At 54.8% G+C, this 69,825-nt stretch overlaps 1 protein-coding gene across 2 annotated transcripts; it reads left to right on the top strand.

Annotated features, from left to right (window-relative positions):
* The first annotated feature begins 15,850 nt into the window (after positions 1 to 15,850).
* On the top strand, positions 15,851 to 45,480 carry WNT9A (Wnt family member 9A). Of its 2 annotated transcripts, XM_010375707.2 has the most exons (4): positions 15,851 to 16,027; positions 38,722 to 38,978; positions 39,843 to 40,105; positions 42,193 to 45,480. In XM_010375707.2, exons 1-4 carry the CDS (start codon positions 15,933 to 15,935, stop codon positions 42,673 to 42,675), a joined length of 1,098 nt encoding a protein of 365 aa, XP_010374009.1. In that variant the 5' UTR covers positions 15,851 to 15,932; the 3' UTR covers positions 42,676 to 45,480. The 2 variants fall into 2 exon arrangements, with proteins under 2 accessions (XP_010374009.1, XP_030792695.1); XM_030936835.1 differs by lacking the exon at positions 15,851 to 16,027 and having other exon boundaries at positions 38,068 to 38,978.
* Positions 45,481 to 69,825: the final 24,345 nt, after the last annotated feature.

Below are 69,825 nucleotides of genomic sequence, written 5' to 3'. Positions count from 1 at the left end.
ACTGCAAGCTCTGCCTCCCAGGTTTATGCCATTCTCCTGCCTCAGCCTCCCGAGTAGCTGGGACTACAGGCGCCCGCCACCTCGCCTGGCTAGTTTTTTTTTTGTGTGTGTATTTTTTAGTAGAGACGGGGTTTCACCATGTTAGCCAGGATGGTCTCGATCTCCTGACCTCGTGATCTGCCCATCTCGGCCTCCCAAAGGGCTGGGATTACAGGCTTGAGCCACCGCGCCCAGCCCCTGTTTTCAAATCTGGTCACATTCTAAGGTACTGGGGGTTAGGACTTCAACATATGGATTTTGGGGGTAGGAAAGGGTCAGGACTCAGCCCAGAACAGCCTCTGGGACTCTGGCTCTGTCTCCTCAGGGAGACTACTGGCCCCTGCCTGGACCCACCTCACTCTGTCCCCTCTCAGGGCCTGCTGTCCTGTGCTGCCTGTTGGCTAATGTTGGGAATTGTGGTTCCATCCATTTTGTCTAGATTTTTTAGTTGTTTCAGGAGGGAGGGTAAATTTGATCCTTTTTACTTAATCTCGGCTGGGAGTAGAAGTCTCACAATAGAGCTGCTTAACCCATCCTCTTGTTTGCCACTGCATCCTCATCCCAGTCCTGGCGGCCCTTAGCAAAGTCCCAGGTTGCTGCCCAGACCCTGCCGTCCATCCTCTTGTAGCTCTCTCTGCTGTGCTTTATCAGTTACCTCTTCTCTGTTGTTGTTTTTTTTCTTTCTTTCAAAGTTTTGTTGTAATATCTTGAGTGAGCTTCTCCTGATCAACTTGTCCCTATGGGTCTTCTATGTTTTCATTCATTCATGATTATTTTAGTGAGATCTTGAAGAAGAAACCAGTGAGTGTTAAACAGATTAAACTGCTGTCTTCCACCAGACATTTCCTCATGTCTTTAAACAGTTAAAGTTTCTTGGAAACATTATTTGAAAGCAGATGTTCTCCTGCGGGACATTTATAATGCTTGTAACTTTTCACTATTGTAAATAATGCTTTGATCACTGCCCTTGTGCAGAATGTTTTGTACATCTCTGTTACTTTTCTAGTATAAATGCTTAGACATTTATACTAGTACAAATCTTTGACAAAATTAAAACCTCTGAGGTATATTGCCAGATGGCCACCAAAATTTTGTATCATTCTACCCAGATACTACCAACGCTTTCTTCCTATGCTTACAAAGCGCTTGCTTACTCTGGAATCAATAAAAAGTTTTCCTGTATTTCAATTATTTTAAAATCTCTTTAATCCACCTGAAAATTATTTGTGGCATAAGCTAGGGTATGACTTTATTTTTATTTGTGAAACAGTTAATTCACTGTCTTCAAAATGGTTTTCCATCGGCACATCTTTTTGGAACATTTCTCCTTCCTTCTCCTCCTCAAATTGAGCTGGGGCCATACCTGGGTGCTTGCAAGGGAGATACACAGGATAACACTGGCTTCTGGGCCTGGCGTCATGTCTGGCTGGGGAGGGGGAATCCCCAGGACCAAATGTTCTCTCAGAGCCCTGAAATCTACCCCAGTTTTATCCTGACAACCCTGCTATAATGATGTGTATATGGATACCAGAACCACTACTTACCAACCAATTCTAGACTATAGCACCTTTGCCCACTGCAAAGCTGACTCACACCTGAAGATGTCTTTATTATTATCATTTTCTTTTAAGGGACAGGGTCTCACTCTATGTCCAGGCTGGACTGCAGTGGCATGATCATAGCTCACTGTAGCCTCGACCTCCTGAACTCAAGCGATCCTCCTGCCTGAGCCTCCCAACATGCTGGGACTACAGGCTTGAGCCACTGCCCCCAGACAAGATGTCTTTACCATCATACCCCAGGGTATCTATCAGTCAGGGTTTGATTGGAGAAGTAAACAGCTTGGAAATGTGACAGAAATTTGACTTCACATCACTTTGAGAGCTGGTTATACGGTTATACTGTCTTTTTTTTTTTTTTTTTTTTTTTTGAGACCGAGTGTCGCTCTGTTGCCCAAGCTGGAGTGCAGTGGCGCGATCTCGGCTCACTGCAAGCTCCACCTCCTGGGTTCATGCCATTCTCTTGCCTCAGCCTCCCGAGAAGCTGGGACTACAGGTCCCCGCCACCTCGCCCGGCTAATTTTTTGTACTTTTAGTGGAGATGGGGTTTCATTGTGTTAGCCAGGGTGGTCTTGATCTCTGACCTCATGATCCGCCCACCTTGTCCTCCCAAAGTGCTGGGATTACAGGCATGAGACACCGTGCCCGGCTTTTTTTTTTTTTTGAGACAGAATTTTGCTCTTGTTGCTCAAGGTGGAGTGCAGTGGCACGGTCTCAGCTCATTGCAACCTTCAGCTCCTGGGTTCAAGCGATTCTCCTGCCACAGCCTCCCAAGTAGCTGGGATTATAGGCACCTGCCACCACACCCGGCTAATTCTTTGTGTTTTTAGTAGAGATAGGGTTTCACTATGTTGGCCAGGCTAGTCTTGAACTCCTGACCTCAGGTGATCTGCCTGCCTTGGCCTCCCAAAGTGTTGGGATTACAAGCGTGAGCCACCGCGCTCGGCCTATACTGTTTCTTGAAAGCTATTGACTTGGAAGTTCGTGGAATGGGAAGATGGGAGTGGAAGATGGGCATGAGGTGGACATGAGGCTCCTGTGAGGCAGAGTCACAGCCCAGGAAGGTGCAGCAGGACCTGGAGGGATCTCCTGCCACCTCCCAGACTTTACCTTCAGTGATGGGTCCATGCAGGAGAGGATGCTGCCTTTTGTATTGCGTTAAACACCCGCTGGCTGGCCAGGGTTGTGGGGGGCAGGGCCAAGGCAAAAGATCCAGCAGGAAAGCCGAGTGCAGTGGTTCATGCCTGTAATCCCAGCACTTGGGGAAGCCAAGATGGGAGGATCACTTGAGGCTGCAGTAAGCCATGATCACACCTCTGTACTCCAGCCTGGGTGACAGGATGAGATCCTATCTCAATAAAATAAAATAAAATAAAATGAAATGAAATAAAATATAGTAAGATGCAGCAGGAGTAGGGAGCCATGGACCTAGCCACTGTCCCATGCTGACTGTTGGGTGGGACACATCTGCCTGTGCCTGCATCCAGGCTTAGACATAAGGTGCTCCTTTACCCAAATCTCAGGCAAAAATGTTCCTGGGGTCTATATTCCCTGGAATCTTGTTCTAGCTCAGGGAGTCAACTAAATTTGGCAGAGAGGCTCAGCGGGTTGAAGGAGCCACTCACAGGCCTCCCTGGCCTCAAAGGCTGAGCCTATCACATGTTGAGAAGAGCTACTAGCTCAGAGCCAACCCTGGAGGCTGTTGGCCCCACCCTCAGGGACACACCCATGAGCAAGTGAAGAGCTCAGCATCTTCCTGCTTGTCCACACCCTCCTCCCAGGAGAATCAGTGAGCACCCTTGGACCAGGGGCCCTTGACTAGATTTGGGCTGCTTTGGGGTTTAGAGGGACAAGTACTTGGGGCCAGGAAGGGCCTGGATGCAGGAATTCATGCCCCTTGAGGCCCACCAGGGAGCTGTAGTCATGGGCGGGAGTCCCAGCCATGGGAAGGTGAAAAGGCAGGCAGAATCTAGAGCTGCTTTTAGTTGGATTACTGCTCAAAGCTCCGGCCAAGATGAAAAAGGAAACTTCGCAGATGTGAATCTTGAGTCTGGAGAGCATCTGGGGAGAGAAGGGCTGCCAACTCAGTGGGAGCACCAAAACCCGGCCCAGCACCTCACCTGCCTCCCCTCGGGGCTGGCCAGCTTCATGCTTGGTGTCCTCATCTTCCACCATGAGGTTAGGGAGTGCATCCTGTGTGACTTCGATTCTTTTAAATTCATTGAGGTGTATAGTGTGTTCCATCTTGGCAAATGTTCCATGGGCATTTGAAAAGAATGTATATTCTGCTGTTGTTGGGTGGAGTGTTCTATCGGTGTCAAGCAGACCCTCCAGGTCAATGGTATTATTTAGTTCTTCTATATCCTTGCTGATTTTCTTAGAGTAGTTCTATCAACTTCTGACAGAGATTTTGAGTCCTCCACTATAATTGTGGATTTGTCTACATCTTCAGCTCTACGAGTTTTTGCTTCATGGATTTTGAGGCTCTGTTGTTTGGTATGTACACATTTGGAAACAAAAATGAAACTAAAACATATCAAAATATATGGGATTCAGCTAAAGCAGTGCTGAGAGGGACATTTGTAATAGTAAATACTAGAAAAGAGGGAAGCTCTCAAATCAATATTCTAAATTCCCACCTCAAGAAACTAGGAAAAGAGGAGCAAAATGAAACAAAAGCGAGATGATGGATGAAAATAATAAAAAGAAGAAAAATAAGTAAATGAAATAAAAAACAGAGAAACAATAGAGAAACATCAATGAAACAAAAATTTGGCTTTAAAAACTAAAATCAGGGCCAGGCACGGTGGTGCACGCCTGTAATCCCAGCACTTTGGGAGGCTGAGGCGGGCGGATAACCTGATGTTGCGAGTTTGAGACTAGCCTGACCAACATGGAGAAATTCCGTCTCTACTAAAAAAAGATTACAAAAGTAGCCTGGCATGGTGCCGCATGCCTGTAATCCCAGTTACTCGGAAGGCTGAGGCAGGAGAATCACTTGAACCTGGGAGGCGGAGGTTGCGGTGAGCCGAGATTGTGCCATTGCACTCCAGCCTGGGCAACAAGATTGAAACTCCATCTAAATAATAATAATAATAATAATAATAATAATAATAATAAAATATAAAAAAATAAAATCAGTAACATTTATAAACCTGTAGTAAGACTGAAAAAGACAAAAGGAGACAAGACACAAATCACCAATATTATGAATGAAACTGGAGACATTACTACAGATCCTGCAACATTACAAGAATAATCAGGTAACACCATGAACATTTCTACTCTCATAAATTGAGAAGCTTAGGAAAAATGGACCAATTCCTCACAAATGACAGACTAGCAAAACTCCATCAAGATGAAATAGACAACTTGAATAGTCGTATGGCCATTTCTAAAAAATTGATGTAAATAAACATTCCTTCCCCAAATGTCCAAGGCCAGATGGTTTCACTGGAGACTTTTACTACACATTTAAAGAAGAAACAAGTCCAGGTATAGTGGCTTATGTCTGTAATCTCAGCACTTTGGGAGGCTGAAGTGGGAAGATCACTTGAGCTCAGGAGTTCAAGACCAGCTTGGGCAACACAGTGAGAATCTGTCTCCGTACTTTTTAAAAAAGGAAAAATAAAGAAAAATTTATACAATTTATTCTAGGAAGTTTATGCAATTTATTCTAGAAAATAGAAGCAGTGGGAATCAATACCAACTCATTTTTAATATCCCTTACAAACTAAGAAGCAAAAATCCTCAACACAATATTAGCAAATTGAGTCCAGCAATATATAAAAAGAATTATATACCATGACCTGGTGGGATTAATTCCAGGTATATAAGGCTAGGTCAATGTTTGAAAGTCAATGTAATCCATCATATCGACAGGCTAAAGAAGAAAAAGCATATGATTGTATTGATGCAGAAAGAGCATTTGGAAAAATCTAACACCCACTAATGACAAAATCTCTTAGAGAAATAGGAACACCCATTAAATAACAAAATCTCTCAGCAAACTAGGAACAGAGGGGGACTTTAAAAATATATTTTGTATTAAAAATATAAAAATCTTTATAGCTAATGTCATAATTAATGATAAAAGAGGAATGCTTTCTCCATAAGATCAAGAACAAGGCAAGGATGTCAGCTCTCATCACTCTTATTAACACAATACTGAATGTTCTAGCCAGTGTAATAGGGCAAGAAAAGGAAATAAAAGGCATACAGATAGGAAAGGAAGAAATAAAACTCTTCCTATTGGCAGATGACATGATTATCTACATAGGAATACCAATGAATCCTAAAAAATAAACCTTGTAGAACTAATAAATGGGTTCTGTAGGGCTGCAAGATAAAATATCAACACACAAAAATAATCTTATTTCTATATACTTTTTTTTTTTTTTTTTTTTTTTTTTTGAGACGGAGTCTCGCTCTGTCGCCCGGGCTGGAGTGCAGTGGCCGGATCTCAACTCACTGCAAGCTCCGCCTCCCGGATTCACGCCATTCTCCTGCCTCAGCCTCCCGAGTAGCTGGGACTACAGGCGCCCGCCACCCCGCCCGGCTAGTTTTTTGTATTTTTTAGTAGAGACGGGGTTTCACCGTGTTAGCCAGGATGGTCTCGATCTCCTGACCTTGTGATCCGCCCGTCTCGGCCTCCCAAAGTGCTGGGATTACAAGCTTGAGCCACCGCGCCCGGCCTATTTCTATATACTTATAGTGAACATGTGGAATCTGAAATAAATATAAAAACACACCATTTTCAGTCACTCTACAGAAAATGAAATATTTAGTTACACTTAAAAAACATGTATAGGATCAAGTATGTGTTGAAATTGCAAAATGATAATGAAAGAAGTAAAAAACAAAAACCCTAAATAAATAGGAATGCTATGTTCATGGACTGGAAGACTCAAATAGCAAAGATGCCAATTGTTCCACATTGATCCGTAGGTTTAATGTAGTTCCTATCAAATCCTCAGCCAATTTGTGGGTTTAGACAAGTTTATTCTAAAATGTATGGGAAGGCCCACTTTTTGATGGGGTTGTTTTTTTCTTGCAAATTTGTTTGAGTTCTTTGTAGGTTCTGGATATTAGCGCAAAGGATATGAACAGACACTTCTCAAAAGAAGACATTTATGCAGCCAACAGACACATGAAAAAATGCTCATCATCACTGTCCATCAGAGAAATGCAAATCAAAACCACAATGAGATATCATCTCACACCAGTTAGAATGGCGATCATTAAAAAGTCAGGAAACAACAGGTGCTGGAGAGGATGTGGAGAAATAGGAACACTTTTACACTATTGGTGGGACTGCAAACTAGTTCAACCATTATGGAAAACAGTGTGGCGATTCCTCAAGGATCTAGAACTGGAATACCATTTGACCCAGCCATCCCATTACTGGGTATATTCCCAAAGGATTATAAATCATGCTGCTATAAAGACACATGCACATGTATGTTTATTGTGGTACTATTCACAAGAGCAAAGACTTGGAACCATCCCAAATGTCCATCCATGGCAGACTGAATTAAGAAAATGTGGCACATATACACCATGGAATACTATGCAGCCATAAAAAAGGATGAGTTCATGTCCTTTGTAGGGACATGGATGCAGCTGGAAACCATCATTCTCAGCAAACTGTCACAAGAACAGAAAACCAAACACTGCATGTTCTCACTCATAGGTGGGAATTGAACAATGAGAACACTTGGACACAGGAAGGGGAACATCACACACTGGGGCCTGTTGTGCAGTGCGGGGAGTGGGGAGGGATAGCATTAGGAAATACACCTAATGTAAATGACGAGTTAATGGGTGCAGCACACCAACATGGCACATGTATACATATGCAACAAACCTGCATGTTATGCACATGTACCCTAGAACATAAAGTATAAAAAAAAAAATGTATGGGAAGGCACAGATCCTAACTACCTAAAATTATCTTAGAAAAGAAGAATAAAATGAGAATTGCTCTACCTGATGGTAAGTCTTCCTACAGTATATGGCTACTGAAACCAAGACAGTGTGGTAACAGCTGAGGGACAGACATATAGATAAATGGAACAGAGAACCCAGAAATAGCTCCATCCAAATATCCACAACTGATTCTTCTTATAAGGGTTCAAAAGCAATTCAATAGAGAAAAGGCAGCCCTTTTAACAAATGGTGCTGAAGTAACTGGATAGCCATTGGCAAAACAAAAACAAAAACAGAACACTGAATCTGAACCTAAATCTCACACCTTACCCAAAAAAATAACATAAAATGGATCACAGGCTTAAATGTAACTGTAAAACTATAAAACACATAAAATAAATGAGAGAAAATCTTCAAAATCTATGGCTAGGCCAAGAGTTCTCAGACTTGACACCAAAAGCATGGTCCACAAAAGGAAATATTGTTAAGTGGGACTTCATCAAATTTAAAAGTTTTGCTCTGCAAAAGTCCACGTGAAGAGTATGAAAAGACAAGCTGCAGACTGGAAGGGCATATTTGTAAACCACATTTGCAAAGGAGTTATACCTAAAATACATAAAGAACTCTCAAAACTCAACATTAAAAATCCAGTTAGAGAGTGGGCAGGAGCACATGTTCTCAGGACTTTCAGAAGTTTTTTGCCTCCATGGGCAAAAATAATAAATTATATATTTTTAAAAATATATAATTTAAAAATATATATAATTTAAATATATTTAATATATATATTTAAAAATATATATATTAAAAATATATATATGTTTCATATATATATATATATATATATATTTTTTTTTTTTTTCTTTTGAGACGGAGTCTCACTCTGTCACCCAGGCTGGAGTGCAGTGGTGGGATCTCAGCTCACTGCAAGCTCCGCCTCCTGGGTTTACGCCATTCTCCTGCCTCAGCCTCCTGAGTAGTTGGGACTACAGGCGCCCGCGACCTCGCCCGGCTAGTTTTTTTGTATTTTTTTAGTAGAGACGGGGTTTCACCGTGTTAGCCAGGATAGTCTCAATCTCCTGACCTCGTGATCCGCCCGTCTTGGCCTCCCAAAGTGCTGGGATTACAGGCTTGAGCCACCGCGCCTGGCCTATTTAAAATATTTTTAAAAATTAAAATAAAAAGGAAAATGAGCAACAGACAAACAGGCATTCCATCAAGAGGATACACACATGGCAAATAAAAATCATATATGTTCAACATAATTAGCCATGAAGAAAATGCAAATTAAACCCACAATGACACATCACTGCACATCTATCAGAATGGCTGAAATAAAAAAGTGGTAACTACAAATCCTGGAGAGTGTGTGGAGAAACTGGATCACTCCTTCACTGTTGGTGAGGGTGTAAAATGTGCCTGCTGGCACAGCCCCTCTGGAAGACAGTTTGTAGATTTTTACAAAACTCAACATGCAGTTGCCCTGTGACCTAGTCTTTGCTTTCTTGGGCATATTTCCTAGAGATATGAAACTTACGTTCACAAATACATGGACTTGAATGCTTACAGCAGTTTTATTTGTAACAGTCAGAAACTGGAAACAGCCCAGATTCCAGGGGTGAATGGTGAAATGCACTGTGGTATATCTGTAGAGTGGAATATTATGCAGCAGTGAAAAGTCATGAACTATTGATCCATTTGGGTGGATCTCAAGGGAATTCTGCTGAGTAAAAAAGTGAATCCCAAAGAGTTACCTGCTGTAGGATTCCAGGTAAATGGCATCCTCGAAAAAACAAAATGAGAGATGGAGAACAGATGAGTGGGTTCCTGGGTTGGGCTGTGTCTATGCAACAGCAGCATGAGGGGTCCCATTCTGATGGAAATGTCCAGTATCCTGATTGTGGCAGTGGACACATGAAGCTAGCATAGAACTAAACACCCACACACAAAAATGAGTGCCTGTAACAAGGTCAGTGGAGTGTATCAATGTCAACTTCCTGGCTGTCATAACATCCTCGAGTTTTGCAAGCGGTTACCATTGGGGAAAACCAGGGGAAGGATACCAGGGGTCTCTCTGCACTATTTCTATGCAAGTGTCCAGCATGCATCTGACAGAGGACATGGTACTATCCATGAGAATAAGCAAGAGAGGTCCTGTGCTGGATGCTGCCTGAGGGGTGTGTGCTGGCGGGGATGCAGGCACCTTCTCTAGCTGATCCACAGGGTGCAGCCCCGCCTTGCAGGGAGCCAGGCTCTGCAGAGGCCCCTGGGCTGGTCTCAACCTCCCAGGCCTGACCTTGTGAGCCCAGGAGCTATTCTGTGTCTGTGTGTCTGTGTGTCTCTCTCTCTCTCTCTCTCTCTCTCTCACACACACACACACACACACACACACACACACGGTGCAGCCCGTGAGCTCATTTTGCCCATGGCTGGCAGTCTAGGTGGGTTGCTTCTGCTTGAGCTCTTTGTCCAGCTCCATTTCAAATGACTCATGAGTGGTTTTTGCCCTCTCCCCTAGGGACACCCTCTGCCTGGCCTCATAAATCTTCCCAAGGAGGCAACGTTTCCTGATAAGCAACCTCTCGCCCCACTCCTCCAAGACCACCCAAGAGATTGCCCCCCCTTCCCTGGGCGGTGCCAACAGCCTCCCTGCCCTGAGCCTCCCCATGGTCTCTTGAGCTCAGAGCAGTGGTATGCAGCTCCCTGGAACCCCATCCTCATGTACTCTGTTAGCCGGGCCAAGTCCAGAGAGGAGCACATCAGCTGGGGAGGTGGCCTTGGTGGGCGTGGTGGGGGGGACGCCTTTGCCCAGTAGGGTGTCCTGGTGGTGCCTACAGTGTGGCAGCTCAGGCAGCCCTGCCGCACACCCCTCCTGCATGGGCTTAATCAGGGGCTTGTGGCTGTGGGTATTCCTGCTCTTTGTCCTCCCTGCCCCAAGGGAAAGCTCCCTTTCTCCCACTGGTTCATACTGTCTCCCTCTCTCTCACATGCTGTTATTCTGTTTCTCAATTTCATTCATTTATTGTCTTTCCCTCTCTATCTCTTTTTGTCTCTCATTCTCTGTCTTCGTATCTCTCTCCATCTGTCTCTTTTGTCTCCCTCTCATTCTGTCTCTCTTCATCTTTCATTAATTCTGTGTCTTTCATTCATTCTGTCTCTCCATCTCTCTCATTCTCTCTTTCTCATTCTCTTTTTCTTTCCCTTTCTTCATCTCTGTCTCTCTTTCCATCTCTCTCTCTCTGTGACTCTGGCCCAGGGAGCATGGGACTGAAGAGGTTGGATCACTGGACTGGAGAGGTGGAGACAGGAGCCACCAGGATCCTCACCCAGCCTAGTTGCTGTGCGTGGCCAGGGACAGCGGGGCAGGAGTGACCCTGGGGAGGAGGCGTCACTGTTTCTCAAGGGTCCCGCCTCCTGAGCTTTCTGGCAAGGCCTAGGGGAACAAGCACTTATTTCTTCCCAGCCACATGGTGACTTGAGTGGATCCAAGGACATGAGACTTGCTTCTGTTTGGTGGGGGCACCCTGGCTTTCGAAAGGGGCCCACCGTTGGGGGTGTGTGAGCCCAGAGCCCTCCAAGCCCCTCACAACCCACACCACTTCCCTGAGGAATCCAGACTGGGCCTGGAAGGGAGGTCGGGATGAGCCTGGCCTCGGGAAGTGGCTGCCTTTGTCCAGCAGGGCGACCCAGCAGCACCCAGACACCGCGGCAGCTCAGGCAGCCCCTGTACATGCTGTCCTGTGTGGATACAGTCAGGGTCTGCGGCTGTGGGAGATTCAGCACTTCACAGGGCAGGGGTCTGCACGAAGACAGATGTTTGCAAGAGTGCCTGGACCTGATGAGCATTCATAGGCGGCTTTTGGGTTTTCTCTTTACATGGTGAGGTTCCTGCCTGAGCCCATACCTCCGCCCTGGTGCTGACACAACCTGTTAGGGCTGTGCCTTCCCTATCCCTTGGAAAGCATGCTGAACCCTAGTTGCGGGTAGAGCAAGAAAAACCCAGCCTGGCCTTAAACACTTCTTGCAATCCCTTGGGGCTTCTGCCAGCTGCCCAGCGCATCCATTACAATTACACATCCGGAGCTGGGGAAACCACCACAGGGGGAGCTCCAGGACCAACTGGGAGTTGACTGAGCTACAATTCCATGGGTTCCAGGACCTCCACAAGCCCCTGCTGTGCCTGGGGCCACTGCGACCTGCTGGGTCTCCTGGAATCGATGTCGGTTCAGGGCTGTGTCCAGCTATCCCAGAAAGGTCTGATTATCTCCTCTCCCCACTGTATGTTCACCCTGGTAAAAGGCCAAAAGTGCCTTTGGGAAGGCTGGGAGAAAGATAAGAACAGTAAGCTTTTGGTAGTGCAGAGGGTCCCCCTCAAGGGGGCTCAGCCTCCCCTCCATCCAGGGGGTTCTGGGTCTGCAAACTGGCTCAAATTTGGGACTTGACTGAGGAGCTTGGACTTTGGATTTATATACACACACACACACACACACACACACACACATATATATATATATATTTTTTCAGACAGGGTCTCTGTTGCCCAGGTTGAAGTGCAGTGTTGCAGTCAGCTCAGTGCAGCCTTGAACTCCTGGGCTCAAGCAATCCTCCTTCTTCAGCCTCCTAAGCAGCTGGGACTACAGGCATACACCATGATGGCCAGCTAACTTATTTTATTTATTTATTTATTTATTTATTTATTTATATTTTTAGTAGAGATAGGGTTTCGCCAGGTTGGCCAGGCTGGTCTCGAACTCCTGGCCTCAAGTGATTCGCCAGCTTCTGCTTCCAAAAATGCTGGGATTACAGGTGTGAGCCACTGTGCCTGGCCCAGCTAATTTGCTAATCTGTTTTTCTTCTTTTCTTTCTGTTTTTTTAAATGGAGTTTTGCTCTTGCTGCCCCGGCTGGAGTGCAATGGTGCGATCTTGGCTCACTGCAACCTCCGCCCCCTGGGTTCAAGCGATTCTCCTGCCTCAGCCTCCTGAGTAGCTAGGATTACAGGCACCTGCCACCAAGCCTGGCTAATGTTTTTTGTATTTTTAGTAGAGACAGGATTTCACCATGTTGGTCAGGCCAGACTAGAACTCCTGACCTCAGGTGATCCACCCACCTCAGCCTCCCAAAGTGCTGGGATTACAGGCGTGAGCCACCATGCCTGGCTTATTTTATTTTTTTATAGACACAGGGTCTTGCTATGTGTCTATAGCTGGTTTCAAACTCTGGGCTTCAAACGAACCTCCAGCCTTGGCCTCCCAAAGTGCTGGGAGTAGAGGGGTAAGCCACCACGCCTGGCCTGTTTTTGACTAGAGTTAGACTTCTATTCACCTGACCATGGGCCCAGCGATGGCTTGTCCTGCCTACTCCCCTCCCCTTACCTGGAGAGCTTCTTAGGCCTGGAAGGCCGTGGGGAGTTGTGGGGTACAATGTAGCTTCTAGCCAGAGAACCGCCAGCCCCTGCCTCTCCAATAGAAACATAGGGGCCAGACTGCAGCATGGCAGACAAGAATAAAAAAGCCCACACTTCTTGGGAAACGTCTCCCCCTCCAACTGTGCCCAGGGTTGTCTGGATATGGTTTGAGAGAAGCAGAGGGTGGGGGCAGGTACTTGCCTTCTTAGCGCCGTGTGCCCTTGGGCAGGTGAACCCTGTCCTCTGGGAAGGGCCACTAGTGGCTGTGGCTGAAACAGCAGGCAGGCCATGGTGGGCGAGGGCAGCCAGACATGAAAGGGAGTTTGAGCCTGGGAGATTCGTGGGAGGGAGTGTAATTCTCCCTGGGTCCAGGTAGGCTGAGGGGAATGCCTCTATCTGCCACCATCATCCTAGGTGTAGTGAGGTAAGAGCTGAGCCAGCCCTGCCAGACCTCAGGTGTATCTCTGACATTACCCTGCTGGGGCACTGGGCCCCACCACTCATGTGCCCTGGGTCCTGTCAGCCACATGCCCTGGGCTCCTGGGCGTTCTGATAGGCTCCTGGCTGGAGCTGGGCCCAGGCTTCAAGTGGGGGTCTGGTGGGGCCACTCAGGGATGGCCTGCCTGCCACTCCTGCCACCAAAAGCTGCCATGAGCTGACAGCCTCCCTTCTCTGGGGAAACACCAGGGTCCTTCCATGGATGTCAGATCATCCTTCTCAGCAGCCTCTTGCACCAAATGTGGTCCTGAGAGTCCAGGGCTGGGACTAGAGCCCTCTGCCCCTCAGCCGGCCAGGCAGCTGCCTCCTTCCTTTGGGGACCACTAAGCTGCTGCGGGGAGAGCGATTCAGTGGAAGGGAGCTCTGTGGTGCCTGACGCGCTTGTGATGCACATGTACAATCTTACATGTCTTCTTCTTGGAGGCAACCTCCATGCCATTAAGCATGCCATTGAGGAGGGGGGGTCTCCCATCCTGTCTGCTTCCCACTGCTGCCTCTCACCTCCTGGTGCTAGAGCCAGACTTTGGGGGCTCACTGGAGCCCATTGCCGTGGGGCGGGTGGGCCTCCCACTGGTGTGGCTTGCAGCCTGGGTGGGCTGGGCTGCTGTCTGCACTCCCTCTGCTGAGCCAGCCCCATTTCAAGAGAGGTGGCCCAGCCCCTCGTGAGCAAAAGACGACAAATGAGTGCCCTCTCCCTACGGGAGGGGGTCCTATGGATGGGGAAAGATGTGAGACCAGTCACACCTAGTGGAAAAGCAGAACCAGGGGCCAGGGCTCCCACACAGGACATCATGCCTTAGAGGAAAGCCACCATTTTGGATGGGTCTCAGACGGGGAAACTGAGGCCCCGAGAGGGAGTGACTGCCCAAGCCTGGTCTCCTCCCTTCCACACCCTTGCTTTGCCCCACATGCACCTGGAGCTCACCTGGCAAGCTGGCCTTCAGGGACTCAGAAAGGGTGTGCTCACCGGGGTGACCCACATGGCCAGGCTTTCCCAGGGAAGCAGGGCCGGGAGCCCAAGGGGTGGCGAGGGTGGCTCAGACCCTCGTGAGGGCCATTTTCTGCTGCTCCTATCGTTTTTGTTTTTCCTCTGAGGACCGCTCATATTCGCCTCTGTCGCTGCCACTGGCAGGGTTTCAGAGCCTTCCAGGAGCATGTGCTCCATCCCCCAGGCTCTGCTGTCACTGTGCCAGAATCAGTCCCTGCCGGCGCAGACGGCACTGCCTAGAGAGCTGGCACCACAGCCCAGGTCTCTGAGGCCCCTGCCGCACGTGGCTGGGCAGGCTCGCTGGCCCTGTGTCCTCAGCTTTGGCAGCCTAGCCCGTGTTGGAGGCACCGCCCTGCACTGACCAGGGTCTGCAGGTGGCAGGCATGCCACCGCCAGCCTGGACCCCAAGCCCTGTTCTTGTGTCCCTTGTTGTGTGGCACAGAGGCCCCATCCAGGGAACTTACAAGCCTTCTCCTGGATGCCACCCCCAGCTCTGTCTGGAATGTGTGCACCTGTATGCTAATGCCAGCTCTGGGTCCTCTGACACCATTCTGCTTCAGAAGCAGCTCCGAATCAGTATCAGCAGAGGGGACGAGTCCCTGGGCTGCCACTGTGCGCTTCTAGCTACCTGGGCGTGCACCTTCCATCCCAGGAGTCCTCTTTCTCCCCCCGTCCTGGACAGGAAACAGGCTCCGGAGAAGGGCGTTGCCCGATGGCTGGTGTGACATTGACTTAGCCGCTAGCTCCCCTCCCACAATTTAAGAATGGGGAGACCACCAGGACCCCAAAAGGTAGAGCTACTCACCTTACAGCCCTAGCAGGCTATGTCGCTTCATTCCCAGGCCGAAAGCGGCCACAGTCCCTGCCAGAAAGGAGCGATTCTCTGGCCCCGCTCCTTGAGGGGGTCAGCATCTGTAAGAGGCGCAGGCATCACCGGCTGGCCCAACTCCTCAGCAAGGTTCCCCAGTGCATCAGCGCAGCGCGCAGCTCGGGGCAGACGGCCGGGTCCTCTGTGGAACCATCCCCGACCGTCCAGGCCTGGAGCCCCGCCGGCAGCTAACCCGGCCGCCAACGCCTCCCTTCCCCTCCCCCTCAATCCCGCCCCCGGGGCCGCCCCAAGCTCCCACCGCAGCGCCCCCAACGCTCTACCTGCTTCCCGATGCCCGCCCCTGGTCCCCCAATGCTGTCTCGCCGTGGTCGCCCCTGATTCTCGCACGCCCCGCCCTCGGTTCTCACCGCTCCCCGCCTCCCTTTCCTCCAACCCCGCCGGGAAAGGCGCGCCCAAGACCCGCGCCGGGAGCGGCGGCCGGGGCCCCGAGCGGCCGGGAGGGGCGGGCGGATTGGCGCGCGCGGCTCGGGTTTCGGCCCGCCCCCGGCGCCGGCGTGATCCCCTCCCAGGCGCGGGGCGGGGCCGGGCCCAGCTGGCCGCGCTCCGGGCGCTATAAGAGGGCGGCGGCCGCGGCGCGCCCTGCGCGGAGCTGGGAGCGCGATGGTCGGCCGCCGCGGTGCGGCAAGATGCTGGATGGGTCCCCGCTGGCGCGCTGGCTGGCCGCGGCCTTCGGGCTGACGCTGCTGCTCGCCGCGCTGCGCCCTTCTGCCGCCTACTTCGGGTAGGTACCTTCGGCGACCGGCGCGCACTGGGGGGCGGGGGCGGCGGGCGCGGGACGGGGTCGTCCGGAGTCCCCGAGGCACCCGGGGTGGCTGGGCCGGGGCGCAGCGGGGCCGCCTGGTTGCCTGGCGCTGTTTGTTTGCGGCGCGCGAGTCGCTCCGTCCGCTGCGCGTCACTGGTAGAGAGGCGGGTGGACCCGTCGGGCTTGCGCTGGGCCGCGGTCCTCCGTGACCGCAGAGTCGTCGTCGTCGTAGTCGCCGCAGCCGCCGTAAGCCGGACTGCCTCGCGCTTAGGGACTGGGATCAGGTCCCGGCTTCCTTGGGCCGCCCTGTCCTTGCCAAAAGGCTGGAGCCCGAGTCTTCAGCCCCTGGCCATCGCCCACCTAGCAGCTTCCCCCCTTTCTCTTCTCGAGAAGTTAATTTAACAATAACAAAAATACGTACAAAATCCAGACGTTCCTCTTTCTGAGCCCCAAACGGGGAGAGAGAGAGAGAGAGAGAGAGAGAGAGAGAGAGAGAGAGAGAGAGAGAGAAAGAGAGAGAGAGAGAAAGAGAAAGAAAGAGAGACCGAGACCCGCCAAGCTGGAGGAATTTATTTATTTATTTATTTATTTATTTATTTATTTTTTTTTTTTTTTTTGCGCTTTGCTTCTGACGCTATGGCCCGGGCCCCGGCCCCGGCCCGCGGTAGCGCGTCTGTGGGACCTGGCCGGCAGCGCAGGGCCCGGCCGGGGCGTCCCGCGGTGTCACTGCCTGTGCTCATGTGTCTCTGCAGCAGCGCTTTGCGGGGCTGTCGGCGCGTCTCTCTCTTCCTTTCTTTCCCTTCCTTCTTCCCTCCCCCTCTGCCAAGTCTGGGATACCCAGTCCAGCGACCTTTACAGGGACCCTCGCTGCGTTTTGGGCACGCTGAGGTGCAGGGTGGCACCGTGCAAGGCAGCGCCCCGGGCCTCCCCGCCACCCTCCCGCCTCCTACCCCGAGCGCCGCCCCTGGGAGCCCTGGCTAGCCTTCGGATCCCAGCCCCTGACCTGGAAGCCTGGGCCGCTCCCTCGGCCGCCGACCTCCGCCGGTCACCTGTTCCCGGCCCTCTGGCCTGAGCGCCAGCGCGCGGCGGGCTGGCCGGCAGAGGGCCCCGTTGGTCCAGGAATCTGGCACCCGCCCGGGCAGGGAGAGGCCGCCTGGGCCGAGGAGCCCTGCAGGTGTATCCTGTTCTCAAAGAAAATAAAATATTTTCATGGGAAACTTTCCCTTTGTGTTTTTCTTTCTCCCCCTTTCTTCTCTCTGTTCCTTTCTTCTGGGTCGTCTTCCAGGGTCAGCCCGGTGTCTCAGTTCCCTGGGGCCCCCACCCGCAGCCCTCTCCTGGCTCCAACTGTGGGTACGGCCCTGGGCCTGGGCTGGCACGCCACGGCACGCCATCTGTGCAGCCCGTAGCCTCACCCGGGAGGGCAGGAGGGAGGGCCACAGGTCCGCGGTGAGTCACCGTGGCCTTGTCAGCCAGCTGTGCTTCCCTGCTCTCTGGCCCAATGGAGGCTCTGCTTCTGGGGCTCGGGACACACCCTAGGCTTGTCCGGGCTGCAGCGGCTTTGTCCCTGCTGTGATCCGATTCCTGGAGAGGGGGTGGGGCTGGGTCCTGGCCTCTCCTTCTCTGACCTATCTCTGGGGTTTGTGCTCTGGAGAAGGTCAAGGGGCTCTGCTGCTTTGTGTGCGTGTGTTTCAGCTCTCTTGCAGACAGTTAAGTCCAGGCTGGTGCCAGGCGCATAGCAAGGACTTAAGTGCTGTTGTGGCTTTTCTAGCCAGGCCCCTTGGCCCTGCTTCTTGGCTCCAAAGGACCCATCAAGGGAGGATTCCTGAGTCCTGTCTGAGGGCAGCTCTCCATGTAGCTGCCCTGTGGGAAGTCCAGAGGGCAAACGTGCTGCCTTTGGCGACAGCTGGCATTGCAGAGGGCAGCTAGGACTCTGTTTGATGGATGGAGAATGAGTACCTTCCTGAACCAGGGGCTGGGGGGCATCCTGGGTCAGGGCAGGCCAGGCTCCATCTGGACTGCTAGAGGCCTTGGGCCCCCCTTAAGTCAGTTGCCAAGGTTGGGCTGGGGAGGGGAAGCAGGGCACAAAGGGCTCCAGGCTGGGTTGTGTGGAGGCCTCTCCTGCTGGTTTGGGGCTGTGGCTCCTGGACCAGCAAAGGCAGGGGGTGGCCCAGGGCATTAAAGGCCAAGTGGGACTGGAGCTGGAGCAGGGCCGGGGTGGCCCTTCCCAGCTCCAATCCAGGAAGCAGAAGGGGCTGGGATCTAGGGCCGTTTTCTCCCTTCCCCCTCTCAAAAGCTCTGCCTGGCACGGAGGCTCCCGGGCAGGAACGCGGCTCCAGTTACAGCTCAGGAACCCGGAGAGGAGAGGCTGGCCTGGGGGAGGGTCACGTGAACCCAAGGGAGCCCTCCCTGCCTGCTCCCTGAGCTGCAACCCAACCCTAGCTGGTGCCCGCTGCCCTCCTAGAAGCCTCTGGCCACCAGGCTGGACCCCCTATGGGGAAGAGGCTCCCAATTGGCCTGGCCCTGCACCTTGGCATGGCTAGCAGGTGGCATTTCCATCTGGTTCTCCCATAGCTGTGTCCCTGTGCCTCCTCGCTGGCCTGGCCCCAAGCCCTTCTAGACAGGGGTAAGCAGGAAGGCCAGCCTGAGGTCATAGGAAGGGCTTGGGGTGCAGACTCAGACCCTCTCCCCGAGGTTACTGCAAGAGGGTGGGCCTGGTGGTGGTCTGAGAACGTGGTTTGTCCTCCGTTGGGAGGCCTCTCTCGATTCACCCTTGCTGGGTTGTGGTTTCAGCTGAGATGATAGATCTGGATTAGACGCCAGGACTGCTCCTCTGCTGGGCCCAGACCCTCTGGATGTGGATTCAGGGCTGGGCCTGGGCCTGGGGGCTGTTCCTGCTCAGCGGCACTTGGACCCCCACCCCGGCTGCTAGGCTGCCTGGCTCCCTGGCACCTTGCAGGCCTTTCCTTAGGGGTCCCAGGCTGGCTCGGGATGAGGGCTGAGGCTTCCCACTGGAGTTCTTCTTTAAAGACCCTGAGGCTGTTTTGTGGTGGTGGCCCTTGCAGTTTACATCACTCAGGAAACATTTGCAGGCTACTTTGGGGGGCATGATGGTGGGAGGCCAGGCCCTGCCAATTTGCCCCTTTCTCTGGGCCTCAGTAGCCTGGAGGCCTGCCTGGAAGAGGCATGACCAAGGCAGGCACTGAGGGATTGTTGAGGTGCCCCCGGCCGTGGCCCCAGAGCCAGCCATCGGGCTGGAAAGGTGCTTGGAACTGGTCCAGAAGCCAGGCTGGAGGGAGTGACCACTGAATCCGGGGTCTGGTGGGCCTCAGGGCTGGCCGAGGATTTTTGTTATTGGCTGTAACTCACGTCCTGTAAAATCTACTCTTTTAGTATACAGCCCTGTGATTTTGAGTACCTCATTCGCCAGGCCGTGCAGCTCTCACCACTGTTTAATTCCAGAACATTTTCCTCACCCCAGAAACCTCATACGCATTAGGCAGTCACTGCCCGTTCCCCTCCCCCAGTCCCTGGCAACCACTCGTCTGCTTTCTTTCTCCACGGGTCTGCCTGTCCTGGACGTTTCCTAGAAATGGAATCGTATGCTGTGTGGCCTCCGCGCCTGGCTTCTCTCACTCAGCATCACCGTTGTAACACACGTCAGTATTGCCTTCTTTCTTTCGACTGAGTTAGACTCGAGTGGAAGACTCTCCGAGAGACTTTTTGACCCCTTCATTAGTTGACGGACATCTGGATCGCTTCCACCATTTGGCTATGATGGATAATGTTGCTGTGAGCATTGGTGTGTGGGGTTTTGTGTATGTGTGTGTTTTCAGTTCTTGGGGTATGTACCTAGAAGTGGAGGTACTGGGTCACATGGTAACTCTGCATGTGATGTTTTTGTTTTGTTTTATTGAGACAGGGTCTTGCTCTGTCACCCAGGCTGGAGTACAGCGATGTGATGAAGACTCATTGCTGCCTCCACCTCAGAGGCTCAACCATCCTCCTGCCTCAGCATCCCAAGTAGCTGGGACCACAGGCACAAGCCACTACTCCTGGCTAATTTTTTTAAATTTTGTTTTTTGTAGAAACAGGGTTTTGCTGTGTTGTCCAGGCTGATTTTGAACTCCTGGGCTCAAGTGATCTCCCGCCTCAGCCTCGCAAAGTGCTGGGGTTACAGGCGTGAGCCCCCACTCCCCGCCTGCATTTAGGTTTTTGAGGCCCTGCCAAACTGTCTTCTGGATGCAGCATTTTACATTTCTGCCAGCAGCGCACAAAGGCTCATTTTTCCACTTCCTTGCCAACACTGGTTTTCTGTTTTATTTTCTACTGCAGCCATCCTAGTGGGTGTGGAATGGCACCTTGTGTGGCTCTGACTGCATTTGTCCGGTGGCCAGTGGCACTGAGCATCCTTTCGTGGCCTCATGGGCCACTGGTCTTCTTTGGAGAATGTCCATGCAGCTCCTTTGCCTGTTTTTAGTGGGGCTGCTTGTCTTTCTCCTGTTGAGTTATGAGAACTCTTTATATATTGTGGATCTCTCCTTGGACTGAGGAGAACCTTGTCTCTAGACCTGTGAGCCCGTGGGTGCTCTTACCCTTGCACAAGGAGCCGGTGACACCCTGGCAGCCCTACTGGGTGGGTGGGGGCAGCCAGGACATCCCCCGTTTCCTAGAGCCTGGTGTGGGGCAGTTCTGGGTACTCAGGGGACTCTCAGAGGAGGCTGTGGAGAGGCTGCTGTCATGGGTGTGGGGAGGGGATGTGTTTCACACATTAGTGCCAACATCAGGCCCCACAGGGTCAAAGAGGGAGGCCGCCGGCTGTGGGCAGGACATGCCCTGCCTGGTCCCATGGCTCCGCCTCTCTGTGCACCAGACCTGGGGTACAGCTGGCTGCCTGGATGAGGGGCACCTATGGGTCCCTGGCAGGGCTGGAGAAAGAGGAGTGGGCCTGAGGTGTGGAATCATGGGGCTGTGTGGTGGGTAAGAGAAGCCTGGGAAGGGGCTGGCAGGAAGATGGGGTCTGGGGTGACCCCTTAGCTGGGGCCTGGGTCAGGTGCTCTGAGCACTGTGGACCACGGGATTTGGAGCAGCTGAGAGCTCAGTCTTAGGTTTGGGCAGGTGTTATCCTGGAGACCCGCCCCCTCCAACAACTTAGGACACCCCAGGAAGCACATGGGGCCTGGCATCAGGAAGAAAGGCCACACAGCATGCTCTGGAGGGCCAGAAGGGCAGGGAGGAAAGGGGCCAGACAGCTGCCTTGTTTGGAGAGATCGTGGAAGTGGCTCAGTGGGGCAGACTTCAGCAGAGGGCTGAGGGGAGGGGCCGGGGGGGGGCGGGGGAGAGAGAGAGAGAGAGAGAGAGAGAGAGAGATATCAGGGAACTCCCTGGGGACTTCTTAGCATGGAGAGGAGAGGACAGGGGCAGTGGAAAGTGGGGGCATTTCTCCAGGACTTCTGGCCTGTGACCCCAGTGGCCAGCAGAGGGACCCAGTTACCTGGCTCCTGGACAGTGGGGCCGTAAGTGGGAGGGCCTGGAGTGTCAGCCTGATGGCCCCTGTAGGCGCTGGTGGCCTTCCTCCCTCCTGCTCTGCACCCAGGGGCCTTGGAACCCCCAACCCCTCCCTGCCCCACCTGCTTGGGGATCCTGGCTCCCTGGAGGGTGTGAAGGATGTGTGGTGAGGATGGAGCAGCAGCGCCTGGCCTGCCACAGCTGAGGGAGCAGATGTCCTACCCACAGCCGGCGGACGTGTTCATGGGGAGACAGCTGGTCTCATCTTGCTCCCGCCCTGCTGCAGGCTGCAGAGGGCCCCAGTGCCTGCCCTAGCCTGGGACCCTCTGCGGCTGCTTGGGTGGCCCGGGCTGGGGGTGCCCTGCTCTGGAGTTTGGCCATCGAAGAAGCATGTGAGTGACTCTTCCCCTAGGAAAGAGTGCACGGGCACGGATACCTCCCGGAGGCTCTGAACACCCGGGCAGGGAGGAGGTGATGCCTGTGGGAGGGTGGGGGCTGTGGGAAGGCGACATCTGTTGACAGGCCTCGGTCATGCCACCTGATCCCGGCTGCGGCACGGGCTCCCTTTGTGCATTGTGCTGGGTGGCGGGGTCAGGACCAGCGCAGTTGTCTGGGAGCAGGGTGGCACCCACAGGAGTATCTGGGACTGGGGACTGAGCCAGGCTCCCAGAACCCAGAAGGCCAGCCACGAATGGGGGTTCCCCAGACCCCATGCCTTCTGGCTGGAAGTTGACCTCTGATGGGGCCAATCCCGAGGGTCAGGTGAGGCCCTTGGGGCACAGCAGTGCCATCTCCCCTGTGCTCCCAGGGCCTCTCCTGTCCCTCAAGGTCGGCCCAGGCTGCCGCTTCTTGCAGGAAGCCCAGTGACTGCCCAGATGCCACCTTCTCTCCCTGCACGTTCAACTCTCGGGTTGGCCAGGAGGGTCCCCGTGGAGTCTCCTCAGATGCATCCTTCTCTCCCTGGTCGCTCAACTCTGGGATCAGTCAGGAGGGTCCCCTTGTGTTCTCCTCAGATGCATCCTTCTCTCCCTGGTCACTTAATTCTGGGATTGGCCAGAAGGGTCCCTGTGGGGTCTTCTCCAAGCTGTATTCTGTGTTCACCCCTACCCCCAGACTCCCTCAAGCCTGAGGCTTTCCCTGCCAGGTGGATCTGTGTCACTCATTCACCTAACAGCCCAGCCCCGGGTCCTACAGGACCCTGACTCTGGCAGGGCTATGTCTGCACTTGTGGCCAAACATAGTGCAATGCAGACCTGGCTGCCAGGCTGCTGCACCTTCCCGTGTGTGGATGGTAGGCCAGGTGTTGATGGTCACACCAGAGCAACCATGCGGAGTGCAGCCCTGGGGGGGATGTGACCCTGGTTTTCCTTCAGAGGTCATATTCAAGCACATCCATGGGCCAGGCCGGGCAGGGTGGCAGGTGGCTGGGGACAGTCTAGCTGTGCCTGCTGACCTGGGTGGCACTGGGCTGCCCCAGCTCTATGACCTGCAGCCTGGGCTCTCCCTGGAGCCTGTCCCCCTCCCGGCGTGGTCCTGGCTGGCTGGGCGCCGCTGCCCGCCAGAGGAAGCCCAGCTGTCCAGCTGGCAGCTGCAGCACCTCAGGACCAGTGGCCGGACAGGACGATGGAAAAAGGCAAGCCGCAGGCTGCGTTTGTTTTTTTTAGCGATACCTGAGGTCAGTGCAGCCAGGGGAAGTGGGCTGGAGATCTGGCCCAGGAGGAGCCACTGCCAGAGCCTCCCAGAGCTGGAGAACGTCAGGGCTGGCGTCCCTCCTGGCCAGATGGGGACAGAGGTGGCAGTCCTGGGGTCACTGTGGGGTGGGGAGAGGAGCCAGGTGGACCTTGGGATGCCCCCTCTGTGACACCCACAGGAGAGTGAGCTCCGGAGGAGATGACAGTGTGGGAGGTGACACTGGTGGCCGCTGGAACGTTGTGTGGCTCTCCCTGTCCTTCTGACCAGTTGTGTGGGTCTGCGGCTGTCTGGGAAGGCCATGGGGGGCTGTGGTCACTGAGCACAGAGGCCTCCTGGAAGCTTCTGCTCTTCACCTTTTCCCCAGGGGTCCCGTGTGCAGCCTTGGTTTCCTGTCTTGCAGCCCACAGACCAGCCGTGCCCCCTCTGGGGTCCAGGGTCCTGCCCCAGAAAAGGGCAGTCAGCCCAAGTGGCCTGGGGGAGCTGGGCTGGCCTCTGTGGTCTCGTTTGGGGGACCCCATGGGTGCTGCAGACACAGACAGGGCAGGGCTTATTCCAGGGGCTGCCGTGGGACATGGTGCTTTCAGCAGGGTGGAGGGGAGTGTTTCTGTCAGGCCCGAGGATTTCTTGCCTGATGGGCACCTGGGCATCTGCACGGGCCACCCCTGCCATCCCTGCGGCATGTGCCCCACTTCCTCCTGGGTGCAGCTGGACCCTGGTGGCATTGCAGCCCTGAGGGACACAGTAGACGTGCTTGGACTGGAAGCTGGGCTCAGGCTGGGTTGATTTGCAGACCATGGGGAGGGTGGAGAGTTGATCTCAGCCCCGGTTTCTCAGTGCTGGAATTTGTTTTGATTTTGTTTCACACAGAAATTAAATGCTGTCTGGCAGGACTGAGGTTTTGCTGGTGGGGTGTTGTGGCTTCTGGAACTGCAGTCTCCTCTCCCTCCGCCCCAGCCTGGGGAAGAGAGCTGGGTCCTGATCAGAGTAGCCAGACGTGCTGGCAGGAGGCAGGGAGGTCAGAGGCCAGCCTTGGTGATGTGTGCTCCCTCCGCAGGACTTCCTGTCTATTGTGCTGGGAGCTGGAAGGAGCCTGTGACTTTAGGGACTGGGTAGTGTGTGGTGGCTATCCCTGTGTGTCTCGGGTTCTCTCTGGGGACAAGGCCCACTTGGCTACCCTCAGGCACAAGGCAAGGTGTCTGAGTGTCTGGGTCCTCCCAGGGTGGCCTGATCCCCAAGCAGCCAGGACATGGGAGCATCAGGCCTAGCCTGAGGAGTGGGGGGACGTCCCCAGACTCAGCACCATGAGTGCTAAGCTCCGTTCCTGTGGGGCTGGAGAATGGTCTCCACAGAGCTTCTGTAGGGGTCAGTGCTGACCACTCTGGCCAGCCTCCAGTGCTCAAGGAGATGGCCAGGTCACCACTCCTCGGAGCCACCTCCCCTATGGTCCCTGAGACCAGCACTGTCTGCAGCCCCATCTGCAGCGTGGAACTGTTCTGTGTGCCCTGTGGCATGGCAGCTGCAGCCACGTATGGGTGTTGAGACATCTTCCTTCTCTCCAGCTGGCCTGTGTCCTCCTGCATGGCTGCACCTGGAATGATAGCCAGAGGTGGGAGGTGGCTGAGGCTTGAGGAGTATGGGTGTCCCGTGGAGCCATCATCATTCGGGCCCTTCACTGGGGAGAGCAGTCACGAACTGGTGCTGCTGTGGGCCTGGCAGGGGTGTAGTCAGGTCAGAGGCCGCTTTCAGGTCCCAGTCCTACCTCCGCACTCACGGGCTGCACAGGCCGCCACACTGTTTAATCCGCTGAACCTCAGTTTCCTGCCGGTGTAGCAGAGTCAAAAACACACTCACCGGGTAGTTTAGGACATGAAGACACGAGACACTGGAGAGCGTAGATGCCCATTTTCAGCAACAGACCCACAAGACTTAGAGGCTTTTCTGCTTGAAACAACTAAAGCTGAATTTTTACATGGCTCTTATGTGTGTACATGCATGTATATGTTTGTGTGTGTGCATGTATGTGTGTTTGGGTTTGGCTGGACATGTGCATGTGTGTATACATGTATGCATGTGGGGGGGTTGTGTGCACAGTGCGTATGTGTGCATCTGTATGGGTTTATGGGTTCATACAGGTGTGTCTGTGTGTACACATGTGTGTATGGGTGTATCTGTGTGTATGGGGGGTTTGTGTGGGTATGTTCGTTCCTGTGCATGTGTGTATGCATGTGTCTGTGTATATGGGTTTATGGGTTCATATGGGTGTGTCTGTGTGTGTGTGAGGGGGTTTATGTGGGTGTGTTTGTTCCTGTACATGTGTTTATGCGTGTGTCTGTGTGTATGAGTTTGTATGGGTGTGTGTGTATGGGTATATCTGTATGTGTGTGTATGGGTTTATGGGTTTGTATGGGTGTGTGTGTATGCATATGTCTGTGTGTATGGGTGTGTCTGTGGGGGGGGGTTTGTGTGGGTGTGTTGTTGTCTTTGTGCATGTGTGTGTGTGTATTTAACTTTATAAGTGTCAAAGAGCTGATGAAATGGATGGATGGTGGGGATCCCTAGAAATAGCAAGAAGAGATGCTGAACAAGAAAGCGTGAGGTTGGTTTGGTCTCATGGGATGAGGGTGCATAGTAAAGGCCAGGGCCGGCTAAGGAGAGAGTACTCAGAGGAGACCCTCCCACAGCCCCAGGTGGCCCCCAGGGCAGGGCACAGCCACCACGTGTGCACCGAGGTCTGAGTCACCAATGTGGGCCCGGGCCCTGGCCTCGTGCTGGATTTTGGGTGGCCTGACTCTGGGACTGCAGGTGGCCCTAGAAGCCTGGCCGGTGTGCACATAACGAGATCCTTTCCAAAATCTGTGCTAGCGTCCTGGGGCTGCTGTCAGGCACCACAGACTGGCTGACCTGAAATGAGAGGACTTCTGTCTCAGGTCTAGAGGCCAGAAGTCTGAAATCATGGCGTCCGCAGGGCCATGCCCCTCTGGAGGCTTGAGGGGAGGTTCCTTCCTGCCTCTTCCAGCTGCCAGTGATGGTTGTGAACTGTCGGGCCCCTTGGCCAGTGACTGAGCCACTTTACACCCTGCCTCCATCTTCACGTGGCCCTCTCGTCTGCCTCTCTGTCTTCTCCTTTTTCTTATAAGGACAGCCTCTACTGGCTTTAGAGCCCACCGTGTCTGGGATGATCTTGCCCTGAGTTCCTTATCTCAGTTATTTCTGCAATGCCTGTTATTCCACATAAGGCCCCTGACTGAGGTTCCGTTAGACACATTTGGTGGGTATGCCATTCCACCTACTGTAGTACCTTTATCCTCTCCTTCAACTTGTTTCTGCCAACTGTTACTTCAGTACAGTGAGCAGCCCGGGGTCAGAGCTAACCAGGCCTGCACAGAAACACAATGGGGGCCTCAAAAAGACAGCTGCAGCCCAGGAAGCAGAGCAGCAGTGCTGAGTGCAGCAGCTCTCCTCGCTCTGCCTTTAGGAAGGAAGACACTTGGGGATGGCTACAAGGCTCGGAAAACCACAAAGACTGACCCAGCAAGTTTGGAAAAACCAAATAGAGCTAGAGGGGGAAAAAGGTAAGTAATGGACTGATTTAAAAGCAGATTAGAAACAGCTGAAGGGAATTAGCACACTGGAAGATAGGTCAGAAGAAATTACCCAGAGTGTATCAGAGAGGCGGCAAGATGTCAGACAGAGGGCAGGACACCTCGGCGACATGGGGAGGCCATGCCGGAGGTGGCTGAGAAGGGCGCAGGAGTGGGACAGGGCTGATATGTATGAGGGGAGAGGGTGAAAGTTTTCTGAAATTGAATAAAGATGTAAAGAAGGTTCCAGAAGCCCAGTGTCTTCCCAGGCAGAAAGTAAAATAAGTTCATCCTGGAACATGACACATTAGAAGCACACAGCATGCCGAGCACAGTGCCTCATGCCTGTGATCCCAGCACTTTGGGAGGCTGAGGAAGGAGGATCACTTGAATCCTGGAGGTGGAGGCTGTGGTGAGCCAAGATAGCGCTACTGCCCTCTGCCCTCCAGCCTGAACAGAGCAAGACCTTGTCTCAAAAAAAAAAAAAAAAAGGTGGGTGCACTGGCTCGTGCCTGTAATCCCAGCACTTTGTGAGGCTGCAGTGGGTGGATTACCTGAGGTCAGGAGTTTTGAGACCAATCTGGCCAACATGGTGAAACCCCCATCTCTACTAAAAATACAAAAATTACCTGGGTGGCCAGGTGCAGTTCCTCAGGTCTGTAATCCCAGCACTTTGGAAGGCCAAGGTAGGTGGAACACCTGAGGTCAGGAATTTGAGACCAGCCTGGCCAATATGACAAAACCCGTCTCTACTAAAAATACAAAAAAATTAGCCAGGCGTGGTGGCAGGTGCCTGTAATCCCAGCTACTTGGGAGGCTGAGGCAGGAGAATCGCTTGAACCCAGGAGGTGGAAGTTGCAGTGAGCTCAGATGGCACCACTGCACTCTGCACTCTAGCCTGAGCAACAGAGCAAGACTCCGTCTCAAAAAAAGAAAGAAAAGAAAAAGAAAAACTGCACAACATTGAAGACAGAGAATCATAAAAACTGAGAAAGCAGAATACAGATGAGGTGCGAGGACACCAACAAGCTGGCGCCAACCTCAGGAGGCGGAGGCCCTGCTGCATAACAAGATGCAGGAAGGAGTGAGGGCAGAGCATGGGCTCTGAAGGTGCCATGGAGGGAGTGCTGACTGATAAAACAGTGTCTTGTTGGGCCCCCAAACGGGGATAAAACATGCAATTAGCGCATAACTCAGGGCGGGACCGTTGATGGGAATGTGTTCTCTGGCCCTGTGCTGCCCAGGTAGAGAAGGCACTGACCAGCATCAGGCTTAGGTAGGTCACAGACACATGGTATAGCATTGAAGGTGACCGTGGAAATTACAAAAAAGACTATGCAACTTCAGATGAGCAGAGGGAAAATGTGGAATAACAAAAAAGCAAAACAAAACAAAAAACCCAAAAAGAGGAAAAGAGGATGAAAAAACTCAGGACAGGCATGGTCAACAGAAAGGATGAGACAAGAGGGTAAACTGAAGCCCCAGACCCTAGGAGATGAACTGCTCCAGGCGAAAGGCTGGGTTGATTGAAGTATGGTTAGGGGCTTAGTCTAATTTCCCTGTAAGAGACACTCCAAGGACGGAAGATATAGAATGTTAGAGGAAGGGAGAGAACTCACCAACTCAGAGGGCTTAGAGCACAGAGGGAATCTTGAGAGGAGAAGGAGGAGAGGGCCAGATGGTGAACCAGGCTCTGCAGCATGACCTGAGTCTGTGACTTGGTCTCTGTTTGGCAGCCTGAGATTGTGACTCAGGCTGTCTATGGCAATGAGAAACCTAGGCTATTACTGGGGTTACAGTCCCCATTATAGTGAACCAGAGCTGTGACACAAGCTCTGTGTGTGAACTGAGTCTGACTCAGGCTCTGTATGGTGAACTGAGGCTGTGATTCAGGCTCTGTATGTGAACTGGGGGTGTGATCTGGGGTCTGCTTGGCAATCTGAGGCTGTGGCTGGGGTCACAGTTTCTGTCTGCTATGGTGAACAGGGGCTGTGACTCAGGCTCTGTATGGTGAACTGGGGCTGTGACTCAGGATCTGTATGGCAAACTGAGCTGTGACTCAGGCTCTGTATGGTGAACTGGGGCTGTGACTCAGGCTCTGTATGGTGAACTGGGGCTGTGACTTAGGCTCTATGTGGTAAACTGGGGCTGTGACCCAGGCTGTCTATAGTGACCTGAGTCTGTGACTCAGGCTCTCTATGGTGACCTAAGGTTGTGACTAGGGTCACAGCCCCTACTATGATCAGCTTGAGCTGACCTGAGGCTATGACTCAGGCTCTGTATGGTGAACTGGAGCTATGATTCAGGCTTTGTAGAGCTCCCTGAGGTTGTGACTCAGGCTTTGCATCATGACCTGAAGTTGTGACTGAGGCTGCAGTTTAGGAGCAGCTGAAATGATGACAGTGATAGCTTTAAGTGCGCATTTTAGAAGAGGAGAGAAACTAGAATGCACAGTACTGTTGAGAAGCTAGAGAGAGAACTGCAGGCCAACATGAAAGGAAATAGAAGGAAGACGTTGGAAATAGTGCCAACAGTAATTACATAAGAGTAGACATGCCGTAGAGATGACAGCTCACTTCTTGGAAATGTCTGAGACTAATCCAGTAAAGATGAGGCTCATTGGATTAGTTTCCTGTCTAGGGGAATCCCTACAGATTCTTCGGACAAAAACAGGAGAAAGCAATTAACAGAATCATGACAATAAATCTGAAAATTTAGATGAAACTGACAAAACCGAAAAAGAAAAGTAATAGAAACTAAGTCAAGATACAGAAATATTCATTAATCCTATAATAATTAAAGAAAATGGGCATTGAGAATATAAAGTGCAGCCACATTGGAAAACATCTGAGTCTCTAAGGGATTAAGCATAGAGTTTCCCTGTGACCCAGCAGCTCCACTCCCAGGTGTATACCCAAGAGAAGTGAAAACATATGTCCATACAAACACATGTGTGAATGTTCATAGCGGCATCAGGTATGAAAGCTGGAAAATGGAACAACCCACGTGCCTCTCAGCACATGAATGGATGAGCACAATGTGTTCCGTCCACACGATGGAATAGGATTCACCCTTTAAGAGGAGGGATATTCTGACACAGGCTGCAGCCGGGATGAACCTTGAGGACATTGTGCTGGGTGAAATAAGCCAGCCACAAAAGGTCAGTGCTGCATGATTCCACTTAAATATCCAGGATAGGCAAATCCATCAAGACAGAAAGCGGATCAGGGCTGGGAAAGTTTCTGAGGAGGTGTCAGGCCCTGCGTCTGACTGTGGTGATTGTTGCCCGTATTGGTGAATACACAGTGAATCTTGCAGTGGGTGAGTTTGTGGTGTGTGAGCTGCAGCCTGACCCTGCTCCACTGTGTTTGGCTCTGTGGTGCCATTGCATGTGGAGGGTTAGTAGCAGCCCTGCCACAAGCACATCCTTTGGGCCCATTTTTCCAACAGCGTGTGCTCACTTCCTGCCTGTGTGTCGCATTTTGGTAATTCTTGCAATATTTCAAAATTTCTCATTATGATTATATCTTTTATGGTGATCTGTGGTCAGTGATCATTGCTGTTGCTATTGTATTATGGGGTGCTGTGAGCCATGCCCATGTAAAACAATAAACTTAATTGATAAACGTTTTATGTCCTCATTGCTCCACCGACAGTCTATTCCCCATCTCTCTCCCTTTACCCAGGCCTCCCTATTCCCTGAGACACAAGAATATTAAAATTAGACCAATTAATAACCCTACAGTGGCTTCTAAGTGTTCAAGTGAAAGGGAGAGTCGCACATCCCTCACTTTAAAGCGAGGAATGATTTAGGTTAGTGAGGAAGGCATGTCCAAAGCCAAGACAGGCTGGAAGCTGGGCTACAGTTAGCAAAGCTGTGAATGCAAGGAAGTTCTTGAAGAAAATGGAAAGTGCTACTCCAGTAAACACACAAATGATAAAGTGAAACAGTCTTATTGCTGATATGGGGAAAGTGTGAGTGGTCTGGATAGAAGACCAAACCAGCCACAGCATTCCCTTAAGCCAAAGCCTAATTCAGAGTAAGGCCCTAACCCTCTTCAGTTTTATGAAGGCTGAGACAGGCCAGGAAGCTGCAGAAAAAAAGGTGGAAGCGAACAGAGGTTGGTTCACGAGGTTTAAGGAAAGAAGCTGTCTCTGTAACATAAAAGTGCAAGAGCTGTTAGAGACGCTGCAGCAAGCTCTCCAGCAGATCCAGCTTATATCACTGATGAAGGGGGCCACAGTAACAATGGATCTTCAGTGGAAATGAAACAACCTTCTACTGAAAGAAGATGTTATCTGGGACTTCCATAGCTAGAGAGGAGAAGTCAATGCCTAGCTTCAAAGCTTCAAAGGACAGGGTGACTCTCTTGATAGGGGCCAATGCAGCTGGTAACTTTTAAGTTAAAGCCAGTGCCCATTCACCATTGCAACAATTCTATGACTGTTAAGAATTATGCCAAATCTACTCTGCCTGTGCTGTAGAAATGGAATAACAAAGCCTCGATGATGGCACATTTGTTCCCAGCCTGGTTTACTGAATATTTTAGGCTCACTGTGGAGACCCACTGCTCAGAAAAAAAAATTCCTGCGAAGTATTATTGCTCATTGGCAGTGTCCTGTTCACCCAAGAGCTCTGGTAGAGATGTGCCAGGAGATATATGTTGTTTCCATGCCTGCTAACACAACGTGCATTAATTCTCCAGCTCACAGATGAAGGAGTCATTTCAACTTTCAAGTCTTATTATTCAAGACATGTCATAAGGCTACAGCTGCCACAGAGAGTGATTCCTCTGATGGATCTGGGGAAAGTCTATTGAAAACCTGCTGGAAAGGATTCACCATTCTAGATGCCTTAAGAACATTCATGATTCATGGAAGGTCAAAACAGCAACACGAACAGGAGTTTGGAAGATGTTGATTCTAGCCCTCATGGATGACTCTGAGGGATCCCAGACTTCAGGGGGGGAAGTCACTGCAGATGTGGTAGAAACAGCAAGAGAACAAGAATTGGAAGTGGAGCCTGGAGATGGGACTGAATTGCTGCAGTCTCATGAGAAAATGTGAATGGATGACGAGTTGCTTCTTATGGATGAACAAACAAAGTGGTTTCTTGAGATGGAATCTACTCCTGGTGAAGATGCTGTGTACATTGTTGAAATGACAACAAAGGATTTAGAATTGACATCAATTTAGTTGATAAAGCAGTGGCAGGGTTTGACAAGAGTGACTCTAATTGTGACAGCAGTTCCACTGTGGGTAAAACGCTATCAAGCAGCATCACCTGCTACAGAGAAGTCTTTCATGAAAGGGAGAGTCCGTTGATGTGGCAAACTTCATAGATGTCTTGCTTTAAAAAATTTCTGACTGGGCGCGATGGCTCACGCCTGTAATCCCAGCACTCCAGGAGGCCAAGGCAGGTGGATCAAGAGGTCAGGAGTTCCAGACCAGCCTGGGCAACATGGTGAAACCCCGCCTCTACTAAAGACAAAAAAAAAAAAAAATAAAAAGATTTCCACAGCCACCCCAAACTTCAGCAGCCACCATGCTAATCAGTCAGCAGCTACCATCATGGAGGCAAGACCCTCCCCCAGTGAAAAGATGACAACTCAGTGAAGCTTAGATGATTGTTAGCCTTTTTCAGCAGTCCAGTGTTTTTAACTAAAGCATATGTATTATTTTTAAGACATAATGCTATTGCTCACTTAATAGACTATAGTGTAAGCATACCTTGTAGAAGCACTAGGAAACCAAAAAACTCATGTGATTTGCTTGACCTTCTTTTTATTGCAATGGTCTGGAACCAAAGCTACAACATCTCCAAGGTGTGCCTGTGTGTCTCAGTAAAGCTGTTCAGAAAGAAAGGAAAAAAGAAACTGGATCCGAAAGGAAATCTTTTTGCCAAGAATAGTTCAGTCCTTAGATGGCTTCATGGCCAGTTCTTCAGAACAAACAGTTAAGAAGATACAATTCTAATCTGATATAAACTCTTTTAGGAAAGTTGAACAGAAGACCCCTCACATAGGCGGGCACTGAAACTCAGTGGGAAGAGCTAGAGAGAAGAAAATCACAAACGCAGATGTGAAAATCCTAGGAAGACACTATCAGAAGACATCCAGCCCCATTGAAAAGGATGGAGCCCATCCTGGCCAGGTTGAGTCCAGGAAGACAAACTTCCACAGAACATTGGTCAGTTTCTGTAGCTCACTGCAACAGTGAGGCTGCAATGAGCTGTCATTGTGCCACCCCACTGCAGCCTCGGTGGCAGTGTGACACTCTTCCTCTAAAAAAACGAAGGAAGGATGGAAGGAAGGAAGGAGAGAGAAAAGTCATACCTCAAAAGATGTAAGGATGACATTTGATAACATTCGATATTTATTTATTATTATTATTATTATTTTTTGAGACGAAGTCTGACTCTTGTCGCCCAGGCTAGAGTGCAGTGGTGTGATCTCGGCTTACTGCAACCTTTGCCTCCCGGGTTCAAGCAATTCTTCTGCCTCAGCCTCCTGAGTAGCTGGGATTACAGGCATGCACCTCCATGCCCAGCTAATTTTTGTATTTTTAGTAGAGGTGGGGTTTCACCATGTTGGCCAGGCTGGTCTCAAACTACTGACCTCAAGTGATCCTCCTGCCTTGGCCTCACAAAACGCTGGGATTACAGGCGTGAGCCACTGTGCCTGGCCCCATTTATGATTTTTAGAGGTTCTTAGCAAACTGAGAACCAAAGGGTGCCTCTGTGGCCTGAGATGGTGTTTGGGCGTCAGGCTTCATGCTGAAATGTTAAAGGCATTCCTCTGAAGATGAAGAACAAGACCAGGATAGCTGCTGCCACCTTTATATAAACCAGGGTGATGCAGGCTGGTTTTTTTGTTTGTTTTTAGATCGTCTCACTCTGTCACCCAGGCTGGCATGTGGTGGTGTGTCTGTGGCTCACTGCAGCCCCCACCTCCCGGGCCTGTGCCATTTGCTGAGTGTGGAGCGAGTTCTATGGATTCTGGAAAGGCCATCTGTGTGCCGGCACAACTCACAGCTCTGTGGGGAAGAACACGTTTCCTCTATCTTTGGGTCTTTGCTTGGTCCGGTGCAGCCACAAACATGCGCACGCACATGCAGCCCTTGCTGAGCTTATCCACCCACTGCTGGGCTCTGCTTGTCCACTGAGCACACCTGGCGTGACTCGGCATGGATTCACATGGGACGGCTGGCTGCTCACGGACCATGTGACATGCCACGGAGCGTGTGGATCTGACGTTCCCAGCTGCTCTCCTGCTGTCTCCAGCACGTTCCTATAACAAGGCTGTGTTGAATGGCGTGCTGGGAAGGTACAATGCACGTGCAGCCTGTGCTTCCAGAAAGATGCGATTATGTCTGTAATTGTAGGGCATCTTAGTTTACGCAGGCTGCTACGGCAAAACACCACAGCCTGGGAGCTTGTAAAACACAGAAGTATGCTGCTCATAGCTCTGGAGGCTGGAAGGCCAAGGTCAAGGTGTGGCAGATTCTGTGTCTGGTGAGGGCACTTCCTGTTTCATAGACAGTGCCTTCTCACCATGTCCTCACATGGCAGAAGAGGCAAGGGTCTCTCCAGGGTCCCTTTTATTTATTTATATTTTATTTTATTATTATTTTAACTGAAGCTCACTGCAGCCTTGACCTCCCAGGCTCAAGTGTTCCCCCCGCTGCAGCCTCCTGAGTAGTTGGGACCACAGGCATGCACCACTGCGCCTGGCTAATTTTTAAATATTTTATAGAGACCAGGTCTCACTATGTTGCCCAGGCTGCTCTCGAACTCCTGACCTCAAGTGATCCTCCCGTCTTGGCCTCCCAAAGTACTGGGTTTACATGCATGAACCACTGCACCCAGCCTGAGGTCCATAAGGACATTAATCCTGTTCATCACCTAATCACTTTCCAGAGGTCCCAGCTCCTAATGCTACCACTTTGATGGTGTTAGGTTTGACCATATGAATTTGGAGAAGACACAAATATTCAGACCACTGCAGTGGTTTATTTTTAAAGTTTCCTAGATGTGTCAGTCTGAAATTCCAGCCATGGAGGAGTGTCTCCCCGTGTCCTTGACAATATTCTTATCGGACATTTGATTTGTGCTTGTTAATTAACGAAGTATAATGTATCAATATAGTTTTTTTTCTTGAGATGGGGTCTTGCTATATTGCCTGGGCTGGTCTCCAGTTCTTGGGCTCAAACAACTCTCCTGTCATGGTCTCTGGAGCAGCTGGGACAGCAGGCAGAGAATGTCTTGGAGTGGGGCTGAGTGTTGGCTCATGGGTTTGAAGAGCCAGTTGGTTTCCTTCCCTTGGCCTGTGGGTTTATACCCTTTGTCTGTCTTCAGTTGGTTCCTTTGTTACTGGTTTATAGGAAGAGATATGCATCCAGACACACACACGTGCACAGCGCCGGCCCTGGGTCTGGGGTGTGAGTTGCAGGCATTTGCCCCAGATGTAATTTGTCTCTTGGTCTCTGGACTCTGCACTGCCTCTTTTTTGTTTTTTGCTATGCAGAGATTTTTATACTTTTAAGTAGTCAAATATATTCACTTTTCGGTGACTTCTGGGTTCTGAGTCTCACGGAAGAAAACTTCTCTGTTCTGAGGTTGTGTTAGGAACCACTCCTCCCTTCTTCAGCCCTTCTGTGGCTCTGTCGTGTGGCAGACAGAGAGCCCTGCCTGTCAGGAGGGTCTAGGCCTCCTCTGCTGGGCCCAGGCCCTGAGATCGCCTGCCCCGTTCCCCAGCATGCCCTGTGGTGCCTGTGGTCTGCCTGTTTATCCTCAGATCTTTACCCCCTGGTGCTGTGAATCCCCTCAGTTGGCTGCATGTGGAGCCCACCCTGACAATGAAGGAGGCATGGGGCAGGGGTCACCAAGGGTGGGAGAGATGAGGGGGCAGGAGCTTAAGAAGGCCATGGCCAGAGCAGCACAGAATTCAGTGACTACTCTAGGGAAGGGCGTAGCCCTTGGGCCTCAGGCCATCCCTTGCCACTCCTGGGCTGGGGCCACCCTCCCTCCACACCCTTCTGCCGGTGCTGATGGCTCACTCTGCCCACCCTGCTTGTCCTTGGATCAGGGTCAGTTACCTGCAGCTGCATTTAGGGAGTTGCCTCTGATAGAGGGGTGTCCTAGGGCTGCCCGGCAAGTCTCCAGGTGCAGCCACACTTGCTGCCCTGCTGTCTACCTGTTCCAGGAGTGCCCTAGGGAAGGCTGGAGGACTCAGCTTGTCACTGTCAAACCACCTGTCAGTGCCCCAGCATGCTCGGGCCTCACCCTGACCAGTGTGGGCCAGGTCGTGGGCCACAGGGAGGGGACAGGGCAGACTGATATCCTCAGTCCCCATTGACAGGGAGGGAGGGGTGGCTCTGGTAGATGGGGCCCCCTCGCCCTCTCCCCTGCCCTCCTCCCTTCACCCTCTTCTCTTCATCCACTACCCTCCTCCCCTCCTTCTCCTCCCCTCCGCTTTTCCCCTCCCTCACCTCTTAGCGCCCTCCCTCTCCTCTTTCCCTGTCCCCTGTCCACACCCACAGTTGGGTTTTGCAGCTTGTGGAGGGCCCATGCTGACCTGGCCATAGGGGTTTTCTGGGACAGTGGCTTGGGGCTCTTGGGTCCTGGCGGGTCCACACCTCGGGGGAGGCACAGGTGGAAGGCTGTCGTCCTCCTGAGGGCTGTTCTGGTCACAGTTGTGTCGTTCCATCTAGGGATGGAGGTCTCCACCTGCAAGCTGCCCTTGTGTGTGAGGTGTGGCTTTCCTGGCCCTGCTCCCCAGCCTGCGCCCCACTCTAGTCCTGCTCTGTGTGCCCAGCTGTCCTGGGACATCCCATCTCTGGCCCTGGGGCTTGGAGGTGTCTGTGCATGGATGCCCACAGTGCCACCCCGTGCTCCTGTCCTGACCCCTAGGGTGTCTGAGGGGACCTGTGTACACTGCACTTCCTTCCCTCACCCAGGCCTCTCCCAGCCTCAGCCCACAGCAGTGTCCAGGTTTGGAGGACTGACTGGTCCCTCCTGTCCTCCCTGTGGGGCCTGTTGTGCTGCACAGGACCTGTGCCTCGGGGACCTTGGGGATTTGCTAGAAGGGCCCTTGGGGTCCTCCTCTACACACTCCCTGACAGCCTGGCACATGTGTGTGTGTCTTGAATCCCGGGCATGGCATCCCCAAGTGAAGACCCCCCCGCGGTGCCCCTTGGTGGCTCACTGACTGATTGGGGAACTGTTGCAGGTCCTGCTGCCTGCAACTCTGGCTCAACTCAGAGGGCTCACAGGGGCTCAGGCTGGCTCTGAGCATCCTGGAGGAGCAGACCCCAGCTTAGGGAGCAGGATGTCAGCTTGGCCGGGCAGGGTATCTCAGCACGCCCACCAGGCGGGTGGCTCCTGTGGAGGGGCTATGGGGTCCTTCCTGGGGCCTCTACCTGCTCCCTCTGTGGCCTGCGCCTGTGGCCCTGGAGGCAAGTGCCCTTCAGTAGCCTAGGGGTCACCTGTGTGGCCTTGCCTTTGATGGGGTGTGCTAGGGAGCCTCTTGGGCCCCTCCCCTCCACACCCCTGGGCAGGAGCTACTCCCTCCGGGTGGGTGGTGGGGTCTAGCAGAGCCATGTGAGGGTATGGGGGGAGCCTTCCCAAGCTGGCACCCCGGTGGCTCCCAGAACGTACTGAGTCTACTGTTCTCTGCTGAGGTCTGCTGGGGGTGAGTTGGGCAGCATGTGTCCAGTGGTGCTCTCGGGAGGGGCCTCCGAGCCCTGGCCCTGTCCAGGCGGGTGCCCTCCCAAGGGCTGTGGGGCTGAGTCTGGCTTGAGGTGGCGGTGCCTGGGGCCCCGACAGTCGACCCGTGTGGGGACACTGGGCTGGCAGGTCTGACACAGCTGCAGAGCATGCTCGGTCAGTCCCAGGATAGACAGGTGACATGGGGGCAGGGTCAGGGTTTGAGGTTGAGGGCTGAAAGGCCTTGGCTCGATGTGGGCTGGGCTGGGCCAGGGCGGGGTGTGAGGGAAGCCCTGTGAAGTAAGTCCAGCAGCAGCAGCAGCAGCAGGTGAGCCAGCAGTGGGCTGGGGGGAGGGGGCATCCAGTAGGGTGGAGCAGGGTTCCTGGAGCAGTTGAGGTTGGGGACGCGTCCTCAGTGCTGGGGGCTGGTGCAAGGCCTCGTGTAAAGATGGAGGATGGTGTGTGTGTCAGCTCGGAGGCCCCCAGGGGTGACCTATGGGGAGGGGTTAGCTGGGGTCTGTCCTGCAAAGGAGGATGTCCAGGCTTGGTGAGGTGAGAGGGTTAGAGTGTCAGAGAACCAAGAGCCACTTCCCAGTGCCACACCCAGGCATTGAGGTGGGGAGACCCCAACCAGAACCTGGGGACATATGCATAGACTGCAGGAGTGCTGGGAAGCTGCAGGGGGCCACAGGACCGTAGACATCCCAGCAGGTCATGGCAGAGGGTAGGGGGACCTCAGGCGGGGTCCTGCAGGTCAGCTGGGGCCGAAGAGGGTAGAGGGTGTGGCAGATGCCCATCAGGCATAGCTTGGGGTTCAGGCTCCGGAGCCTCCTCCCTGCCCACAGCCCTAGGCGGGGCTGTCCTCTTTCTTATGTTGTGTGTGTTGTGGACGTCTTGTCTGTCCAGTATAGCCAGAGTCAGCTAGACTCCCTGAAATTGTGGGGGTTGAGTTGGCAGCAGAGACAGCCCTGTGGTTGCTGCGACCATGCTCACTGGAGTGGGGGCCATGGATGTGCAGGGGGCCAAGACCCTTCTCACCTCCCACTCCCCTGCCTGCTCATCCTGGATTCTTTCTGCTCCTCACCCCCGGATGGACATGCCTATCCCCTGTCCCCTGGCCACCGAGACACCTGGCCAGGCTCCAGCAGGGCTTCCTGGGGCTGGGCTCACACTGGCCTCTCTGTGCCCAGGCTGACGGGCAGCGAGCCCCTGACTGTCCTCCCGCTGACCCTGGAGCCCGAGGCGGCCGCCCAGGCACACTACAAGGCCTGCGACCGGCTGAAGCTGGAGCGGAAGCAGCGGCGCATGTGCCGCCGGGACCCGGGTGTGGCAGAGACGCTGGTGGAGGCCGTGAGCATGAGTGCGCTTGAGTGCCAGTTCCAGTTCCGCTTTGAGCGCTGGAACTGCACGCTGGAGGGCCGCTACCGGGCCAGCCTACTCAAGCGAGGTGAGTGTGGCCGGCCTGGCCCTCAGGAAGGCCCCAGGCAGAGGCAGCAGCCCAGGCCTGGTCCATGTCCCAAGAGGCCCCTCTCAGGCTGCACTCCTGGGGACACTGGGCCCAGCCTACCCAGAGCTCCTGGGCCTAGGCCCTGGAAAGGGCAGCCCCTGGACCTCCCTGAGTGCTGCCTGCCCTGCCCTGCTTTAGGCACAGGCACGGTCGTTGCTGGTGGCCAGGGTGTGCTGACTCCGCCTTTGACGGGGCCCCAGGCTGCCTGGTGCTGCCCTGACAGACCTCGACTCCTGCCAGATGGCCCAGTGCCCAGGGGGCTCTGCCTGTGCAGACTCTCTCCTCCTGCCCTCCCACCCTCATGAGGGCTCTCCACCACCTTATTTCAGCCACCCTCCCACCTCGGCCTCCTCCTGCCCCCTCCCAGGGGCTCTCCACCGCCTATTTCAGCAACCCTCCCACTTCAGCTTCTGGAGTAGCTGGGGCTGTAGCCGTGTGCCACCGTACTGCACTAGCTTGTGTAAAAACTGGGGACCCAAGGCCTAGGGCAGGCAGGAGTTTCCAATGGCCCCATGGTGAGGCTGGGAGGTTTGAGACCCTGATGGAGACTGTGACCACGGAGCTGGAGCCATGGCCATGGCAGGCTCTGGTTTCTCCTCCCAGCCAGCTCTGCGCCTGGGAGACACCTAGGCACTTCCTACCCTGTGCCCAGGGCACACCCACACCCTGTCCCGAGTGCAGCACCAGTAAAGATGCTCTGGGCCCCCACGTGGGATTCATACTCTTGGGGTGGTTTGACTGCAGGACAGTGAAGGGGGAACTCTGGGCAGCCTGGGCTCACTGACCAGCCCTTGCCAATCCCAGGCTTCAAGGAGACTGCCTTCCTCTATGCCATCTCCTCGGCTGGCCTGACGCACGCACTGGCCAAGGCATGCAGCGCAGGCCGCATGGAGCGCTGTACCTGCGATGAGGCGCCCGACCTGGAGAACCGTGAGGCCTGGCAGTGGGGGGGCTGCGGAGACAACCTCAAGTACAGCAGCAAGTTCGTCAAGGAGTTCCTGGGCAGACGGTCAAGCAAGGATCTGCGAGCCCGTGTGGACTTCCACAACAACCTCGTGGGTGTGAAGGTAAGTGGGGCGGGGCATGGGGCTGGCGGGGTAGGAAGGAGGGCCAGGGGGGTAGGGGTGGGGTGCAGGGCTGGGGTCGGGGCTGCAGCAGGGCGAGCAGGCACACAGTGGAGTGGCCCCCGGCAGGAGGGTGGAGGCCGTGCAGTACCAGCCATGGTCCTGGAGCCTCTCATGCCCATAAGGCTTCCCACCCACCAAACGGAGCACTAGCCATGTCTGCCTGCAGAGGGGCCCCCACGGTCCCTGTGGGGCCTCCAGGAGGGTCTCCTTGGTTAGGCGGTCTAACCAGGATCATGGCACTGTGGGCCCCACCTGTCAGCCAGCTGGCAGGCTTGTCAGCAAGACCGGTGGGAGGAAAACGTGACCCCTACAGACCAAGGTGGGAGGCACGGTGGGCAGGGGGTCCCAGGGAAGGGTTAGGGGTATGGAATCACCCGAGTCAGGGGAGTCTCATTCTGCCCCACCAGCCCTCTCTGTGGCCAGGCCTCTATTCTGAGAGACAGAATCCCGACCTAAAGACATCAAGGTAAAAGGGCTCTCTCCTGAGCCCTTCCAGGGGCCACTGGCTATTGGGGTGGCTGGCCCAAGGTGTCCCCAGCTCTCTGGTCATCCTTCATGCCACCTGCAGCCTGTCAGTGCCGAGGTCCACATGTCTGGGGGAGTCCGGGCTGGACCTGTAACCCCACTCTGCACAGAGCCCCCAGCATCTCTACAGTTCCTGAACAGGGATGGGCAGGGTTGACACCTCTGTTGGAAGCTGAGGGACATTTCTGCCTCCTGCCCTCATCTTCACATTTGCCAGGCAGGCTGGGAATATAGAGCCCCAGCCTGGGGAGGGGTGAGGTAATGAGAGCCAGCCCTGCTCTGAGCCCCACTTGATTGAGAAGTCAGAGTACTCAATCACCCACTTACTAAAGGATCAGCCTCCCCTGTTTGGGCCTCTTGTGCCTCCTTCCACCTTCTTGGTCAGGGGACAGCCTTTGAAGGCAGATTCAAGCCCCAAGCAAGGCCCTTTCTTTTCCTTTGTGTATGACCCCCCCTTTCCCTCTTCACTGCTTTGTAAGAGATTAATGAGAAGTCGGAACATGAAGGGTGCTCCATTAGCTCCACAGAGCCTGGGTCACCAACATTTTAATTAAATTGGTCCGAGTTTCTCTGCAAAACATCATTAAATGTGACTACGGTTGCCGGGCCAGAGGTGGCTGCATTTCTTAATCCTCCTTGAGCCGGCCCTCCTGGGGGCTGCTGGCGTGGGAGCAGAGCCACCTGGCTCAGGTCCCACCTGGGAAGGGACCTCCCCACCAGGCCTGTCTTTGCAGGTGGGGCCCTAAGTCCTGGGAGGGGACAGGCCCAGCCAGGCTTCTGTGGCAGCTCCCAGTATAGATTGTGGGTGCCTGGCCCTCCCTGCTGTGGGTGAGGGGTGCATCTCGCTCTGGGGCCAGCCTGGACTCTCTCTCACGGTATAAGGAGCTCTCTCTTCCCCAGGAGCCCCTCTCTCCCGCAGCGTGGGCCTCCCTGCTCCTGCAGTGCCTTCACTGGCCTCCCAGCATGCTGACCCTCAGCAACGGTGGGCTGGGGGTTGCATCTGCATGTGCAGTAGCACCTGGTTCCTGATACTAGGGGTAGGGAGGTCGCAGTCAGCTCAGACGTACACCACTAGATGAGGTCACGCTTGTCCTCACCTGTCCAGCAAGCTGTGTGCTGAGAGCAGATATGAAGTCCTGGCAGGACTGGGATTATGGGCATGGGGGCAGAAGGTCCAGCCCCTGCTCAGGGCAGCCCCCGACTCAGGGTGGACATCAGGCAGGAGCCTCCCCTTGTGGAGGTGCAAGGGTGGCCACCCTGGGGGCTGAGGTGCCAGCCCTCGAGTCTCTGTCCTGGGCAGTCAGCAGCCTGGAGGAGGTAGGACAGCCCCATGAGCCAGGAGACTGAGCTGGGTGTGAGATGTGCAGTGGCAATGCCCGCTGGCTGGGCCTGGGCCTGGGCCTGGGTTTGGGTGGGGGTGCGGGGTCCCTCTGGGGATCAAGGGCAGGGTCTGCTCACTGCACAGCCCTCACACTGCCCTCCCTCCCATGCCCTCCTGCCAGGTGATCAAGGCTGGGGTGGAGACCACCTGCAAGTGCCACGGCGTGTCAGGCTCATGCACGGTGCGGACCTGCTGGCGGCAGCTGGCGCCCTTCCATGAGGTGGGCAAGCACCTGAAGCACAAGTATGAGACAGCACTCAAGGTGGGCAGCACCACCAACGAAGCTGCAGGCGAGGCAGGCGCCATTTCCCCACCACGGGGCCGTGCCTCGGGGGCGGGCGGCAGTGACCCGCTACCCCGCACTCCAGAGCTGGTGCACCTGGACGACTCGCCTAGCTTCTGCCTGGCCGGCCGCTTCTCCCCGGGCACCGCTGGCCGTAGGTGCCACCGCGAGAAGAACTGCGAGAGCATCTGCTGCGGCCGCGGCCATAACACACAGAGCCGGGTGGTGACAAGGCCCTGCCAGTGCCAGGTGCGTTGGTGCTGCTATGTGGAGTGCAGGCAGTGCACACAGCGTGAGGAGGTCTACACCTGCAAGGGCTGAGTTCCCAGGCCCTGCCAGCCCTGCTGCACAGGGTGCAGGCATTGCACACGGTGTGAAGGGTCTACACCTGCACAGGCCGAGTCCCTGGGCTTGAGCAGCCCAGCTGCATGGGGTACAGGCATTGCACACAGTGTGAATGGGTCTACACCTGCATGGGCTGAGTCCCTGGGCTCAGCCCCAGCTGCATGGGGTGCAGGCATTGCACAGAGCATGAATGGGCCTACACCTGCAAAGGCTGAATCCCTGGGCCCAGCCAGCCCTGCTGCACATGGCGCAGGCATTTCACATGGTGTGAGGAGTATACACCTGCAAGGGCTGAGACTCTGGGCCCAGTCAGCCCCGCTGCTCAGAGGGCAGGCATTGCACACAGTGCGAGAAGGTCTACACCTGCAAGGGACGAGTCCCTGGGCCTGGCCAACCCTGCTGTGCAGGGTGAGGGCCATGCACGCAGTGTGAGGAGTCTACACCTGCAAGGACTGAGGGGCTTTTCTAGCACATTGGGGCGTACAGCTGGAGCAGGATGCCGGGGGTCTTCTGGGTTGACTGTCCAAGCCCTGTGTCTCCCCGTCTCCAGGACCCAGAGGCAGGAGTTGGTTCTGGTCTGGTGTGTGCAACCTCTTTGCTTGTGCCCTGGTCCTCAGCTTCCTCCCTCTGACCCGAGAGCATTGCACCAATGCTTTCTGAGCTTTCTCCCATCCCTAACACGCCAGTCCCTGGAAAGTGGCTCCCCATGCCAGTCTATTGGCTTTCCCTCCCCACCTCCTCTGAGGCATGGGTAGCAGGTGCACCTTGGTGACCGTGTGGCCTCCATGTGGGCCACCCGTTGGGGACTGGCCTGGCCCAGGCTGCCCCAACACCAGCACTGTCTTCAGAGACTCAAACCACTAGAAGAGGACGCAGCCTGTTCTGCACTCCCAGGGCCCGGCCGTGCAGATGCCCAGGCTCGGAGGACACTGCCGACCTCTGACGTTGAGCACTTCTCTTTGGAGTAAATATCAGTGACTTTTAAATTATTATGATTATTTAACTAATATAATAATTATTATTTTCTCCATCCCTGCCACCTCCCCAGCTGCAGCTCCCTGCTCTCGACCAAGCCCCAATCTAGGAGGGCCCCACCTTCCGTCCCTGACATGTTCCCTCCTAACCCTGCCTCTGATCTGCTTAGTCGTTTGAAACCACTAAATGGAGATATCTGTGTGTAGTTAAGGAAATACAGTGACCTGCGTCTGGCCACAGCCCGTCGGGCTTCTGGAAGCCAGCTCCCCCTGCTCCATGCCAGCCAGCCACTGCCACATGGTGGGTCAGCCGGCGGCCCCTGCCCGCACCCTGTGGGCAGACGGCTCGGCCTCCAGGCGGCTCAGTGCAGATTCTCAGGCTGGGGGTGGTAGGGAGGGGTGGGTATGGTGAGGGGGCAGGGCAGCCCTTTGATTGGTTCATGTCATGTCATGAGGAAGCTGCTTGCTCTGTGTCACTGGGGGACAGATTGGGACAGATGCCGGTAGAGGCAGTCTTGGGCTCGCATCTGGCCATGGAATGTCATGCGTTATGGCCCTGCTGTTGTGTGTGCTGGGGACAGGGTGACCTGCACTGACCTGGCTTGGTTTGAGGGTATAGTGTGTGTGTGTTGTGAGAGTGTGTGTGCTGGCATGGTCAGTGTGCATCCGTGTGTGTGTGTTGTGAGTGCGTGTGTGCTGGCGTAGTCAATGTGCATAAGCGTGTGTTGTGTAAATGCATGCTGGCGTGGTCAGTGTGTGTGTGTGTGTGTGCGCACGCGCACTGGCTTAGTCACCTTGGCCGTGCTGTGCTGTCAGTGGCATAGTGGTGCCTTAGGTTCCAGAGCCTCTCGCCCTGGGCTCCATCTTGTGGGTGTCCTGATGGTTGTGGGCTGGGTTCTGGGTGGGTGGCCGGTATGGACACAGGAACTACTGAGTGAATGGGTGTCTCAGAGTCCCATGGGTCTCCAGAAAGCTGGGGGATCTGTGTTTTTAAAAGAAAACCTATTTATGTTGCTGTGGGTCTCCGCCATCCCTGTGTTATAGTACATGAGAACGTTTATTCTCCTGTGGTTCAGAGAGCACCCCAACACGTGCCTGCAGCTGCATCCCCAGACCGCAGTATGGGTGCAAGACGCTGGGTTTGTCCTTGGTCTCGTGGAGGCCTGGCTAGAAGGGATAGGGGTGGTAGCCCCTGCCCTCTGCAGTGTCCGCATCCACCGGACCCTGAGCAGCATAGCTGGCCACACCCTTATGACATGACAAGACTGTTACTCAGTCACTATTGGGTCTACGAAGGGCATCAAGTCAGAGGAAGGTTTTTATGTTTAATCAAATAACACATTTAGCTCTATGTCATAAATATTCAGAAAAGTATTTTTTTAAACAAGGCAGACCAAAAATGTCTGCTAGCTGGTTGGTTTCTATACAAATATATATTCGAATGTCTTGCTGGATGAAGAGGCCGCTCAGCCGGAGCCTCCTGTTTCATGCGCTTCTCTTCCGAGGGGCAGTAGAGGAGAAAGGGCTGTTGGGAGGGGTTCAGCCCGCTCCTTGGCCAGGGGATCCCAGCCACCTTCTCCGCACCGGGCCCCACCACAAGGGACCTGGACCCCCAGGTGGCCTCTGGCCAGGCGTGGGTGGGTGGGAGGGGCCCTGTCTGTGCTCTGAGTCTCCGTGCGTGCAATGATTTCTCTACCTCATCTGTGTGGCCTGTCCCAGAGGGACTGTGGAGAATGTATTTATTTAACAGCTTTGTGTCACAGAACCAGAAACAAATGGAAACACTAAATAAATGTATTTTAAATTATAGCCTCATCTCAGTCTGCTGCCTTCACAGGGACTTCTGTAGGCCTGAGACAAGGAGGAGGGCCTTAGGAAGAGGCCTAGGAGTTGGCCTCTGGGAGGAGGAGGACAAGGAAGGAGGGTTGGAGAGGAGGTGGACTCGGGGAGGTGTGCCTGGGAAGGAGGAGAAATTGGGAGGCGGGACCAGGGAGGAGGAGGAAGGACCAGGGAGGAGGAGGAAGGGGGAGGTTTTGGGGAGAAGGGGTATGCACAGAGGAGGACCCTGGGGAGGAGGAAGACCTGGGGAGGAGGACGACTCTGGGGAGGAGGGCCCTCAGGAGAAGGAGCACCCTGAGAAGGAGGAGGACCCTGGAGAGGAGGAGGACCCTGGGGAGGATGGCCTGGGGAAGAGGAGGACCTGGGGAGGAGAAGGGCCCTGGGGAAGAGGACTTTGGGGAGGAGGAGGACCCTGTGGAAGGGGAGGGCCCTGGGGAGGAAGAGGACCCTGGGGAAGAGGAGGGCCCTGGGGAAGAGGACTTGGGGAGGAGGAGGACCCTGGGAAAGATGAGGCCCCTGGGGAGGGAAACCCTGGGGAAGAGAAGGGCCTTGGGGAGGAGGAGAACTCTGGGAAGAAGGAGGACCTGAGAAGGACAGCACTGAGGAAGAGGAGGACCTTGGGAGGAGGAAGGCCCTGGGAAGGAGGAGGAGGACCCTGGGGAGAAGGAGGGCCCTGGGGTGGAGGATCTGGGGAAGGGGAGGACCGTTGGGAGGAGGAAGACCTAAGAAGGAACCCTGGGGGAGAAGCCGTCTCCCAGCCACATTGGACACCCTTGTTGGGCAGGCATCTCCGGGCTGCGTGTGTGGCCCCAGCTATCTCTGGTCTCTGTGCTTCCCGTGTCCAGGCTGGAGAGCCTGGGATGCCACAGGAAGTTCTGTCCAGCCCTGTCTTCTCAGATGCCTAGCTCCATCCCACTCCTGCCCACAGCCTCTAGCTGAAGGAGGCCTCTCACTCTCGTAGTGCTGGGTCCCCAGCAGAGCCTCATCATCCCCTAGCCCTGCTTCTGGGGGTCTTCTGGGCACAGCCCCTCATCTCCCTGACTCGGAGCCAGTTCCCAGCCCATAGTCCTCACCTTCCCCTCATCTCCATCACCCTTCTGAGCCCACATCGTGGGTCCCCCACCACTGCAACATGCCCTGCTGGAAACCCCTCACTGGCCCCTCCAGACCCTGCCTGTCCCTCTCCTGCCACCTTGTGTCTGGTCTGTGCCCTCCCAGACATCCAGGTCCACGGCCACCACAGCACCGGGGAGGAAGGGGCTGCCCACTGAGGAATGTGGGATTATCTCCCTGATGGGAACAGTCCAGGCTTCCTTTCCAGACCCATGGCCTCAGCTCTTCCTAAGAGGCCGGTGGGGGCTTCCGGTGCCGGTCCCTGGCCCTCAGCCTCTGGCCGCTGCCAGGTGAAGCCACGCTGGATTGCTCTGCCTGGAGGGACAGGCCTCTGGAAGGCAGGGTGGTTGGGGGCTTGGGCCTCTGAGCCCAGGCAGGAGAGGGATGTGAGCTGTCCAGCCAGGGAGCAGGTGGCCTGAATGAGACCATTCTTCTGAGTGACAGCAGTGAAACCATAGCTAAATTCAACCCGGATGCAGGCTGCTGAGGAGAGAAGTCACTGGTGGGTGGACTGGCTGGACAGGCCATTGTGCACAGCCAACCCTCCCGCTTTGTCCTGGGTCCAGTTGTTTGGGCTGGGGTCCCCTGTGTATGGTGGATGCTCTGTGTGTCTGGTCTGCATCTGCACATGTGTGTGTGTGAGGTTGGATTCGTGTAGGTCTGTACGTCAGTGCATCTGTGTCTGTAGGTATTGTGTGTGTGTGCATGTGTGTTGTATGTGTCCACATGTCTGTGTGCATTTATATGCAAGCATGCATGTTTGTGTGGCTGGGTTTGTGTTGTCTACATGTGAACATGTGTGTGTGTGTGTTGTGCATGTGTCTCCATGCATATATGTGGCTGGGTCTGTGCATGTGTCCACATGTGTACATGCATATATGTGGCTAAGTCCATGCATTTGTGTCCGGGTGTGCATGTGTGTCTTGAGTGTGTCTGCATGTATGTGTGTGGCTGGTTCCATGCACTGGTGTCTGTGCATGCATGTGCATACATGTGTGTATCTTTTGTGTGTCTGCATGCATCCATGCATATGGCTAGGCCTATGCATCTGTGTCTGTGTCTCTTCATGTATGTATGTATGGCTGGGTCTGTGTATCTGTCTACATGGGTGAGTGCATGTATATGTGCATATAGGTGGCTGGAGTCATGCAGCTACATTCATATGTGTTCATACATGTGCCCATAAGTCTGTCATGTGTGTCTCTGCACACAGGTGCATGGGCATGCATGTGCACATGTGTGTGTCCATGTGGGTAGGTGCACATGCATGCACATGTCCATGTGTCTGTATCATGCATGTGTCTGCATGCACACGTGTGCTTGAGTGCTGTAGGTGTGTGCTGAGCCATAGCTCATCTCCTTTCTAGTCTCCTACTTCGCCTTTCCTGGGTGATTGAGGCCTGGCCCCTATCCCCACTCTGGTCTCCTCCAGCTGACAAGCTCCCACTGGCCCTGGGCCCACCCTATCCAACGACATCCACCAGGTGAGTGGAGACACCTTGGAATCCGCAAGGTGCTTCCTCACCTGCTCGAGCACAGGTCAGATGCTCCTGGGCAATTTCTGGATGACAGGGCATCCCCATCTTGGCTTGCGGGGGTGAGGAAAGCAGGGCCCACAGGGCATGGAGCTACTTTAGCTGAGCAGTCTCAGGTGCCATTCACAGGTGGGAGACAAGTCCAGGACACACAGGTGGCCAGAGGCAAACCCAGGCTTGAGCCCAGGCTGGCTGGGCCCAGGCGGCTGGGGCGGTGGCAGGCATCTGGCTCCCCTCCAGGCATGGCAGGGGATGGCTAGGGGATTAGGTAAGAAGGCGCGGTTAGGTAATGTCTCAGAAGGACCTGGGGTGTACAGCAGGAAGGTTTGGGTGGGATCCTGCCTGGCCTTCCAGACTGACTTCAGAGACGGAGGGAGAAGGTGGAGAGGAGGAGGGGGAAGGGTGGGAGAAGGAGTAGGGGAGGAGGCGAAGGAGAGGAGGGAAGAGGAGGGACAAGGAGGAGGAGGGGAAGGTGCAAAGAGTGAGTCTGGTGCCCCAGAGCCCAGACAGGCCGTGGTGGGGTCCTGTGTTGCCCTTCCTGTGCCATGGACCTTGGGAACTGTTAGGGACCCCAGGATGATGTCCTCACTGCCTCCATGGGGTCTGGCTGCACATGCAGGTGCTCTAGGGCCAGCTCATGAGGCAGCTGCTGTCAGGGTAGAAGGAGGTGGCCCAGGAGGCCCCGGGATGCAGGAGTCTGGAGGTGTGGGAGGCTCAGACTCACTCCCTGCCCCATCTGGCTACACAGGCCGCAGCCCCTGCATTGGGGCCTGGGGTCCCAGGGGTTCACCTTGTCTGCATGCACACTCTGTTCCCGGGGCCTGTTCACATGGGTGGGCCTCATCCTGGGGCCAGGGGTGGCTGTTCACAAGGGGGTGGCCTCGAGCTGTCCTGCATCTTGTCCCCCGACCATGCTGCCTATCTTCTTGGTGCCCCTGACATGCACCAGAGCCCCTGCTCCTCTAAGTCCCACTGGGCTCGCTCTCTCTGCAGCCTCTGTGCTCCTCGGAAGCCCCTCCCGCCCACTGCCCAGTGCATACAGCGGCTGGCTGGCCCAGGAGGAGCAGATGCTGGGCAGAGCTGTCACCTCCCTGGAGGTGGCCTTAGGTCAGCCAGGCCCAGGGGGCTGATCGGGAAAGAACAGGACACTGCTGGGGGTTGCAGAGGGCCTAGGCTGGGGACCAGAGTCCTGGCCTTGCCTGGTCCTGCCTCTGCCGGGCTCCAGGGCCTTAGTTTCCCCATCCACCCCTTAGGAAGCAGCCCCTGTTTGATAGCCTGGGATTCTGGGCAGGGGTCTGCTGTGGGGCTGGCCAGGCCAGGTGGAGGGGCTGGTGTAGGCACCAGGGTCAGCGGGGCCTGGCTGTGCGGCTTTGCTGGAATGCCCCTGTGGATGGTGGACGGAGTGGAACAGGGGTCCAGGAGATTGCCAGGGAAACAAGACCAAATAAACACTCCCCCTGAAGCCCTGCAGAGGGGGCTCCCATGGCAATGACTTCATCTGCCCACCCAACCCTGCACAGGGCCAGACTGGAGGTGGGGGGTCCAGGGCTGGCAGGGGAGCCTAGCATCCTGTGTTTGTGTTGGGCCCATGTCCATGGCAACAGCTGGGGGCTCCTGCTGTGCTTACCAGCCAGAGGCTGAGGCCTCCCCAGCAGGGAGGGAGGGGAGAGGAGGAGGGGAGAGGAGAGAGAGGAGAGGATGGAGGAGGGGAGTTAAAAGAGGAAGAGGGAGAGGAGGGAAGAGACAGGGGAAGCGGCTGGGGTGGGGCGTGTCCCAGGCCAGGCCTCCAGGGGTGGCCTTAGCTCTGCAGCTAGTCCTCCCTGCCTTCTGCAGCAAGTCCTAAGCTGTGGAAGGGAGCACTGGCTCTCACAGGTGCCCTGGATCTGTCCAGGGCTGGGTTACAGGTGAGTGCACATGCATGGGTTTTCACCTACACAGGCTTATCAGCACCCATTTCAGGTGACTGGGGCCTCAGACCCGGGGTCTCTTGAGGATGTGGTGTCAGCCAGGGCCAGGGTCTCACCTGAGGCTCGCCTGGGGCAGGTTCTGCTTCCAGGCACCGTGCCCTGTCAGAGGGAGGACCTGGGTCCTTGGGAGCTGTCCCCGGAGGCCATCCTCAGCTCCCTGCCATGAGGGCCTCTCTGAAGGGCGCTTCCTCCGCTTCCCAAGGTGGGGGTGATGGAGAAAGTCTGCTGGAAGGAGGGGCCTTGAAGTCTGTGGAGCTGCCAACAGGGTTGGGTAGGGTGGGATGGGGCAGGCGCCGCTACTGTGCTCTGCTGGGCAGGAAGCAGGTCAGGGCAGGAGCCTGGGACGCAGGGGTCACAGGATGCCTGAGGGACTGTCTGCCATGGCGGCCAGTGTCCTGCATCGGGATTCAGCAACTGTTCACATTTACAGCTGGCCCTTGAACAGCATGGGTTTGCCCTGTGTGGGCCCCTTCCATGTGGATTTTCTCCTGCCTTTGCCACCCCTGAGACAGTGAGGCCAAGTCCCCTCCCTCCTCCTCAGCCTTGCAGCATGAAGATCAGGAAGACAAAGGCCTTTAGGAGGATCCCTTCCATGCAGGGAAGAGGAAGTACGTTTTCTCTTCCTTGGGATTTGCCCACTAAGGTTTCTAGACTCTAGCTTGCTGTATTGTGCGAACACAGTATGTGACACAGATAATGCAGAATGCCTGCTGATCACCTGTTCATGTTCTCCTTAAGGCTTCCAGTCAGCAGGAGGCTGTTAGCAGTTCGGTTCCAGGGAAGTCAAAACTTATGTGGGGATTTTCAATTACATGGGGGCTGGCGCCCCTAACCTCCACGTTGTTCCAGGATGAGCTGTAGTCATTTGATCTCTCTTCTCTTCTGTCTCTAAAAACAAGATGCATGTCTTTTTGCTTTTTGGCCCCTTAGAGAGGAAGTTGTAGGCATCTGGTACTGTAGGCGAATCGGCATTCTCCTTTCATATGTGACAGTGTGACTGGATGGGCTGGGGCCCACAGCGCTTGCACTGTCCTGTCCTATCCTCCCTCCCATGGTGCTCCTTTGAGCTGCTCTTGTTTTTTGTGTTTCCTGAATCCAGTCTCCAGTCAAGGCCGTGCCTCGTCCTCAGGGACTGCCTGCTTCCGTAGGTGAAGAGTTAGCTGCCCTTGAATGGCGATGCTCCTGGGCCCCACGGATGCTCCTGCTTCAGTCCTGACATCAGCACTTCAAGCTCTCTCGTTCTGTTTCCCCTGCTACACCGATGAGATGTCATCATTCAAGAAAGAAAACTCTCCCTCCCTTATTTGTGTTTGATTTTTAGTATTGCTAAAGATGCATGGGTCCTTCCTTCTGTTTCAATGCAATGCCATTGTGATTCTTTGAGTCTCTGAGGACTTCCTTGCTTTCTGGAGGTCAGGGGTTTGAGGCAGAAATGAGATGTGGTCTGATTATGTGTCCCCAGAATCAATGTGGGTGCTGCAGGGAGACAGAGCAAAAAATGATGCTGAAAGAAACAAATAATCCAGGGCACAGACAAGAGTTCTAAATAAACTCTAGTAAGTATCATTAGGAAAACCTGGGGGAAAAAAATACCATCTGGGGCATTGGCTCACACCTGTAATCACAGCACTTTGGGAGACCGAGGCCAGAGGATTGCTTGAGTCCAGGAGTTCAAGACCAGCCTGGGCAACATAGCAAGACCTTTTCTCTGCAAAAAAAATTTTAAAAATTACAGGTGCTGGGTGCTGCTAGTCCCAGTCACTTGGGAGGCTGAGGTGGAAGAATCGCTTGAACCCAGAAGGTTGACGTGAGGTTGCAGTGAGCCAAGATCATGCCATTACTCTGTCTCAAAAAAGGGAAGAAGGGAAGAAAAGAAAAGGAAGGAAGGAAAGAAGGAAAGAAGGAAGGAAGGAAGAGGGAGGGAGAAAAGAAAGAAAATCATCTGCCAGGTGCAGTGGCTCATGCCTGTAATCCCAGCACTTTGGGAGGCCGAGGCGGGCGGATCACCTGAGGTTGGGAGTTTGCGACCAGCCTGACCAACATGGAGAAACCCTGTCTCTTCTACAAATATAAAATTAGCCAGGCATGGTTGGGTGCATGCCTGTAGTCCCAGCTACTCGGGAGGCTGAAGCAGGAGAATCACTTGAACCTGGGAGGCAGAGGTTGTGGTGAGCTGAAATCACACCATTGCCAAATCACTCCAGCTTGGGCAACATGAGTGAAATCTGTCTCAAGAAAAAGAAAAAGAAGAAGAAAAAGAAAATGATCTATGAAAAAGGAACAATAAAACAAAAAAGTAAACTACTGAAAACAAAAATATGGCCAATGAAGTAATTATTTCCAATAAAAATTGGAAATATAAATTCCAAGAAATCTAGTGAGAAAAAAATAGGTCAACTTTTCCTTGGCTGTAGGAGAATCTATTGTGCGCACTTGACACCGTTTTAGCCAATGAGATGTCATGATAAATTCCTACAGTGAGAAGGTCTCTTCTCCAGCAAGCAGGCAAAGCTTTGCTGAAAGCATGCCCATTTTGCTCAGCACATATTTTCCCTTGCATCCATTTCCTGCATAGGACACGGGATGTGATGGTGGAGTCACTGCAGCCGTTTTGAGATCATGAGTAGGGAAGCGAACCATTAAGGATGACAGAGCAAAAATACAAAAGGCTCCAGTGACCTCGTGGTGCTCTCATATGAACCCTAGTTTTGTTTTATTTTGTTTTTTGAGACAGGTTCTGGCTCTGTCGCCCAGGCTGGAGTGCAGTGGTGAGGGCTTGACTCACTACAGCCTCAACCTCCTAGGTTCAAACTGTTTTCCCACCTCAGCCTCCCAAATAGCTGGGACCACAGGCACCAGCTTTATATGAGCTTTATAAAGACAGCAGACACCACCATGCCCAGCTCATTTTTGTGTTTTTGGTAGAGACTGGGTCGTACCATGTTACCCACGCTGATCTCAAACACCTGGGCTCAAGTGATCCTCCCATCTCAACCTCCCAAAGTGCTGGGATTATAGGCGTGAACCAACACACCAGGCCAAATCCTAGCTTTTGTTGTGTGTGTGATTTAAAACAAATGAAAGTGTGTTTGTTTAAGCTAGAGTTGGCTGTTTTTTGTCATCTGCCACCCAAGTTGTTCCTAACTGATGTGCACATCAAGCCTGGAGTATTAGGCCTGTCATCTGCAGCAGGGATGCTGGGCTGAAATGCAGCAGCCCCTTGCAAACTTGTAGGGAGGGTCATTTGCAACCTAGATGTCCACACCTAGCCAGACTTACTTTTAAAAAACTAGAATAAAGACATTTTCAGGCAGGCAAATTCCAGAAAAGTTCACCACCCTCACATCTTTTACAGTCAACTATTTGAGGGTGTGCTTCACAAAACAAGAGAACAAACCAAGGAGAGGAATTCTGGAGGTCCCAAGGAGCAGCTCCTCTGGGTGGTGAGGAAGGGAATCAGGCGGCAGCTGCAGCAGGGCTGGCCCTGCAGCCAGGGCAGGGAGGTAGAGAGGCAGGGATAGCCATGGCCTGACAGCCAGTCTGTGTGAGTCTCTGTGCAAAACAAAACCAAACAAACAAAGCAGGTCCTTGTGTTAAGATAAAAATAAAGACCTCAACGTGGAGACATCTAGGGAGGAGGCTGGGCTGAGGGTGGGTGAGTCGGAGCCCACTTACCATCCCCCGAGGACTGAACCCCGGAGGAACGGAGCAGAAACCTCTCAGCGTCACAGTCCCCCAGCACAATGACTCCTGGGGCTGGGCTGCTTGCAGCAGGAGCCTCCAGCATGGGCTGAAAGGCTCCTATCTTGGCTCCTATCCTCCCATTTATTTTAATGGAAGAAGGATTCCCTCCCCCCACCCCGCCTCGAGACGGAGTCTTGCTCTGTTACCCAGGCTGGAGTGCAGTGGTGTGATCTTGGCTCGCTGCAACCTCTGCCTTCCGGGTTGAAGCAATTCTCTTGCCTCAGCCTCCCGAGGACCTGAGATTACAGGCACCACCATGCCCGACTAATTTTTATATTTTTAGTAGAGACGGAGTTTCACCATGTTGGCCAGGCTGGCCTTGAACTCCTGACGTCGTAATCCACCTACCTTGGCCTCCCAAAGTGCTAGGATTACAGGCATGAGCCACCCCCACCAGCCAGAAGGATTGTTTAACAACACGTATCTGACATGTTAAAGATTTGTCTCAGGGTCCCTCGGTGATCCTTCCTGATAATCTCCTCACTTGCCTGCCTTGCCTCCCTCCTTCCCCTCTCCTCCCTTCACTCCTCCCTTTCTTCCTGCCCTCCTTCCTCCCCTCCTTCCTCCCCTTCTTCCTTCCCTCCTCCCTCACCTCCTGCCTCCTCCCTCCCCTCCTCCCTTCCTTTCTCCCTTCTTTTTCCCCTCCTTCCTTCCCTCCTCCTCTCCTTCCTTCCCTCCTCCCTTCCTTTCTCCCCTCCTTCCTTCCCTCCTCCCCTCTTTACTCCCCTCCTTCATTCCCTCCTCCCCTTCCTCCTCCCCTCCTTCCTTTCTCTCTTCCTTCCTCCTCTCCTTCCTCCCCTCCTTCCTTCCCTCCTTCCTTCCCTCCTCCCCTCCCTCTTCCCCCCTCCTCCCTTCCTTCCTCCCTTCCCCCTTCCCTCCTCTCTTCCCTCCTCCCTCCCTTCCTTCCCTCCTTCCTTCCCTCCTCCCCTCTCTCCTTCCTTCCCTCCTCCCTTCCCTCCTCCCCTTCCCTCCTCCCTTCCCTCCTCTCCCTTCCCTCCTTCCTTCCCTTCTCACCTCCCTCCTCCCTTTCCTCCTTCCTTCCGTCCTCCCCTCCCTCCTCCCTTCCTCCTCCCTTCCCTCCTCCCCTCCCTCCTTCCTTCCTCCTTCCTTTCCTCCTCCTCCCTCCTCCTCCTCCCTCCCTCCCTCCTTCCTTCCCTCCTTCCAGCCTACTCATACTCCCATTCCTTTCCTGACCGCTTACTCCCCTCCTTCCTCCTTCACTCCTCCCCTCCTTCCTTCCCCCTTCCTCTCCTTCTACTCCCTCTCCCCCTCCTCTCCTCGTCCTCCCTTCCTCCCGCATCCTTCCTCCCTCCATTCCTTCCCTCCCTCGTTCCTTCCCTCCGTCCTTCCACTCTCCACTCCTCCCTTCCTTCTTCCCTTCTCCCTCCCTCCCCTCCTCCCTACCTCCTCTCTCCCTTCTTTCTTTCTTCTTTCCCTTTTTCCTTGGTTTTCTTTTTCTTTCCCTCCCTTCCTTCTTTTTTCATTTTTCCTTTATTTTCTTTTTTCTCCTTCATTCCTCCCCCCACCTCTTTTTTCTTTTCCTTCTTTTATTTCTTTTCTTCCTCTCTTTCTCTTCTTTCCCCCTCCCTCTCTTCTTCCTTTTTCTTTTTTCCTCTTTCTCCCTTTCTTTCTCCTTCCTTCCTTCCCATAATTTAAAGAACATATTTACAGTCAACACTATTCATTTAAGGTGGCCCTACAATTAAATAAACTGTAAGTCTCTTGGCCTGTATGTTAACCCCAGGATCCTACAGAATGCATGGGGGAGGGCTGGATTAAATTTCACATAGGGTTAGCACAGTTTACTTCTCAGGGAAGGAATCTGGGGTCGTGTTTTACTCTCATGGTGCATTTATATTTTGCTTGATTTTTATAAATACATGACACCAGTCAATACTGTTTAGTTTTGGTTTTCTGAAAGTCATTCTAATGGTGGAAGAGGCTGTGGACAAGGGGACTGACGGTGAGCATGATGAAGGAAGAACTCAGCAGGTGGATTTGGCCTTGGAGGTCATTGGCCAGGCTGCGTGTGGCCAGAGCAGCTTCTGGGGAGTCGTGCAGGGGCAGTACAGACAATGAGGAGGAGCTGGTTGGGAGGAGTCAGAGAATGGAGAAGGGTGTGCAGTCCAGGGGCTAAACACACATATTCCACAGGCTACAGAAGGGCTATGAAGATCCATGAGGGCGGCCCTCACACATGTTCATGGAACACACATGCATGTGACATGTGACACATGCTTACCTTGGGGTGGAGCCTTCACATGTGAATGTATTCCAATTAGGTCTTTCCAGGACTCAAAGGTGCTCAAGTGCACAGCCTCTGTAAACTGACCAGGACCAGCCCATGGTCGTGGTCTCTCATCAGGAGAAAGCTCCTGAAGTCAGTGTCCTGCCCAGTGAACACTGCCGTCATGGCTGGTGGAGCAGGGGGTCGGAGAGTCAGCCACTGTGAGCTGGGTAAGCTGCAGTTGTCTTTTTTTTTTTTTTTTTTTTTTTTGAGATGGAGTCTCGCTCTGTCGCCCAAGCTGGAGTGCAGTGGCCGGATCTCAGCTCACTGCAAGCTCCGCCTCCCGGGTTCACACCATTCTCCTGCCTCAGCCTCCCGAGTAGCTGGGACTACAGGCGCCCACCACCTCGCCCGGCTAGTTTTTTGTACTTTTTAGTAGAGACGGGGTTTCACCGTGTTAGCCAGGATGGTCTCGATCTGCTGACCTCGTGATCCGCCCGCCTCGGCCTCCCAAAGTGCTGGGATTACAGGCTTGAGCCACCGCGCCCGGCCAACTGCTGCAGTTGTCTTAACGTTGCTTAGCTGGAGGCCAGTGCTTGTTTAGCTGCTGGAGAAAAACAAAACCCTTGCAACACGGTTAGAACACAGTTTATTCTTTAAGTGTAGGGGCCCATGGCATGGTCTTAGGTCCTGTTATTTTATTTATGTAATTTTTTGAGACAGGGTCTCATTCTGTTGCCCAGGCTCGAGTGCCATGATGCAATCACAGCTCCCTGCAGCCTCAAACTCCTGGGCTCAAGCAATCCTCCCACTTCAGCCTACCAAGTAGATGGGACCACAGGTGTGTGCCACTGCACCTAGTTAACTTAATTTTCTGTAGAGACGGGGGGTCTCACTACGTTGTCCAGGCTGTTCTCGAACTCCTAGGCTCAAGCAGTCCTCCTGCCTCAGCATCCCAAAATGCTGGGGATTACAGGCATGAGCCACTGTGCCCAGCCCCTTGGGGACTTTCGAAGCACTTGGCCCACACATTAAATCCCTGTCTACTCAGAGTGGCAGGGACCCCCCACACAGCCAGTGCAGCCTTGATGTCCCTGTAACTCTGAGCCAGTGGCCCCCAAGGTGGCAGAACAGGTGTTGGCCACATCTAGAAGGAGGCCTAGGGACCTGCAGGGTGCCACCCTTGATGAGGTAGCTGTGGGCCACCCTTGGTGAGGCGACTGTGGGCTATGGGTGAGGCAGCCCCTTGGCAAGGGACTGGAAGGAACAAGCTTCTCTCGGCATGGCTGGGAGTCCAGGTGCCAGGGTCTCTAGCATGGGCCTGGCATGCTGGTGGGGAGGCTGGCATGGTTTGCTCGGGCGTGGGTGGGGCAGGGGACAAGCTGCACAGGTGTGCAGGTTACTCTGCACATAGTCACTCCCTCTTAGGAAGACTTCCTCCTGCACTTGAGAGGGCATCAGGCCAGCAGGGACCAGACATTTGCCTAATCCAGAGGCTGCCCCCCACCAGATAAGGGTGTAGCCAGGCACACTCTTTACCATCCGTCTTTGCCAAGGACTCTGGCCATAAAAAGAACAGGGCTTCGCCAGCTCGAGGCGGCCATCGTAACAGATGCCATCCTGCTATCACTCATGGTCAGCACTCAGCATCCACAGGCCAAGTCTCTGCCCATATCAAGGTCTCTTCTTTGCAAGACGCTGACATCCATTAGGGTCAGGCCAGGATGCTGCTTGTCCACGTGGCTCTCCTTGGACCAGATTTTTGACCCCTTTTCCTTCCCTTTTCTCTTGCTGTTAGGTGTCACTTGGTTGTGGAATGCTTAATCTATACCATTACACAGGGCTTAAGTTTGCTTTGACACGTGGTATGCAGTAACCACTGCTCTGTGCGGTGACTTGAGCCTGGGTGCCGGTGCTGACAACCCAGTGAATGGGAAGTACTAAGGAGCATTGCCTCCCTGGGAACTCCTTGCAGCTTGTGGCTTTTATAATTGAAATAGCATCAGTAAAAGCCTGCCATTGTGAAAAGACAAACGGGCATGGGCCTGGTTATGTCTTGTGCTGCTCAGGACAGTAGCAGAAGACAGCAGCCTCTAGGAGGGAGGGAGGGAGGGAGTGGGAGGGGAGAGGGAGGAAAGTAGGAGGAGGGAGGGAGACAAGGGAGAAGCAGAAGGGAAAGGGAGAGAGAGGGAGGAGTAACAAGGAAGGAGGATGAGGAAGAGGGAGGGAAGAGGAAAAGGGAGGGAGGAGGAAAAAGGAGGGAGGAGGACAGAGGGAGAGGCAGGAACAGGAAAGGAGGAGGAAGGAGAGTGGGAGGGAAGGAGAGAAAGGGAGGAATAAGAAGGAAGGGAGGAGGGAGGAGCAGGAAGGGAGGAGGGAGTAGGAGGAGGGAGGAAGGAGTAGGAGGAGGGAGGAAGGAGTAGAAGGAGGGAGGGAGAAGGGTTGAGGAGGGAGGAGGAGGAGTGAGGGAGGAGGAGGGAGGGAGGAGGAGGGAGTAGGGAGAGGGAGTGAGGAGGAGGGAGTAGGAGGAGGAGGGAGTGGGGGAGGGTGGGAGGAGGAGGGAGTAGGAGGAGGGAGGGAGGAGGGAGTAGGAGGATAGAGTAGGAGGAGGGAGTAGGAGGGTGGGAGGAGGAGGGAGTAGGGAGAGGGAGTGAGGAGGAGGGAATAGGAGGAGGGAGGAGAAGGAGGGTGGTGGGCAGGGTGAGCAGAGGCCAGGAAGGTAGGGAGGCACTGTGTGGAGCCAGTGTGAGGGAGCTGAGTTGCCAGAGGGACCTTGGGGCTGAAGAATGGTGGACAGGGCCAGGCCACAGGGACAGGAAACCCCATGAGCTGCCGAGCTGAGTGCCTCCTAAGGGATCCACTGTGGTGGGAGGCTTGGCAGCCCACGCCTGGGCAGGACTTGGAGTTCTAGCACTGAGAGTTGGTGGCTCCCCTCTCTTCTTTCTGCTTGGCCTCGGTTAATGTGGAAGCTGGAGGTGTGGACTCTTATGTGGCTGGCAATGGAAACCAGGGCCCTCCAGCTTCAGTCTCCTGGGAGCCTCCGGGGCAGTGCTGAGTCAGGCCCTGCCCATCTGTCCATGGCGTGGTCAGCTTCCCTGGCCGTGGGTCCCCTGTGCAGCTCGGCCAGGGCAGGCAGGCAGTGCCCACCATGCTAGCCACAGGGCCCTTCCCCAGGGAAGCGGGCATGGAGCCAGAAGGTGTCACTGTGACTCCTTTATGGGCAGCTGGAGACCCCCAGGCATTTGGATCCTGTACTTCCAATGCTTGAGTCTCCTGCCTCCAGCGTGGGCTTGGGTCCTGCCAGGGGCATTCAGCTGGGAGCACAGCTTTTTCCACTGGGCCCACCTGAAGGCCCAGAGAGACCCAGAGCTCCTGGAATCACACAGCAAGTGGGAAGGAGCAACAAGCTGTCCCCCGACCTGGCCCACAGCGAAGGCCTGGGAAGGGTGGCTGGCTCTGAATGGCGGAAATAGGTACTGAATGTCCGCGGCCAGTGACATTTATGGGGCCCCAGGGGCGTCCTCAGTGCCAAATAACCAGGCCTACATACTGAGGACAAACATGAAACCCAGGCCCACATGGAGGTTGTGAAGGTTTTATGGGGGTATCTGGGCGCTTGTGGCCTGGGGTGGGAGTGGGACAGGATCTTCCCAGGAGTCCTCACCGCCCTCCCAGAGGAAGTGGGACTGATCTCTGCGAAGTGTATGACTTGAACTGGGGAGCTGGGAAATCCTGGTTTCTCGAGGCCCCCACCAATCAGCAACCATGGGGCTGGGAGGAGGCTGGAACCCTGCTGGCATGGCAGGGGCCCAGAGACCCCATCTTGACTTGGCCTCTCAGCTCCTTTTCCACACTGGCCAATGCATGTGGCTCAATGCAACATGAACAAAAGAAGACAGTAGGCCCACTCCTCCTGTCCAGGGGTTGCTGGGCAAACCCCTCCCAGGGATGGCCCTAAAGGGAGAGGTGAGGCAGGGGCTCCCCGGGGGCAGTGATTCTAGGAGGAGCGGCCCGGGGTGCCCTGGCAGTTTCAAGCCTAGGAGGGAGCAGAGCCCAGGAGGAGCACTGAGGCTCCCAGATGCACACAGACCGGAGCCAGGGTGCTTTTGGAGTGACCTTGAGGAGTGCCCAGGCCCCCAGGCCAGTCCCTGCAGCCTTGTGTGTGAAGATGACAGGGCTTTGTGGGCCTCTCACCCCATGTTGGGTGGTCCAAGAGCTGCCAGGGACTGTGCCCCACTCCTGGACCTCCTGCTGCGGTCCCCGCAGAAGGGCTGGCTGTGGGCACTGTGCCTGAGGCTCATAGCAGGAAGGGTGGCTGCCCACCAGGTCATACAGGGGCATCTGCAGAGCCACCCACCGTGAACAGCACCTCAGGCTTAGGGGACAATGATCCTCCCCAGTCCAGGGCTAGTGCCGTGTGCGAGCCTCCCTCTTATCCCCCTGGTGGAATGCGAGGGCCAGATGCTCTTGGGAGCTCAGGCACAGACAGAAGCCACGGTGAACCTTCCAGGGAACATGCCTCCATCCAGGACCCCATGGAGACGTTGCCCTCAGCTGGTGCCCACTGACCCCAGGAGATCCCCTGGTTGACACCTGGCTAACCCCCCGCTGCCCTGGCTCCCGCTGCCCCCAACCGAGGATGACTGGCTGAGTGCCAAGCCCCAGTGGCATGGTGGGGATGCATACCCCCACCCCATCTGCACCCAGACCACAGAGTCCCCTTGGCAGACCCAGAGCAGTGCTGGGGGTCCCACGAGGCCTGCCTGGTCAGGGAGGGTCCAACCGCCTTGTTCCCATGACAGTCTGGGAAGGACTGCAGCTGGGGGCCGGGATGTCACACGGCTACCTGGCCTCGGCGGAGGTTCATGAACAGCTGGGTCTAGACTAGAGCAAGGCTGGGAATGCTCTAGCAGGAACGGGGAATGGCCCGCCTGGCCAGCTGTGTGCTTCTGGTCACCCCTCCACCTGACATGCTCAGGTCACAGCCCAGAGAGGACCAGGGAAGAGCCAAGGTTGGGTTCAACTAGGTCTCTGGGAGCTGCCAGCCTTGTGATCACAGCTGTGTCTTCAGACTCAAGGTAAGGCTACATCCCCCAGACCCCTGGGTGAGGCTGTGTACTCCAGGCCCCCGGGCGGGGCCACATCCCCCGGGCCACATTCCCCAGACCCCTGGGTAGGGTCACATCATGTCCCCCAGACCCCAGGGCAGGGCCATGTCCCCCAGAACCCAGGGTGAAGCTGTGTCCCCCAGACCCCAGAGGGGCCACATCCCTAAGACCCCAGGGCAGTGCCATGTCCCCCAGACCCCAGGGAAGGGCCACACTTCCCAGACCCTAGGGTAGGGCCACATCCCCCAGACCACAGGGTAGGCCATGTCCCCCAGACTCCAGAGTGAGGCTGTGTCCCTCAGACCCCAGGGTGGGGCCACATCCCTCAGACTCCTGCGTGGTGCCACGTCCCCCAGACCCGAGGGTAAGTCCATGTTTCCAAGACCCCAGGGTGGGGCTGCATCCCCCACACCCCAGGCAGGCATGGGCTCCTCTCCTGCCATGAGGTGTTGGTTTCCTTTCCACCTGGAGGCCTTTGGGCAAGGGGTACCCTGTGGTGCCCGTGGGGCTGCACCTTCTTGGCTGAGGGGTCTGGCTGTATGGGAGGAGGGGGGCCCCTTTCCAGTCACCGTCCAGGGCCTGGCCAGTCTGTGAACGGCCCAGGTGGGGCTCCAGAGCCAGCTGTGTGTGGGGTGGGTCTGCGAGGTGGCCAGGGTCCCACCCTGGGGTTTGCAGTGCCCAGGTGCCTGACTGTGAACAGAGGCCGGGCCCTGGCTCTAGATTCTTTTAGGCTCGAATTTCAAGAGCTATGGGTCAGGACCACCTTCCAGGGAGGGACAGGTCTTCCTCGGAGCTGTAGGATGTGGGGGTATGCTGGTTTTCCAGTTCCCCCACTGCCCCACACTGTCTTGGGTCTCCTTGGAGCCCCCAGCCTCAGCCTGGGGTGTGGGGAGCCCCTCCTTACTCACCATCAGGCATCCCCGCCCCACTGGTGCCCACAGTGGGGTTGGAGGAGAGGATGGCAGGAGCACCAACACAACCCAGGCATGGGGGTCTGGTGGCACCACAGGCCAGGCCAGGCTGGCATGTCCTGGGCTCCCGAGCCCTGCCTGGCCCCTGCTGCCCTGGTCACGGCTTGGGGATTGGTTGCTCTCTCAGGTTGGGTGTTAGAGGCAATGTGAGGCTGCCTCCCTTCCTCGTCAGCTCCACCCCCTGCTTGATGCTCTCCTGAGAGTTCTAGGATGGAGTCCTCAGCCCACTGTCCTGGCCTATGCATGTGGCCCTGGGCCCCCAGCCTCTGGACGGCAGGAGGTCTGTTCTCCTGGACCGATGACTCTTCTCAATGCACGGGTAGGGAGACCAAGGCCCAAGAGGCCAGGGCCAGCCGGAGAGCCCCTCCCCCTGCCGACCAGGCTCAACCAGGTCACACCACCCACAGGACCTCCCCAGGCCACCAGGGAGACCCAGAGACACACACAGAGACACACACACACATATACACACACACTCACAGACAGTGAATAAGACAGAGACAGACACAAAGTCAGAAAGACAGAGACAAAAAGAGACAAAGACAGAGAGAATGAAACAAAGAGAGTCAGAGGCAGAGACACACATAGACATAGAGAGACAAAGACTCACCTGGCCTGGCCATCAGGGGTCAGGGTAAGCCGTCCCTGTTCCCCTAGGAGCAGCCTCGGATCAGGGGCTTCTTCCCACCTGGAGTCTCCTCTCCCATCCCTGGGTATGCTGGAGATGGGCAGTGGGCTCAGCCTGGGGGGCGGGGGGTGAAGCTGTGCCCTCACAGGAGCCCATCTTGGGGCTCTGTCATGGGCACCCCCACCCTCCTCTGGAGCTTCTCCACTGTGAGGCTGGTCCCCATTTTCTTGTCCCTACCCACCTTCTCCCTAATGCCTGGACCTAGGGCTGGACTTCAGTTTCCTCGGGCGGTCACCTGCCCCAAGTCTGCCCCTCCATCTGTTCCCCTGACAATGTTCTGACCCCTGAGGCCAGCGTTCCTGCCTTGCCTATGGCTCACATGCTGTCGAGGCCCAGGAACTCTGCCTGGACCCTCCTGGCCTTCTCACCTGCAGGTGGAACTCCCATCACAAATGACTCAAGTGTGCCACCTCCTCCTGCAGGCAGTTTCCTGGGATTGCCTGCCCAGGCCTAGGTGCCACTCTCAGAGACAACATGTCTATCCTGGGCAGGGTGCCTTCGGGGATGATGCTCATGGGAGAGGGGCTTTTTGAGACCCGTAGGCTTCCCAGAATGTCCCAGTGCATGTCCCCAGCAGGGGCTTGGCTGTGGACAGGAGGCCCGATGTGCCCTGGGTGCAGCCAAGGAGGAGGCTAGGCAGCCACACAGACTGCTCTATCTAGCATGGTGGCTGGGACAGGGGAGGAGGGGTACTCACGGAAATGCTGCTGAATTCACGACGTCAAGCTCACTGGGTCAGAGCTGGAGGGCTGGCCAGGGGCTTGGGAGAGGCTGGGTCTGGTTCAGGCTCCCCAGAAAGGGGAGCGCTGCAGGGGTAGGTATCGCAGCGTCCTTGACTCCCAGGGCCAACCCCCGATGGACCTTTTGGGCCGGGGAGGTAACCAGGAGGGCTGGCTGGGGGGGGTCTCTGCTGGGGTCTGTGAGCTCCAAGGTCACTTGAAGATCCCTCCTGATGGATCCTGAGCTTCTACCAATTCAAAGGCCCGAAAGAAAAAGGGCTGGGGCCCTCCCACTCCCAGTTACCCACCTGGAAAGAGCAGCCAGGTTCTTGTGCAATTGGGAATCTTTTACATAAGCTGAGCCTAAATGGAGGGAAAAGCAAATAGTTGGCACAACATAACTACACAGACCCAATGGGCACCATGCCTGATCCTCTTCTGAGAATGTCCACTTCCTGACTGCCAGAGGCTGTTGACAAGCCTGGAACTGGGCCAAGAAATTGAAAGTTACAGCACCAAAGGCAGGAGCACAGGGCACGGACAGGATAGGACCTGGAAGTGACATGTGGCCCAGTTCCCCACATTGACATGGGAATGCTGTAGAGAGACAGGACGCGGAGGGGACATGTGGCCCAGGTCCCCCTGTGGACACGGGAATGCCACGGAGGGACAGGATGTGGAAGGGACGCATGGCCCAGGTTCCCCCCCACCGTGGACATGGGGACACTGTGGAAAGACAGAACACTGAGGGGATGCGTGGCCCAGGTCACTTCATAGACATGAGGATCCTGTGGAGACAGGACACTGATATTGTCTGTCCCTATGTGTCTGTCTCACTGTCCTGTCTCTCCTGCTTCCATCGCCACCAGCCTCTGTGGGCTGACACTGAGGAAGGGACATTGAGCAGGGCTCTGGTGGGTCTGTGGGCCTGTGCTCTGGCCTGGCCACATGCTGTTGGTGGGCTGTGGCACCAGGCTGGTGCCCTGCCTGCAGTCTGTCCTAAGTGTGACCAAGGCATGTGTTTCAAGGCCATTTTCAGGTGGGAGGCATCCTGGGGTCTGGTCCCGGCATGGTGGGGCGTAGGCCAGTGACCTAGGGCTGTGGGGAGGCTGTGGAAGTCCGGGAAGTGCGTGTAAAAGAGGTTCAGGCTGGGCTGCCTGGAGGAGGTGTCCCCCGGTGGGGCTTCTCTCCGTCCCACAGCCAAGGTGGGTGCGTGGGCCCTTCAGCTTCAGAGTTTTCCCTGCACGAGTTCCTGTGGGACTGCAGGCTGCCTGCGCCCCGCCTCCTACCCCTGGCCCAAGCACATTCTCGGCCCTGGATGAAGGAACTTCCAACAGCAGAGCAGCACGGGATGCCCCCACACTCGCCACTGCCCTCACATAGCCAGAGGAAAACAGCTGGACATAGACACTAGCAGGAGGGACATGCCGGGAGACCGATAGAGACAGGGAGAGGAAGAGATAGGCAGAGGAAATGAGAGAGACAGAGAAAGATGGAGGGAGACAGAGAGTGAGAGACAGAGGGGAAGACAGAGACAGAGCGGGGAAGCAGAGAGACAGAGACAGAGGGAGACAGAGAGTGGCAGAGAGGTAGAGACAGAGACAGAGAGACAGAAACAGAGAGACAGACTGAAAGAGAGAGCGGGAAAGCAGACTGGGGGCTGCCGAGCCTGGCGTGAGCACATGTACCTGACACTTTGCAAGGGAAGGAGAGGTGACAGAAGGCAGGGGTGCCTAGGACGTGACTTTGGGGAGAGCAGGGGTGAACCAGTGGCATCTAGGGGAGGGCCCGTCACCCAGGGACTGGCTGGGGATGGTTCTCCCTAGGGCAGCAGAAGGTCCTCAGCCTGGCCCAGTGCCCTGCACTTCCGCCCTGTGCTCCCTCTCCGGTCCCTTGTGTCAGTGGCCAGGCAGGGGGGATACAACCTGTGACCTGTTGGAGCTACCCCTCCCTTCCTCCCATCCTGGCCCCTCCCCCTGCTCTGGCCATTCCCTGTGGTTCTCTGAGACCCAATCTCCGGCTCTGCCACCTGCACCCCACTGGCCCACTATCACTTGACCTATGTTAGCTGTGAGAGGTAGCCTGTTTGCATAAGCCTGCGCTTGGGTGTGCTGCATGAGAACGTGTGTGTGCAGGAGCACCTGTGTCAGGAGACAGACGCACTCACCTGGGGACTGAAATATCTGAAGGGACTGGGAGGTGCAGAGGGTAGGGCTGGCAGGGACAGTGGGGTCTGCAGAGCCGGGACAAGGATGGGCTTCTGTGCCCAGCCTCCCAAGCCAAGCTTGGAGCTTTGTGGTGTCCCCCATGGTAGAAACCAGCCCCATCAATCTACTTCCCAGGATTCATCCACCCACCTCCCACTATGACCCCCACCCCACCCACACCGCCTGCCTGACTCGCCAGGTAGCCATCCAGGGATCCAGTCCTTCCTTTGCCACTGTCCACCTGTCCATCCTCTCATTGTGTGTGTCTGCCCAGGGGCCTGGGCCTTGCTCACTGTGGGCCCGAGGAAGCTATCAGTGTGTGGGCTGCCCACAGGCAGGCTGTCCTCTGCCACGGGCTCCTCAGTGGTCTTATGTGTGGTTTCATGGTTCAGTGCGTGACTACCTGGTCTGTGTGTGACTGTGTGGCTGTGTGTGTGTCCGTCCGTGTGTGTGCCATGTGTGCACCACCCCATGTAAGCTTCATAGAAATTCCTAAGGAGGGTAATGGGGTGGGGAAACTGAGGCACTTTTTTTTTTTTTTTTTTACAATGCGTGGGATCCCTGGGGTGGTGGTGGTCAGCTCTCTTACGTCCTGCCACCCACCTCAGGGTCGAGAGGTGAGGGAGAAGACCCATGGGTGTACATGGGGGCTATTTGAAGGAGGCAGGTGGGACCCTTCCAGTGCTGGCTGGGGGACTAGGCCAAAGGCAGGGGCCTTGAATCACTGGGAGGATGAGACCCCAGGGATACTCCTCAGAAAAGGAAACAGGGACTTGAGCTGGGCCCTGGCCTGTTAGCAACGCTGACCCTGGTGGTCAGATATCTGCTGAAGGGACAAATGCATTCACTCCTCACTGGCCAGGTGCCTCATTCATTTGTTCATTCATTCAGCCATTCACTCATTTTCTCCTTAGTTCATTTATCAATTCATTTGTTCCTTTGTTCCAGCACGTGTTCATTCATTTATTAATTTGTCCAGTAAATCATTAATTCATTCATGCATTTGTTTGATTAATCATTCTTTCATTCCTTTGTTCAATCATTTGTTCATTCATTGATTCCTTTGTTTATTCATCCAATCAGTTCAGTCACTTGTTTATTTGTGTGTTTATCCATTCATTTCTTTGTTCGTTTGTTCAATCATTAGTTTGTTCATTAATTAATTTGAGTAAATCATTAGTTCATTCACTCATTTGATTAATCACTAGTTCATGTATTCATTCATTTGTTCAGTTAATCATTAATTTATGAATTCATTTGTTTGGTCAATCATTCGTTCATTCATCCATGCATTCTTTAGACAGCCATGAGGCTGGCTGAGCCAGGCAATGGGGCTCTATCCCTGGAAACAGCCAGGTCCAGAGTCACTCAGCCTGGAGGGAGAAGACAGCCCTGGTTCCACCTCAGGCCCATCCCCAGCCAGGAGCCAGTGGCCCCCATCTTGGGCAGAGCTGACTTGTGGGATGGTGACCCCAGAGCCATGGGCTGTCCCAGGAGGTGGGAGCTCCCCGTTGCTGGGGAGGCTACAAGAACATCCTGTGGGGGTCAGCTGGATACAGAGTCCTGGGCCTGAGCCCTGCACCCCAATCTAGCTGTGGCCTGCACCAAGGGTTAAGGGCCCGTCTCAGGGCCCCTCCTCTTCGTCTGTCTCCTTGCTTTCATCCCCACACTGCAGAGCCCAGGAAATAGAGATTTCCCGCAGTGTGGCAGATGGCTTGCAGTCTGTATGTGAGGGGCTGGCAGCTCATCTCCCAGATGAGGACACTGAGGCTGTGAAGGGTGAAGGAGGACCCATGGGACAGGGGAGGCACTGGAGGGGACAAATGGGATTCAGTCACCCACATGGCCTCCCCTGGAGGAACCGGGGGCCCAAGCCCAGTGCTAGGAGACTCTGGGTGGGGCTGTGGCCCTGTCCACCAGCCTGGCTCCTGTGTTTGAGTGGCCTGGGCCTCTGAGGCTGCTTATGAGGGACCCCGACTCTTAGTGGTCCCCAGTAGGCCTGCTCCCAAACACAGGGCTTCTGCCTCTTGAAGCCTCCATGCACTGGGATGCCTGGGGACAGGAGCTGAGATACTGGTCAGGGGCTCTGTGTGTCCCTGTGGGCTGTTGCGAAGTCTGACAGATACAGGGGGTGTGGGAGGTCTGGATCACTGCTTTGTAGGAAGAGGAAGCATTGTAACCAAAGCTTCTACCCTGTGGAAGCCTCCTGGCCCCATCTGCCCTGTCCCTGTTCATCTCTCCTGGGCACAAGCTTTAGTCATGGGACCCTGGAACCACAGGCCCCTGAGGACCATCCTCTGGCAGGGAACACACTTCTCACTTTGTGAACTCTTTTTTTTTTTTTTTTTTTTTGAGGCGGAGTCTCGCTCTGTCGCCCGGACTGGAGTGCAGTGGCCAGATCTCAGCTCACTGCAAGCTCCGCCTCCCGGGTTTACGCCCTTCTCCTGCCTCAGCCTCCCAAGTAGCTGGGACTACAGGCGCCCGCCACCTCACCCGGCTAGTTTTTTTTTGTATTTTTAGTAGAGACGGGGTTTCACCGTGTTAGCCAGGATGGTCTCGATCTCCTGATCTCGTGATCCGCCCGTCTCGGCCTCCCAAAGTGCTGGGATTACAGGCTTGAGCCACCGCGCCCGGCCTCACTTTGTGAACTCTTAGTCACACTACAAAGTCCATCTCAGAGGTCCCCTCACCTGGGTCCCCTTCCCTGACTGCAGCTCTGGATGCTGACAGCTCCCCACGCCCTCTGTTCTGGGCCTCACCCACGGCTGCCTGCCCGCGTTCCCTCCGGACTGTGGGCTCCTCCTGGGCACGGTGGAGGCTCGAGCCCCTGCAGGATAACAGAGTCCATGAGTGACCACTCTGGGAAAAACTGACTGAGTGGATGGATGGCAGTGGGGAAGCTGAGGCTGAGAAAGGGGAGACACCAGCTGAAGCTGAGTGGGGTCAGAAGGAGTCAAAGTCTGGCTCCAGCCTCCCGGCAGGCCCTTCCTCCTCACCTGAGCCTGAAGACAAACAGCTCTTTGTGTTCTTCCAAGGCCACCTGGCAGCACAGGCCATGCTTCTGGGGTCCTGCGGGGGAGGCAGCTGGACGCTGGGCACCTTTGCCCATTGAGACTCCCAGCGGGGCCTGGTGCTGAGCAGCCGCCCCGGGAATGCTCTGGGAGAGGAATGCTGCCCTATCAGATCTGGCCCTCTGCTGGAAGGCAGGAAACCAGGTCGGGCCTCCTGAGCCGAGAGTGCCTGGAGGCCTGAAGCCCCTGTCCTGGGTGGCTCTCTCGACAGGCCGAGGGACCTACAGGGCCAGCACTCACCCAGAGCCCCTCCTGGGAAAGGTGCCTGAGACTGGAGCGAGCAGAGGCCCAGGAGTCCAGGCCTGGGGTGCCGGGCCCTGGGTGCTGCCTGGCGCATGGCCCCAGTGAGAACGGCCAGTGCATCTGGACTTGGAGGCGGCAGGTACACGGGCAGACACAAGTCCTACCCTCAGGCTGCTGCCAAATTGCTGCCTCCAGGCCTGACGTTTGCACTTCTGTAGTTGTGTCTGATGGGATCAGTTTTATTCTCAATTTTTTAGAGATGGAGTCTTGCTATATTGCCCAGGCTGGTCTCACGCTCCTGGCCTCAAGAGATCCTCTTGCCTCAGCCTCTCAAAGTGCTGGGATTACAGGCATGAGCCACTGCACCTGGCTTACATGGTCCAATTTTATAAAGAACCTAAGTCCTTTTAGGCAGAGCCCCACACCCTGGATATCTGCTCACCCTTAATGACATCCAATGGGGTCCCTCATTCTCCACCATCCCCAGGTGATGTCTGATCACCCTGCCTGCCTGCAGCAAAGACCCTGTGAAGTTGGTTTAGCCAGACACCCCTCAGCCTGGCTGTCTCCTCTCAGTCATTCCCACACACGGACCCCATGCTGCTCCTCGGCTTCTCCACCCACCATCCTGCTGTTTCGGGGTTGAGCCCCATCTCCCCCAAGGCCCCAAGGCAGGGGCCCACACCCACATGATGTGCCTCGGTGCAATCTTCCTCACTG

This window comes from Rhinopithecus roxellana, chromosome 8, assembly GCF_007565055.1.
Source record: "Rhinopithecus roxellana isolate Shanxi Qingling chromosome 8, ASM756505v1, whole genome shotgun sequence".
In the NCBI taxonomy this organism is placed as follows: domain Eukaryota; kingdom Metazoa; phylum Chordata; class Mammalia; order Primates; family Cercopithecidae; genus Rhinopithecus; species Rhinopithecus roxellana.
This window is presented reverse-complemented; position numbering and strand designations above follow the sequence as displayed.

Coding starts and splice junctions, on each gene's coding strand:
- WNT9A (XM_030936835.1), top strand. CDS start 38,321: ATGCCCATCAGGCATAGCTTGGGGTTCAGGCTCCGGAGCCTCCTCCCT. Junction 38,979..39,842: donor GGCCAGCCTACTCAAGCGAG/GTGAGTGTGGCC, acceptor TGCCAATCCCAG/GCTTCAAGGAGACTGCCTTC. Junction 40,106..42,192: donor ACAACCTCGTGGGTGTGAAG/GTAAGTGGGGCG, acceptor CCCTCCTGCCAG/GTGATCAAGGCTGGGGTGGA.